The sequence below is a fragment of the Equus quagga genome, chromosome 15 (assembly GCF_021613505.1).
Source record: "Equus quagga isolate Etosha38 chromosome 15, UCLA_HA_Equagga_1.0, whole genome shotgun sequence".
NCBI classification, from domain to species: Eukaryota; Metazoa; Chordata; class Mammalia; order Perissodactyla; family Equidae; genus Equus; species Equus quagga.
In genome coordinates, this window is record NC_060281.1 from 71,682,123 (window position 1) to 71,743,070 (window position 60,948).

The following is a 60,948-nucleotide window of genomic DNA, read 5'->3' on the forward strand; positions in this document are numbered from 1 at the left end:
TTCTGCTGTTTAGCTATATCACATTTTGCTTATCCTCTCCTCAGTTTAGGCATTTGAGTTGGTTCTACCTTTTGGCTATTGTGAATAGTGCTGCTATGAACATGTGTGTACCAGTATTAATTTGAGGCCCTGTTTTCAATGCTTTGGGTTATATACCTAAGAGTGGAGTTTCTGGGTCATATCTTAATTCTATATTTAACTTTGTGAGGGGCCACCAAGCTGTTTTCCTCCTTTACTCTTCCTACTCAGGATATGTGGACAATTGTAGCCCGCTGAGCCAGCAATTCATAGTTTCTTTGAGTGGCTCCAGAAGTAACCAAGGTATGGTAACACTGTGCCCGTAACACTGTGCCATTGGTATGATCGGATCCCAGAGACCTTTACTGGGATTCCTTTGCAGTTGTCCTTGTACCTGGGCAGATCTGTGGAAGACAAACCAAAACACCTGTATTGGGAAGAACTTATCTGACCTCATTGTGCTGGCTTACTGGGGACATTCATCTGTGCCTTCATCAAATAGTTATTCGATGTTTGGTGTTTATCTAGAACCAAACAGACAAAAATCTCTGCCTCCAGGAAGTTACATTCCAGTGCCAGGAGACAAACAATAGACAATAAAAATAATAAGTAGACGGGGCGAGAGGTTAAGTTTGTGCACTCTGCTTCAGCGGCCCAATGTTCCCTAGTTCGGATCCTGGGTGCAGACCTATGCACCACTCACCAAGCCATGCTGTGGCCGCATCCCACATCGGAGAACTAGAATGACCTACAACTAGGATACACAGTTATGTGCTGGGGCTTTGGGGAGGAAAAAAAAAGAGTAAGATTGGCAATAGATGTTAGCTCAGGGCCAATCTTCCTCACCAAGAATAATAATAATAATAATAATAATAATAATAATAATAATAATAAGTAGAAACAGTCAGAGAGATCCCTGGAAATTTATTAGCAGAAGATTGTTTGTAATAGTCTTAATATTTTAAAAAATCTATGTTGTGACCATCGTTGTGTTCTACGTTTTATTTTGTAGTTTATTTGCTTTTTTTGTTTTTCTTAGATAGACCTCTGGCAAGACTTCTGTCTTATTATTAATCTTTCCATAGAACTAGCTTTTAGTTTTGTTAGTTGTCTCAGTTCTGTACTTCATAGATTTCTGCCCTAATAGTTATTTCCTTCTTTTTTCTTTCAATTGGTTCTGCTACTCTTTTCCCAATGTTTTGAGTTGAATGCTTAGCCCATGTCTTTTTTAACCTTTCTTGTTTCCTGATAAATGTATATAAAGCTATAAATTGCCCTTTAAAGTGGTCTTCTTGCTGTATCCCACTATTTTGACATGTGGTGTTTTCATTATCATCCAGTGTTAAATATTTCTAAGAGGCATTTAGCAGTATTTTATTTAGTTTCCAAATATTTTTTAAATTTATCTTTTAAAAATTAATTTCTAATTTCATTGAAATGTGGTTGGAGAACCTGGTTTGTATCATATTGATCATTGGGAATGTATTGTAGGAAATACATGCTCTAATGCATGTCTGTTTTGGTAACTATTCCATGTGTGCCCTAAAATAATATTCATTCTCAGTTGGATGTTGAATTCTCTATGTATCTATTAGCTTGAGGGAGGCCCAGTCTAAGGAAGCACATTTGAGCTGAGATCTGAATATCAGGAAGGAGCCAACTCTCTGAAAATCTTGGGGGAAAGGATTCCAGGCAGAGGGATAAGCAAGTGCAAAGGCCCTGAGATAGGAATGAGCTTGGTGTGTTCCAAGAACAGAAAGAAAGCCAATATGAATGGAGCATAGTAGGCAAGGAGGGAGTTGGGTGAGCTAAGGTCCTGAGAAGTAGTCAAGAGCCAGATCAGGTAGGGCCTCAGAGGCTATGGTGTGGACTTTTGATTTTAACTAGCACAGTACATTCGTTGACCACTTAGCAGCTGATATGCCAGGCACTTTATATAAGCATAATGCCAAGTACAAACCGACCTCATTTTATACAATGGAGGGAGCATTTTGAGATTAAAAGTACCTTAGAGATCATATTTAGCCCAGACCTTTCCTTTTGCAGATAAGAAAACTAAGATGAGGTCTGGAGGGGTCTCACAGCCGGTCAGTCAAAGCCTAGGCTCTGGACAGCCTGCTCTTTCTTTGGTAGATAAGCTCCTAAAAAGGCTCCGTTTTTATATAACTTCATTCAAATGTTGTTGAAAGGAATCTTACCTTGTTATGAACCCGTTTATAAAACAAAACTCATTCTCACCCATCCTATTTACTTATTTTGTGAATCTAGATTTTTATAGATTGGGTTTATTTAAAGTGAGTTTCCTACAGGGACTCCTTCCCCCCCGAATGTTCTGCTCACTCTAATTTTACCCGTTGCATCTTCACTTCGACATTTGGATCTGTTTCTATGAGGCAGCAGCTTCGGCCCACTCTGTATTCTCCTGGGCGTCACCTTCACTTCCAGGACGACCTGTCCCAGCCCTTTTTGATGAGGCTTCTGTGGCACGTTTGCCTCCACCTCGCAAAGACACACACAGTAATTACCCTTGGGCACGGCCTGGCTGCATGTGAGTTTTCTCACCTCACCCACCGTGGAGGCCGAGCCACTTTGCTCTCCCGGTGGCACAGGAGCTAATGCGGACAGACACTGAGCTGGAGAAAGCTGATTCCAGGCATTGGGTCAGGCAGTCTTCAAGCTGAATGGGCACGGTGCACATTCGGCGTTTGCTTGCAGAAGAGCCTGGCTCAACACAGGGGTCAGCAAGTGCCTTTGAGAGCCTCGTCCGTTGCTGCTTTATCTGAAGTTGGAGCAGACTTATTCCCATCAGAGCAGTAGAAATAGTAGTGGATGACAAAATCCATGCCTCAGGCAAGGTCTCTACCTTAAATTCTACCCTACGAAAGCCAAAGGTAAGATTTATATCCACCAACCACTGGCTTATCCCTGCTTCCTTGCAAATCCTTCCAAATAGCTGTTCTCCTGGCTTGCTGGCCGTGCTGGAGATCTCCACTGGAATATTTTCTTACAAGACATATTTATATGCATTCGGAGGGCACAAGGAAATATGAACAGCAAGCTGCCCCAAGCCTCCAAATGAGACTCCGACTGTCTAGACACTGCAAAAAAAAGTATGTATTGTTTAATAATATAAAGAAATCGCCACAAAATATAAAAATCCCACGGTTGCCTAAGTGTTAGTTTTAGTTTTGGGCAATTTAAAAAATTTTGGTTAATAAACATAAATTTATGATTTTAAGTATATGTATACAATTTAGTGGCATTAAGTACACAGTGTTGTGCAACCATCATTATTATCCATTTCCAGAACTTTCTCATCATCCCAAACAGAAGCTCTGTACCCGTTTAAACACTAACCTCCCATTTCCTTCTCCCCCCAGTCTCTGGTAACCTTTATTCTACTTTCTGGCTCTATAGATTTGCCTGTTCTGGATATTTCATATAAATGGAATCATACGGTATGTAGCCTTTTGTCAGGTCTGGCTTATTCACTTAGCATAAGTTTTTCAAGCTTCATTCATGTTGTAACATGTATCAGAACTTCTTCTCCTTCTTCTTTTTTTTGTTTTTGGATGAGGAAGATTGGCCCTGATCTAACCTCTGTTGCCAGTCTTCCTCTTTTTGCTTAAGGAAGATGGTTGCTGAGCTAACATCTGTACTAATCTTCCTCTATTTTGTATATGGGATGCCACCACAGCATGGCTTGATGAGCAGTATGTAGGTCTGTGCCCTAGATCTGAACTGATGAACCCCAGGCCACCGAAGCAGAGTACGCAAACTTAACCACTGCATCACTGGGCTGGCCCCAGGACTTCTTCTTCTTCTTTTCTTTTTCGCTAAGGAAGATTAGCCCTGAGCTAACATCTGTGCCAATCTTCCTCCATATTTTTATATGTGGGACACCACCACAGCATGGCTGGTGAGTGGAGTAGTTCTGTGCCCGGGATCTGAACCTATGAACCTGGGCCACTGAAGCAGAGCACGTGGAACATTAACCAGAGGGCCAGGCCCAGAGCTTCGTTTTTTTAGTGGCCAAATAATATTCCATTGTATAGATATACCCCATTTTATTTAGCCATTGACCTGCTGATGGACACTTGGGTTGTTTCCATCCTTTGGCTATTGTCAATAATGCTGCTATGAATATTTGCATACAGGAATCTATTTGAGTCCCTGCTTTCACTTCTTTTGGGTATATACCTAGGAATGGAATAGCTGGATCATATGGTAGTTCTGTGTTTAAATATTTGAGGAACTGCCAAGCCCAGTGTTAGATTTCCTATTCAAAATATATTTGTCACAATTAGAAAGAAGAGGTTTATTTGGTAGGGCTGCCACAACAAAGCACCCTGACAAAGATGGGATGACTTAAATAATAGGAATTTTTCTTCTCACAATTCTGGAGGCTAGAAGTCCAAGATGAAGGTGTTGGCAGGGTTGGTTTCCTCTGAGGCTTCTCGCCATCTTTTCCGTATATCTTCACGTAATCTTCCCTCTGTGCCTGTGTCCTAATCTCTTTATAAGGACACCCGGCAGATTGGATTAGGGCCTACCTGTGTGATCTCACTTTACCTTCGTTGCCTCATTAGAGGCTGCATCTCCCAATACAGTCGTATCCTGAGATAATGGAGTTGGGACTTCAACATATGCGTTGGAGGAGGGGGACAAAATTCAGCCCATCACAAGAGGCACAGAGCCAGCCGCATTCCGAACAAGTCATGGTAGGAGAAAACCCAAAAGCAAGTTTTTAAGCTTGGTTTCTGGATTTCAGGAAATGCCAGTTACCTTTTCTGATATCTCTGGATAATTACATTTGTCGTTATCCGTGATATATTCCAGTGATGTGGTTCTTCTTTGTCTCCTCAAATGTACATTCAGGGTTAAAGGTTTTTAATAAGTACTGTCTTTGCAGAAAAAAAAAGTGCTAATTAAAGGCTCACATTCTCCTTAAGCAAGAAATATCATGCAGATTGTGTTCTGCCTTGAACATCTTTCAGTGTCATTTGCCATCCTTCTATGGCGTCATTTAAAATAGCTGCATACCGTTCTAATTTATTTAACCAGTCCTCTATTGTTGGACTTAAAGGAATTTAAAAAATTCTTTCTCAGATTCTTCCTTTTCTTTTTATCACGACCATTCAATTAGTCCAGGTTGCTTATTGAGTCACTCTTATGTGATCCTTGCAGACATCTAAGTAATCTCCCTTCCCAGGGTTTCCCCCTCCACCCAACATCCTCATGGCCGTCTGAGAGGTGTTCTCTTTTGTTTTTTTTAAAGATTGGCTCCGAGCTAACAACTGTTGCCGACTTTCCTTTTCCTTCTTCTCCCCAAAGCCCCACAGTACACAGTTGTATATTCTAGTTGTAAGTCCTTCTGGTTGTGCTCTGTGGGACGCTGCCTCAGTGTGGCTTGATCAGCAGTGCCACGTCCATGGCCAGGATCTGAACCTGTGAAACCCCTGGCCGCCAACTCAGAGCAAGAACTTAACCACTCGGCCATGGGGCCAGCCCCATGTCTGAAGGATATTCTTTTTTTTTTGTTTTTTTAAGATTTTATTTTTCCTTTTTCTCCCAAATCCCCCCAGTACATAGTTGTGTATTTTTAGCTGTGGGTCCTTCTAGTTGTGGCATGTGGGATGCCGCCTCATGTGGCCTGATGAGCGGTGCCATGTCCGTGCCCAGGATTCTAACCGGCGAAACCCTGGGCCACCAAAGCAGAGCGTGTGAACTTAACCCCTCAGCCACGGGGCTGGCCCCTGAAGGATATTCTTAAGTCACTGCTTTCCTTGTGTCCCCTATCAGCCCAAGAATGGCTTCATCTTGACTTTGCAATTGGTCCAAACATCTCAGCCTTTTTTTTTTTTTTTTTAAGATTTTCCCAGATCAGTCTCTATTTAATCTTTGTCTACTTCCTTCCCAATCTGGGGAGCCAGCCAAATCTACTTATCTCAGCACATACCATATTCATTTCTTTCTGGACCTAGCTCGTGCTACTGGTCCTGTTGGGAATGTCTCTTCTCATCCCACTGAATGTTTCTAGTCTCTTCATCCGGGAGGGCCAGCTCACGTCTCATGAACTTCATAAAGCCCTATGTGGTTACTCTTGCCTGTATGGATTTTATTTTGCCTTTCTTTGAGCTTCTGTTTCACTGAGATGGGACCAAACAGTTTATGAAGCAGTAAGAAAACAACTAAGCCTGTATCCTTTCCTGGCTAGACTTAGAAGGTAGGGACCTTGTCATAAATGTCCCAGTCACACTGGCAATCTGACCATTCTTGGAACACACTCATTTCTTTTCTACTTCAGTGCTTTGTGCTTGCTGTGCCTCTGCCTGGAGTGCCCTTCCTCCAACTCGTCACAGCTGGCTCCTTGACATTTAGATCTACTTAAATGTCGCTTCCTTGGATAGGCCACTCCTGACCCCTGTCAGAGGTAACGCTATTGTTTCTATCACAGCATGCTGCTTGTTTCTTTCAGACCCTTTATCACAAGTGATTCTCACCTCATTTCTTTACACATTGCTTCCCTGCCCGAACCCCCCCCCACCCCCACCCCAACACACACCTACCCTCCTGGAGAGCCTGTCTTGTTCACTTGTTTATACTGGCACCTGCACAGCCAGGGTGCTCGATAAATGTTCGCTGAATGAATTGGTGAGATTGGATGGATTGGGGAAGGAGAAGGGAGATGTGAGACATTGAGGCTATCTTTTGGATTTCTGGCTTAGGAAATTGAACTGATGGCAGGTGGTGCTACTAAGGGAGCTTGGGAGTTCTAGAAGAACATGTGGGTGGGGTGGAGGGAGCAGAGATATGATTTCTGCTTTGTACCTCTTTGCATTGTCTCTAACCTATTTAAGTAAAATATCCTCAGGTGGTTAAATATATGGGCCTGGAGCTTAGGAGTGATGCTTGGGCACCGTGCAAATAACAGTAATACCCAGCATTGTTAGACCTATGGTTAACAGTTTAAATAATAATAATATCTGACATTTATTGAGTGCTTACTCTGTGCCAGGCAGTGTGCTAAGTGCTTACATACATTTAACACTTATATCATGTGATAATTAATACAACTCTGGGACACAAAGATACAGCTGAGGTTTCTAAGGATTGGGTAAACTGCCTGAGGCCACTGAGCTAGTGGGTGAGCTAGGATTTGAACCTGGATGGTCTGTTTCCAGTGTGCCAGCTCTTCCCCACTGCACCTCTGCTGGAACAGGCATGTAGGGACACAAACCCAAGATGAGGCTTTTGCCTTGGAGGAGCTTATTGTTTGCTTTGGGAAATATAATGTAACTCATAACTTACTATACTCAGCAGGCTTGCATAAGGCCCCTATCCAAGCCTGTCAAGTTTGGCAATTATTTGGTGAGAATGGCCAGTCAGAGTTGACCACCTCCTCCTCCGATTCCTGAAGACTCAGGCTCATGTGACTTTCATAATACAGTGATCATTAAGAGCAACTAAGGATGTCGGAAACACAAAATCATCATTCATTTTGGAAACATGTTTCGTAATCCTTCTGGGCCTGGAAAAGAGGAAACTGAAAGATCACAGTAAAAGTGAAAGAGGATAGTGTGTCTAAATCTGTCCATGAGAGAGCAGAAGGTGTTCAGTCGGAGCTCAGAGATTCCTAGAATGTGGACTGCCTGGGGATAGAATATGGGCTGAGAAACGCACAAGCAGCAGAAAGTGAAACCACTCCCAGTGCACTCTAGCGGCTAATTTGAATAAGTGGGGGAGTCGTCCCAGTTTCTTGTGGGCCCTAGGAGGCAGTGCTTTGTGCAGACAGTGACTCTGTGCAGAAGCCAAGCCTCTAGTTTTTGAGGACTGAAGGAATTAGGACCTTCATCACCTTCTCTGCACCCCGTTGGTGAGGCAGGGGTTCCCACTCCAGGGTTATGGGGTTGGCCAAACACATGACACCCAACACTAGACAAATGAAATTGACAGCAATTTATTAGTCACATATACTCACAGCTTGGGGGAGAAGGACACTACATGCCTTGCAGTGTCACAAGGGGATAGCATTTAGGAACAGAGTGAACAAGCAGCAGCAGTGGAAGGCAAGCTTGCTCTGTGGTGTCAAGAGAGTGAGCTGCCCTGTGGTTCCCACAGGAGGATGTGATTGGCTCTTTTGGATAATTCCATGGCCTGGCAGGAAACTCAAACCCACTACTTAGTGATAAGCAGGAAGTGCATCTGGTCCGTTTGATGAGGAAGATTTTATTTATTTATTTATTTTATTTATTTTTTTATTCAGATTGTGATAGTTAACAACCTTGTGAAATTTCAGTTGTACTTATTTATTTATTTTTTAAAGCGTGGCACCTGAGCTAACAACTGTTGCCAATCTTCTTTTTTTTTTTCCCCTGCTTTTTTTCTCCCCATATCCCCCCAATACACAGTTGTATATTTTAGTTGTGGGTCCTTCTAGTTGTGGCATGTGAGACACTACCTCAACATGGCCTAGTGAGCAGTGCCATGTCTGCGCCCAGGATCCGAACCCTGTGCCGCCGAAGCAGAGCATGCCAACTTGACCACTCAGCCGCAGGGCCGGCCCCGAGGACGATTTTTTTTAACTAGGCTACCTTTTCCATGGGAGCAGACTGGGGAGAGGAACTTGCAGTTAAGCCATTCTCGGCCCTCCTGATTTCACCAGGTGTCAAGGCAGCATGTAATATTAGACCTCACTTTTAGGCCTTGGATCACAGGATGGAATGCATCAGTAGGCTCTGTTGACTGACTGCCCTTTCTCTCTAGATTCGGCACATTCCTGCCCCTGACTCAAACCTCAACAAGTGGTCTCATCCCCACCAACTGGGGATGGGGAGATATTCTAAAATTCAAGGCACAGTGAGCTTTTCCTCTTTTTTTTTTTTTTCAACTTCCCAAGGAGAAGAGGAGAGAAAAGAGGATCAGTCCATTTTGCTGCGTATTTGGGGCAAATGTTTCATGGAGTAGGGAAAGACTGAAAAATTAAAACTATATCTACCACCTCTCCTAGTTCATTCTTCACACAGCGATCAGAATGATCTTCTAAAAATCAAATATAATCTCGCCAGGCTCCTACTTAAAACCCTTCAGGGGGCCGGCCCCATGGCCGAGTCGTTAAGTTCGTGCACTCCGCTTCCGTGGCCCAGAGTTTCTCTGGTTCGGATCCTGGGCGTGGACATGGCACTGCTCGTTAAGCTATACTGAGGCAGCGTCCCACATGCCACAACTAGAAGGACCCACAACTAAAATATACAACTATGTACTGGAGGAATTTGGGGAGAAAATGCAGGGGAAAAAAAAAGATTGGCAACAGTTGTTAGCTCAGGTGCCAATCTTAAAAAAAAAAAAAAAACCTTCAGTAGCTCTCTGTTGGTCTTTCTTAGGATAAAGACAAAACTCCTTGCCATTACCTATAAGGCTCTATGCAGTCCAGCCCCTGGCTCCCTGTCCAGTCTTCTCTCGTGTCTTACTTCCCCTTACTGTTTATGGAACAGTCATACAGGTCTCCTTTAAGTTCTGCAAACCTGCTATGCTTTTTCCGCCCCAGGGACTTTGTATGTGCTATTCTCTCTGCCTAGAATGCTGTTTCCTCCCCTATTCACCTAGTTATCCAGTACTTATCCTTCAGATTTCAGTTAACTGGCTGTTTCCTCAGGGAGGACTTTTCTGATCCTCCCAAATTCCCTTATTGTAGGCTCTCAGACCATCATTTACCTTCTTCATTATGATACTTATCACAAAGTGCAAGTTTACATTTGTTTGAATTATTTAATATCCGTCTCCTCACATCTCCATGACAGCAGCAACTTTATCTATCATTGGTCTCTTATGAATGCATTAAAAAAACCCTCCTGTTTTCCTATACTCTACTCACTTCTGATACACACACCACAATTCTCCAAGTCTCCAGACACCAACTGGGTGTCCTACAATTCAGTTATGACATTAACTACCTGGAGTTAGCCGCACAGATTAAAGGCTCAGTCCCACAAGATTGTCCCCTACTTCAAATGCCAGTCACAAGTCCCAGGTTGTCACCTGTACTTCTGAGCAACTGGCTATAAATTGGGGGTTCCCATAACCCCCTCCTCCGTTCAGTCATTTGCTGTAACAGTTCATAGAACTCAGGGAAACCCTTACTTGTATTTACCGGTTTATTATAAAGGATATTATAAAAGATACACATGAACAGCCAGATGAAGAGGTATATAGAGCAACGTCTAGATGGGTCCCAAACACAGAAGCTTCTGTCCCTGTGAAGTTGGGGTGCACCACCCTCACAGCATGTAGGTGTGTTCATCAATCCAGAAGCCCTCTAAATCTCATAGTTTAGAGATTTATATAGCTTCATCATGTCAGCACAATCCATGATTAACTCAGATTCCAACCCCTTCCCATTCTGGAGGATGAGGGAGTGGGGCCAAAAGTTTCAAGCTTCTTATCATCGGTTGATCTTTCTGGTGACCAGCCCCCATCCTGAAGTTATCCAGGAGCCACCAAGAATCGCCTCATTAGAACACAAGACATTCACATCACCCAGGAAATTCCAAGGGATTTAGGAGCTCTGTGTCAGGAACTGGGAGTGGAAACAAAATATATATTTTATTATATCATAGTGCCTCAATGAATATGTTGAATGAATGTATCAGTGAAGGAGCTAACTGTGATTTGAGGATCTTCTGAGGTAAGAAGTAAAAGGAGCACTTCAATAATCATGAATTACACATTATTTTTTATTATCATAGTAGTGAAGTTAAGATGTATACATTGCCAAGCTAGAATTAGAAGGGTTTAAAACATGGTTCCCTCTAAAGAGAGAAATGCAAGTCCATTACCAGTTCTACGTGAAATCAGCCAACGTTAAAAGAAAGCAGATGTCCGATACAGAGGGGAAGCGGTGAATACTGTGCAATTACCATAACAGAAGAATTGACTTAAGTACAAGAAAACACATCCTACAAAATGTGATTCTCCTTGGGATGCCTTTGGCAATGACATTATTTTATGCAGTAGACTAAAAATAAGAATACAAATATGATGCATGTTATTGTAGGAAGTGTCAGACATTTTGCACAGTTGACATAACACATCACTCTCTCACCCTCTCACCCTCAGCATCTGTGGGGAAGGTGAAGGAAAACAGTAGGTGGATCCAGTGATATTTGTCATCCCAGATTCTATCTGGGGCCTCCACGAGGTGATAGAAACACACTAGGAATAAGGCGCCAAAAAATAAAGATATAAAGGCTCAGGCCATCAGAATGGAAATCTGTAGCAATTACATAGAATTCTAGGAGTAAAAACTTTCATTTCCGAAGAAGTCACATATAATCCACTTTTCAAAAATATCTCTGGATGGTAGTAAAAATGAAAGTTGAATCTGGCCTAATTAACTTGTTTCCTGAGTTTAAAGCCAGATAAAATCCTGAGTCAAAAAAATATTTTTGTTCACACTATTTTGCATTAATACAGTAGAAAGCTGCTGGTTTTAAAAAGTATCAAAATGGTAAGTCTTAGCGTATGTATAAAAAAACTCATAGATCCTTCATCAGTCACAGTTTTGAATAGTGGTCTCTATTTATTCTTTGAAATAGCTGTTGTTTAGAAATAGATGACTAGTCAATTCTATTGCCAAAACTATCAAAAGGAAATTCTGCAGGAGGATCCTAACACCTAACACATCCATTTTCATATTCTTAGCAGTTGATGTATAGACATGGTAAAGGTTTGGGTGGGAGTTGCTTTTTAGGTAGCATCCAGACTGCATCCATTATAATTGGCTGCAAAGTACAGGATGTTAAAGGCATAAAGGTGGCTTTTTCCGGTTTTTAACAGCAGTAGTTACTTCCAGTCATAGAAACATGAGGCGGATTGGATTGTATTGAGTAACTTGGCAGTTAGATTGGATGGATTCCAGGGCTGGTCTGCTGAGTTACCTGATTCGGTCTGCAGCCCTCCTAGAACTGCCGAATAGAAACCTAAACCCTGAGGGGGTCCAGGGGTGGTCCAGGCTCCCTGAGAATCTTAGAACCAGGGAGGGTACGGGCTGAGTCTGTGTCCCCATGAGTCAGGGTTGCTCTCTGTCCCAGTTATTTGTTGCTGTGTAACAAACAACCCAAAACTTAGTGGCTTGCAACAATTTTGTTCTATGGGTTCACTGGGCAGCTCTCACTTGGGGTGTGTCATGCAGTTGCAGTTTTATGTTAGCAGGCTCTGGAATTATCTGAAGGCTTCTCTCCCATGTCTAGTGACTGGGCTTGGATGGCTTGAAAGCTGGGGGCTGGTCAGGGGTCTCACCTCTCCACGTGGCTGCTTGGGCTTCCTCGGGCAGGCACGTCTCAGGATAGTCAGACTTTTACCTGAGGGCTGACTTTCTTCACAGCAAGAGTGTCAAGGGACAGGAGGTGGAAGCTGCCAGCCTCTTAAAACCAAGACCCTGAAGCTGACAAAGTGTAACTTCCACTATTGGATAAAGCAGTTAGAGCTGCCCAGATGCAAGGGGAGGAGAGACACAACCCTCAGGTCCTGAGGGACAAGTGCCAAAGAATTTGTGGCCACTTTTAATCTTCCACATTCTCCAACTAGAACCCAAAGGTTTGTTCATAGCTGGACATTATCCTAGTATGACCTCATAATGAGCTGCTTTGCATTCATGTAGCTGTTCACGCATTAACGAGAAAGTTCATGTACACTGTCTCAATTTGTCCTCCCAATATCTCTGTGAGATAGTACGTTGGATAATAAGGTGACTGAGGTACAGAGGTTAAAGGCATAGGATCATACCACTTCCTAGGGACAGAATTAGGACATAAATTTGAATCTCTTGACTCTTAGTCCATGCTGAGGGACTCTGGTTTGTTTGTTTGTTTACCCAGGTCACTTCGCTCTCTGACACATATAGAGCTGTAGGAGAGGAAAGCACATTTCCCTTTGGCTGAAAATCTGGCCACAGATCTTTGCAGGTGAAGCTCAAGGTGCAAGCAAAGGTAATGTTAATATGCCTGGTCAGCCCCGTGCCATCAGTAAGGACTCTTGAAGCCACTGTACTGGCCTTCACTCTTGGGAAACTCTCTGCGGATCCTCCAGCGGCAGCAGCTGGGCAGGATAGCAAAATCAGCCAGGTCCTGGGAGCCAAAACGCCAGGTAGCATAGCACCTATAGGCACAGTGACGCAGCTGGCTGTTGGTGGAATCTGCATCCAGCACCAGCAAGGGCTCCTGGTAGAGCAGGAGGAACTGCAGGACACGTCTGGACAGGACGAGCTTCCTGAACAGCTCTGAGGTGGTGATGCAGGCACCCATCTTTTTCCGACAGCACAGCTCCTCCAGGCATCTGTGGCTCTCGGGAAGCTGGGACGGGAGGCAATTTCCACACTGGCACCAGTGCGGGCTGTCTTTATGTCTAGGAGTCACCTCTTCACTAAGCAGCTGGATGTCCTCTGGTTGTCCAGGAGTGACATGTGGGTCTTGGAGAGACAGGGGCAGCCTGGACAAGTCTGTGAAGTCCATCGAGGGCCTCTGAAAAAGTCAAGTTTCCAAACGAATCAGCAATGACAATCCGTAGAATTCTAGGTTCTTTAATTTTATTAATTTATAAGATTACATTTAATATATTATCACTAGTAGCTATCATTTATTAAGTGTATGTATCAGGACCGTACTAGTGTTTTACAAGCATTGCCTCATTTAAGCCTTCAAAGAACCTCATGAGATATGTGTCCTTATGTCCATTTTACACATTTAGAAAGTAAAATTCAGAGAAGTCAGCCCTCCATGCACATAACACCTCTTCAAAGAGACTTTCTTGCCCTGACCACCTGATTTAGGTAGTTCCCCTCCTCCCAGGTCATTCTCTTTGCCCATCATGAGATTCTATGTTCTTCATAGTATTTATCACCATCTGAAATGATCTTATTAATCGATATGTGTACTTGATGATTCTTCTTCTTCCACTGGAAAGCAGGTCCCTGTCTGCTTTGTTTATTCCTTATCCTCTTTACCTAGGACGGTGCCAAGCACATAGTAGGCAGTAAATATTTGTTGACTTAGCTTCACTCTCTCCTTTCCCACCAGTCTCCCTCTTCTGGCAAATCTGTTTGTTATCCTTCAAGAGAAGTTGCTGTAATTGCCATCACTTATGTCTATTCTTTGTGACAAATACCTTCATTCACCAAAGAAAGTGTGAGTCAAGTACATTAAAACTGAATAGTTCAGGGCCGGCCCCGTGGCCGAATGGTTGGGTTCACGTGCTCTGCTTCAGCAGCCTGGGTTTTCACCGGTTCAGATCCTGGGCATGGACATGGCACTGCTCATTAGGCCATGCTGAGGTGGCGTCCCACATGCCACAACTAAAAGGACCCACAACTAAAATATGCAACTATGTACTAGGGGGATTTAGGGAGAAAAAGCAGGAAAAAAAAACCCTGAATAGTTCTTGTATGTGAATGTTCACAACAGCACTATTTACAATAGCCAAAGGGTGAAAAGAACCCAAGTGTCTATCAATGGATGAATGGATAAAAAAATGTTATGTCCATACAGTAGAGTATTATTCAGCCACAAAATAGGAATGAAGTACTGACACATGCCACAACATGGATGAACCTTGAAGACATTATGCTAAGTGAAAGAAGCCAGACAAAAAAGGTCAAATATTGTATGATTCCATTTATACAAGAGGTCCAAAATAGGCAAATCCATGGAGACAGAAAGCAGATTAGTGGTTGCCAGGGGCTAGGTGGGAATGGGGAATGGGTGCTGAATAGGTACAGGGTTTCCATTTTGGGTAATGAAAAAGTTCTGGAACTAGATAGTGGTGATGGTTGCACAGCATTGTGGATGTACTAAATGTCACTGAATTGTACACTTTAAAATGGTTAAAATGATAAATTTTATGTTATATGTATTTTACCATACATGCACACATACACACACAAGAATTCACTCTCTACCTAAACTCAACAAGGACATTATAGTCATGTGTCGCTTAATGATGGGGATACATCCTGAGAAATGTGTTGTTAGGCAATTTTGTCATTGTCTGAACATCACAGAGTGTACTTACACAAACCTAGATGGTATAGCCTACTACACACCTGGGCTATATGGTACTAATCTTATGGGACCACTGTTGAATATGCAGTCCATTGTCGACAGAAATTCTGTTATGCGGCACATGACTGCAAGAATGGAAAAATTTTGGCCAGTCTCTCCAGAAGAGATGTAAAAATCTTAGATGTTAGTGAATCGAATCCAGAAATAAATACAAAGAATAATAATACATCACATTCAAATTGCTTTTATTGCAGGAATGCAAGGTTGGCTTAATATTTGAAAACCAATCTAATTCACTACATACCAGAAAAAAGAAAACTCATTATTTCAAAAGAAGCAGGAAAAAAAACCATTATTTAAGAATTCAATATCCATTCATGATAAAAATTCCTTGTAAACTAGGAACAGAAAGGAGTTTTCGTAATCCGTTAGAGCATTCTTGAAAAACCTACAGCAAACAGTATAATTAATAGTGAAATATAAAAAGCTTTCTTCCTGAGCTAGGAAGTGAGACAAAGATGCCTGCTATTACTGCTTCTACTCAGTATTGTACTGGAAGTCCTAGCAGATGTAAGTCTTAGCAGCTGTAGACACCTAGCTGTTTACACCTAGAACTGGAAGAGGCAGGGAAGAATCCTCTCCTAGAGCTTTCAGAGGGAGCACAGCCCTGCCCACACCTTGATTTCAGACTTCTAGACTCCAGAGCTGTGAGAGGATAAATTTCTGTTGTTTTAAGCTACTTAGTTTGTGGTGATTTCTTATGGCCACTGTAGAATACTAAAACAGTTTAGTGAAGATGTCCAGAAATCAGAACTGCTGGGGAGAGTGTGAATTAGACCACCCACTTTGGAGAACCGTTAGGTAGTATCTACTCAAGCTGAACATATGCCTGTCTTATGACTCAGCAGTTCCACTTTTAGGTGCCATATGTTTACCATGGCAGCATCGTTGGCATGAGCCCTGAACTAGAAACTACCCAAATGTCCGTCAACAATAGAATGGATAAATAAATTGCATGTTTATAAAATGAAAATTATTTAACAATGAGGATGAACTATTGCTATATGCAACGTTGTGAATGACTCTCTCAAAAATAATGAAAGAAGCCAGACACTCAACAGAGTATTACTAAGTATATACTTTAGGATTCTTTTTTTTTTTTTTGAAGATTGGCACCTGAGCTAACAACTGTTGCCAATCTTTTTTTTTTCCTGCTTTTTCTCCCCAAGTCCCCCGGTACATAGTTGTATATTTTAGTTGTGGGTCCTTTTAGTTGTGGCATGTGGGATGCTGCCTCAGCACAGCTTGATAAGTGGTGCCATGTCCGCACCCAGGATCCGAACCAGCAAAACCCTGGGCCGCCGAAGCGGAGCACATGAACTCAACCACTCGGCCACAGGCTGGCCCCAGGATTCAAATTTTATAAAATTCTGGAAGAGGTAAAACTAACCTTTGGATACAGGATAATGACAAATTTTAAGCAAGGGTAGTGATTGGGTGGAGGCATGAAAGGACTTCTGCTAGCTAATCTTCGCTTTTTTAATCTAGGTGCTGGTTACATGTGTTTGCTTTGTTAAAATTCATCAGTTGTGATTTGTACAAATTTCTAGAGGTATTTATATTTATATTTTATTTTTATTTTTTACTTTTATTTTTTTGGAGGAAAGTTAGCCCTGAGCTAACATTTGCCACCAATCCTCCTCTTTTTGCTGAGGAGGACTGGCCCTGAGCTAACATCCATGCCCATCTTCCTCTACTTTATATGTGGGACACCTGCCACAGCATGGCTTGACAAGTGGTGCATAGCTCTGCGCCCGGGATCCAAACTGGCGAACCCCAGGCCGCTGAAGCAGAACATGTGAACTTAACCTCTGTGCCACCAGGCCGGCCCCAGAGAGGTATTTATATTTAATAGTAAGCTTAAAAAAAAAAGACTAAATGTCTTAACTTACTGGGACTTTTTCACCCTTGACATCTTGTAGGCTTCTCCCAAGTAGCTGCTGGTCCACCATCCTAATGTGGGATTCATCCACAAAGGACACATATTTTAATGTCTAGGAAAATAAAGTTAAAGCTTACCCATTTTTGTATAGAATTATCAAGAATTGCATATCGGGACATATCTAAAGGCAGCTGTTACTCCCATTTACCAAATGACAAACTGTTAAACAAGCTAATCAAAACCTCTTGCTAATCAAGAATGAATGATTTTGAGTCTAAAGGTAAATCCGAAAGGAACCCTAAGCACTTTGTTGGTAGACTCAGAGTATCCACAGCTTACTGCCTAACAGTTTTAGGTCCCCCAGGAGCTATGTAAAATTCCTGTATTGTGTTTCCTCAATTTCAGTTATTCTAGATTGAACATCTCCAGAAAGTTATATTATTGCAACTTAAATTATTTACATTTTCATTAAATTTCATCCCATCTTGGGCCATGAAATGGTGATTATTTTTAGTTGCAAAGATGAACTTTTATTTTAAATTGTAAATACGTGTACGATGAACAATGAATTGTGCATTCAGCTGCTAGAAAAGGACAGTAATGTTCTTGTATGAGGAAAAGACAAAGAAGCCCTCTTTGTTGTTTTTAAGTACTAGAGATTTCTCTTTGATTGAGGGAAATCATGGAAACAAGTGCAGAGGACCTGCTTAGGAAAGTCCAAATTAATCGAATCAAAGCCATACAGATGAGCTAAAATTTCCTTTGACTACCCCCTCCTAGACTCCTTTCCAGAAGCAATCACTCGTATCACTTTTGTGTATATCCAATAGCTCTTCGTATACATATATTACCCCCCTTACACACATATATGTGTGTGCACGTGTGCATATAATACATGTAGAAAATGTATAGAATATAAAAATATAGAATATATGTGTATATATACACATATATAATATACATGTAGAAAATACATGGAATTAATTTATATGTGCAGTTGTTTTTTAACCTATAAATCATACCATATATATTGGTCTAGAGTTTTCTTTTTTTCCTCTTGACAAATATCTTGGATATCTGCTCCTCCAGTACCCATAACATAGTAGTTGGGAATATGGATTCTGAACCAGCCTGCCTAAATTGGAATTTCAGCTCTGCCACTTCCTAGCTGTATGATGACTTTGGGCAAATTATTTAACTTCCTTGTACCTCAATTTCCTCATCTATAGAATGAGATAATAGTAACACCTACCTATAATGCTGCTAATAATCACATAATCACATAAACCTATCAATAGGGTTGTTGTGAAAATTCAATGAGTTAATGTATACAAAGTGCTTCAAGTGCTATATAAACCTTTGCTATTATTATTATCTACCTCATTCTTTTAAACTGGCGGCTGGCATTCCTTACTCTGGGTTTATCATAGTTTATTTCACCATTCACCTAGTGGACATTTGGGTAGGTGCTCTTTCTTCACTCTTACAAACAGTGCTGTGATGGGCGTCTTGTACACATGTGCTACTTGAGTACCCATGTGGATGTTTCTCTAGGGAAGGTATGGAGAAGTGGAAATGCCAGGCTGTAAAGTATGCCCTGTTTAAATGTTATTAGATACTGCCAAATTGTTGTCTAAAGTCATTATACTATCTGGTTTTTGGCTGTATCAATTTAATAAGTCTGTCAAAATTGAACATAAAAATTTGTTTTCCCTATATCTTCCTCTCTATTCTTGTTGCTGTTCTTCCGTAAGGCCAAAGAATTCATCTGAGAGATGGTAGATTGGAGTCCAGAAACTTGTCTACCATGGGATTACACTTGTGGTTTTGGCCTTATTTTTGCACATTTCTCAGTGATCTAGCAGACTCTCTGGGTGTTTTGACGGCCTGTAGACACCTTGAGCCTTACCGGCTTTGGCTCCACAATGGACTCACACTTCTTCCTGTAGTAGTATTCATTGACTGAGCAGGGTTCGCAGTACTTGCAACAGGGATAAATACTGGATCGACAGAATTTACTCGAGTAAGTGTTGATGAGAAAGTCGATGAACAAGGTGGCCTGGGAAAAACCCAGACAAGTGCCATGTTAGTGGAACTTCTTTTTGCCAAATTGTTTTCATCAAGCGTGGGAAAGAGAATCCCTTACCAAACCAAAGTAGGAGAGAGTTGAGCCGACGAACACGATCAGCTGGATAATGTCAAATTTTCCTCCCTAAAAACAGAATGGGAAAGGTTACTCAGCTGAAAGTCAGAGCAATGCTCTTTTGCTCTAACATGTAATTGTTGGTTCAGGCAGAGGAGGGAGCCCAGTGCCATGACTTTGATAGATGCATGTAAGGTGTTCACACAGCAACAGAGACTGTGGAGACTGGAAATATGACTCCCACTCATCCTGTTTGTGCCTTGGATGTGCTTGAAAACATGAGTGTTTTAAACAAAGAAGCACTGGAACACACACATTCGGAGGAGAACCGTTGAAGGTTTGTTGTTATTCCATTCAAGGTGAGGGTTTCAGACAAGCTTTCCCTAAAGTGGTTTGAGATTACTTTGGAAGCAGAGGGCTGGAATGTCTGCACAAATTCTTCCCGTAGGTGTCCTTGTGGTTTTTATTCTCAATGGTCTTTCTATCCTTGCAGCTTATCTCATTGACTCTTGTGCTGCTTATCACCATGTTACATAAGTAATACCTGTTGGACAAGGTGTTGTGGGCGTCTATTGATTTTTGCATGCCCAGCATCCCCTCCTTCTTTCTTCTGGAGACAGCACCCAAGTTTTCCTTTGGAGCACCATCTCTATCCATATTCAGTCTATGTAGTTTGAGGGTGAGGGGCTGGTCCAGGGCTGGTCCAAGACCAGCCATTGGGAGTATGGCATGACCTTGATCACAGTGATTAGTTCAGCACTGGGCATGTGGCCCATATTGGGCCAATCAAAGCTAATGGCATCTGCCTGAGGCCTTTGCTGAAACTTCCAGCAGAGATGTTCTCTTTTCACTGAGGTTGCTAAACTGGTGAGATATAAGGAGCTACCTGACACCACCATGTAGAGATGGCCAACTGAGAATGAAACCAAAACAGAGGAGAACAGATGGAAAAGATGGAGGGAGGCAGATTCCTGGTGATGTTGTTTGAACATCTGGATCCAGTCATGCCTGAAGCCTGAAAATTGCCCCTGGGTTTTTCAGCTATATGAATTAAAAAAGAAAAGACTTTTCTTCTTAAGCCAATTTAAGTTGGATTCTGTTACTTATAAACTATTTTTCAGAGGGATTTCGTCATCCTTTTTTTCCCCAAACATCAGAGTATTTTTAAAGTTGAGTATTGGATTTTTTTCCCAGTCCCATTCTTGTACTCCTCAGATGACTTATTCATGGACAGAACCCCCAAGGACATTTCTTCTCCCTCTCTTATCCTACATACAAGATGCACAATGCCAGCTAACGACTGTGACCAAAACACTCACCCCTTGAGGCGCTACAGCAGTAATTAGGACACAGTCAGAGGAGTAGAGGTGCCAGTGGCTGGGAGAAGAGACTTACGGTGCCAAAAACCAGGATGTCAAAACGGATCCCAAAGACTTTTATCAGAGTCCGTTTTTCAACATTGTTTTCCTTATAGTACTTGGCATATCTGTAGGAGGAAAAGGATCCGTATTTATAAAGATCTATCTGAAAGTGCTGTTACTTTATGAAAAGAGAGACCAAAACAGCAGCCGATCTAGTCTTCATTGTCCGTCTTCTAATTCTGCTGTGGTTCGCAGAGGCAAGAACACAATCCAAACCCATGAATTACTCTCTCTGCCCACCTGGAACTGAAGCACCACTTTCCCACGTCATCTCCTCTACTGCCACCAACACCGAGCGATGGAAAATCTGCTTTTCATTTAAGATTGAAATGAACAATTTTTAACCAATACAGGATTAACGACAAGCAGAGACATTTTTAAAAATAGCTTCAAGCAATCCGATTATTCCTTAAGAGGGAAAAATAGATTTGGCTTCTAGGACAAATGGAGGGGAGGTGAATCTTAGATTCCAATTATTGGATTGGGGACAGATACACCTCAGCAATCTGTTCTCATTGTATTTTCTTAGATTCTGTATTTGTCTATTTGGCATCTGTTATCACAGGACCAAACTAACAGCCAAAGTTGTTTGCAGCCCCCCTGTGATCCAGCTTTTGTCAGTGTGTAAAAATCATGTTACAAACCATCCAACCGATCCTGAGTCCATATCCCCAGCCACCTCCTTTATCTAACTGTCACACACCCAGCCAATATTTCCCCTGAGCTGAATCACGCAGGGCCCAGTGCCAAACAGGCAGAGACCACCCTATAGCCCAGAGCCTGCCGACATTGCTCAAACTGACCAGTCCTAAGCTGTTTCCCCTGTCCTGCCTTGCCTGTCCCACAAAAAAACACAATAAAGGTTCTGAGCCATGCTTTTCTCTCTATCCTTCTACCTCCTGACCAAACCTAGTGCTTCTGCCTGTGGCCCTGTGTGGCGTGGCCTACCCCCTCCTCTTAGGAATGTAAGTAATAAAATATTTTCAATGGCATTGACCTCTTCATGTTGTTGCTCAGTCACCTTTATAAATTAAGACTCAGGCACAAATCATAATCAGCCCAAATATGCGACTTTCACCAGGGCTGCAGTCAGGAAGGTGGTATGTTTTGTTTTTTATGAATAATTAGGAAGGTTTAAATCACATGTCTCAAGAAACTTTTAAATCTGTCCCTCCCTCTTACCGCCTTTTGGTGGTTGTTTTTAGGTAAGGGTATATATTTTCTTTCTGAGTTATTAATTCACAGTCTATTTATAGGTGTGAGGAAAGAAGAAAACAGAAGACAGACGCTCTGCCAGAATATACTATGGAACATCTGAAACTCTTTTTTAACTCTGAAAATCTGACGTTAGGATTGGTTAGATATTCTCAGGTGCTTCGATGCCTGTTTTTGGCCAGAGGGGTTTTGATTTCTTTGCAACTGATTGTTCTCATTTCATGACAGTTCCTTCTTCTGCTGCTCTATTGAATGATTTTTTTTTTTTTTTTTTTGAGGAAGATTAGTCCTGAGCTGACTGCTGCCAATCCTCCTCTTCTTGCTGAGGAAGACTGGCCCTGAGCTAACATCCGTGCCCATCTTCCTCTACTCTTTTTTTATATGTGGGACGCCTACCACAGCATGGCTTGCCAAGCGGTGCCATGTCTGAACTGGTGAACCCTGGGGCCACCGAAGCAGATTTGTGAACTTAACTGCTGTGCCACCGGGCCGTCCCGGATTTCCTTCTTAATACCCAAAGCAAGCATGCATCCCCACTCCATGCCCTGGGGCTGACGTTCTCTATGAAGCTGGTTTGCCTGGGAAGGTTAACATAGAGTAAATACTTGAGTTCCTGCTTTCAGGGTCTTGGTACAGTGGTTCTCAAAATGAGGGCAAGAATCACTTGGGAAGCTGCTCAAAAGGCAGTTTCTGGGCCTCAGCCCCAAAGGGTAGTTTTAGAAGCTCTGAAATGTTTCTAGGAATCTGTATCTCCAGGAAAGGTACTAGGTGTTTTTCTGCAGGTGGACAGTGGGCCACACTCTGAGAAACACCAGGCCCTGGACAAGGATGTTTTTGTACACTGTGATGGGTTGAATAGTGGCCCCTAAAAGATCCATCCAAGTGCCTAACCCCAGTACCTGTGAATGTGGCCTTATTTGCAAATAGAGTCTTTGCAGATGTAATTAAGGGTCTCGAGACAAGATCATTGTGGATTTAGGGTGGGCCTAAAAAAATCCAATGACTGGGGACCTTATAGAGAAAGGAGAGGGAGAGTTGAAAGAGAAACACAGAGGAGGAGGCCATATAAAGATGGAGGCAGATATTGCAGTGTTGTAGCCACAAGTTAAGGAATGCCTAGAGCCACCAGAAGCTGGAAGAGGCAGGGAAGAATCCTCCCCTAGAGCCTTTGGAGGGAGCATGTCCCTGTTGACACCTTGGTTTGGGGCTTCTGGCCTCCAGAACTGTGAGAGAATAAATTTTTATTGTTTTAATCCACCAAATTTGTGGTAATTTGTTTTCGCAGCCTCAGGAAATGAATACACACATATACCCGTTCTGAACAAGATAAGTGCATCGGGCATTCTGTGTGGGTCTGCCCTCCTTTACACGTGCTGTAAATAAACTGAATCGTATGTTCACTGAATAAGGACCTTTTGCCATGGATCTTTCGGTAAAGGATGAAATTTTGTAATGTGATCAACTTCTTCAATTCCTATGTTTTAGAAAGTTATATTTTCTCATATAGCTATTATAACCTGTAATTTCCTTCTCTTTTGTGCAGCTATTTGAAAATAACTTGTCCAGTTACCCATCAGATTTCGACAATTTATTTTTGGCCAAAGATTTCTTAGGGTGCTCATTACAGACAACAAATGATCTAACACTTTGTTCTAAAAGAATATTAACATCATAACCACCTCAGTTCTTCAGAAAGCTCAGATCTCTCCAAGAGCCAATGTTCTTAGGCTTAGCTGAACAACTCGAAGGGCGTTTTGCTAATGTCTGGTTGGTACATTGCCCTGCATGCTTCTGCTGCTGGCTAAAAAAACAACCTGCAAGGGCAGTCAGGGGACCACTGATCTGGTCCTCTCTTCTTGCTAATGGCCATGAACTTATTCAGCAGAGCAGCAGGGGACGATCTAAAAGTTCCCTAAACTAGGAGTTGGTTTCAGGGCCCTGGATGAAACTCCAGTGATACAAGAGGCAAAAAGCCTCTTGTGTTTTGATCTCAGCCAGCTTTTTGTCAAGGATTTCAAACTCAAATGCCTACAGGGGCCAGGCAGATAGCAGAAATGAGTGATTTGAGCCAGGTATAAGACAGTAAGGAGTGGTGAGGACAGTGGCAAACCAAAAAACACATAACTTTTCTTTTTTCTTTTTGCTGAGAAAGATTCGCCCTGAGCTAACATCTGTTGCCAGTCTTCTTCTTTTTTTCTTTTATGTGAGCCACCCCCACAGCATGGCCACTAACAGATCAGTGGTGTAGGTCCACACCCAGGAACCAAACCTAGGCCACCGAAGCGGAGAATGCTCAACTTAACCACTAAGCCACTGGGGTTGGCCTGACATGTAACTTTTCTAAAGGGAACCACTGATGTTCAGCTCTAGCCGAGTGCTGCCATGTGAGATATGAACCCAGAGTTGTCACATGGCTTAATTTTTTTTCAAATAGTTTAACTTTTCAAGAAAAATAGAAGTCCAGATTTTTATGTAGAATGTCTCAACTTTCAAAACATTGTGTAGGCCCAAAACAAAAATAAAAATATAGTTGAACGCTGCTTGCCAGTTTATGATGCTGCTTTAAATAAAATATAAATAGACCCAATTGCTTGAGCAGACCCCTCCAGAAGTCAGTAAGAATGCTAGCAGCAGGGTTAGGAAGCAGTCGATATATGTGTGTGCATACGTGCACTTTTACATGCATTCATATGCACAGATTAAGTAGACACATCATTTTATTCTGAATCAGCATGATGTGGGAACTCATCAGAAATGCAAATTCTCAGGCTCTACCTGGACCTACTGAATCAGACACTCTAGGGACTAGCCCAGCTACTTGTTTCTTCACAAGCCCTCCAGGTGATTCTGATGCACACTCAAGTTTGAGAACTGCTGATCTAGAACCTCGATACTCAAAGTATCTGCATCACTCATTTCTGTTACTACCTGGTTGTAGAGACGAAATGTAGTCAGGTGAAGCATCTAAGAAGAAAGTACATTTGGGATGCTAGATGATGTAGTATAGACCACGCTTCTCAAACTTTAATGTGCACATGAATCTCCTAGGCATCTTAAAATGTGGGTTTTGATTCAGTAAATCTCCAGTGGGGCCTGAGATTCTGCATTATAACAGGCTCCCAGGTGAGGCCCATGGTGCTGGTAGTATTTTATTACATAAATATATCACAATTTATTTCTCCAATCATCTGTTGTTGGGCATTTGGATTTTTTCAGGATTTGGGCTCTGTGAACATTCATATACAAATCTTTGTGTGGACATTTTTTTCTTTCTTTACCGAAGAGTGGGATTTCTGGACTATAGGGTAGATATATGTTTAACTTTATAAGAAACTTCCCAACAGTTCTCTAATGCAGTTGTACCATTTTACACTTCCACCAGAAATCAGGAGAGTTCTAGTTGCTGCTCCTCTCTGCCAACATTTGGAATTGCCAGTATTTTTTAATTTTAGCCTTTCTGGTAGATAAATAGTTATATCTCATTGTGGCTTAAATTTGCATTTCCCAGATGACTAATGATGTTGACTTGTCGGAGTTTTTTATTTACTTATATTTTTGTCTTATATGTTATACTTGTAATATATTCATGTCCTACTAGGATATAGCTAAGTAGTAACTTTGTCTATCCTGTTTACCAATGTATAGCCAATTGGCACAACAATATTTTTTCTTCATTATATATTTGATGAATGAATGAATGAGGGATGCCAATATCAGTTTCCTACTGGCTTCATAGACAAATTGTATAACCATTATTCTAGGGATATCCCTGGCAACTCTTTCTGAAAGGGAAACAGCATATGCCTACTTTGTATCTGGAACCAGGGCGCAGAATGCCCGTAACCACAGTCACAGAAACCTGCCTGGCTCCCACAGGCAACGATAGGTCATGGAGACTGTGTGGTAAGCCTCAAACTGAAGGGCCAGGTTAATGTTGGGACAGAGTTGTAGGAAAAGGCAGAAAAAACGATCCAGACGTAGGAGGTAATGTGGAAACTAGATCAGGATGGCACAGGACCACCAGCAGGCAACAAGAGCAGAGGAGTAAACCGTGCAGAGGTCAAAACAAGAGTAGATCAACAGCACAAAACCAGCCCCAGCCAGCTTAAGAATGGAAATGAACCAAGATTCTAGTAAGTTTGTAGGGTTGAAGTCCAGAAGCCAAAAGCATACACGACGCACTACAAAGAACTTTAAAAGACAAGACTGCAGTGTGGCCCAAGGGATCAAGAGTCTGTAAGCTGTTCTTACTAAACGGACTTCCAATCAAAATGGCAGCCTAAGCCAGTACAGGAAGCCCCACCACCTCCACTACCACCCCCAACTGCATACGTCTAGAAATCTAAGATAAAAATTTTTTTTAAGTCGTATCAATATATTAGTGAGCTCAGAACAGGGAAGAGCGTATTCTAGGTGCTAGAGATGAGTGGTGAGTGGGGACTGAAGCCATGTGACCCCTAGGAGTACTCAAGCCAGATCTGTATCTGAGGAGTTGGAGTCTTACACTTCTAGGGAAGGGAGCTGAGGCTGCAGAAGCCCTTTATCGCGAGTGAGCTGGGGTGGGATAGTTTTAGCAGAATGAAATAATCCAGCACCCAGAAATTAAACCAAAAACTGGTTCATAATGGATAGATGTCATACATTCCCAGCAGGCTACAAAATTACATAATCATCCCAGAGGAATATCTCCATATCCCATGGCACACACAGAGCTTTGCACAAGATCATTCCTGATGAAGCCCACCAACAAAGCCCCACAAGGAGAAATTCCATCCAAGTTACTGCAGATAACAGGTCAGTGTGAAAGGAGTTATACTTCTACTGTATAACTTGTACATATATGGACAAAAGAAGTAGGATCCATATGGTAAGAATGGAATTCATTCAAACAACTATAGATGGCCTTGAAAAAGAACTGAATATAAATCCAAGAAATGAAAAATAGAGCCATAGAAATTTCCTTTTAAACCTGAAAGCATATGGTAAAAAGATCATAACCTTTGATCCAATAATTCTGCTTCTACAAATTTATCATAAGGAAATAATTCCAACAAAGATTTATGTACAGAGATGTACGCTGCAGAGTTATTTATAGTAGAAAAACTGGAAACACCCCAAATGTCCAAGAATGGAGGGATGGGTGAGAAAATCATGAGATGGAGGGGAAAGGGTGTGAGTGTTGGGCACAGAGGGACCTAGGTTAGGAGTATGGAGCTTCTTGGGCAAATCATGTCACCTTTCTCAGCTCTCCCCTGGAACACTAGTATCTTCCTTCCAGGGTCATTGTGAGGTGTAGAGGCGATGACTAGAATGCCTGGTTTATAGAAGTCCCTCCCTAATCTGTAACTATTGTTAGCATTACACTCACACAAGGGGATCATTAATGTGACGGTCACAAAGAATTCTGAGTGACCAGGGCATGAAAAAAACCTCACAGAATACCAAATTGTAAGTGTGATATGGTCTCATGTAAACCTCAGGAAAGAATTGGTTAGGCAAAGGAAAATTCACCACAGGGTTATCCCGATTATCTCAGGGTAGAGGAATTATGGGTGATTTTTATCCTCTTTTCTGTGTTTTTCTGTTTCCCATTTCGTTTTTGTTTTACAAAGAGTGTGCGTCTCATTAATAAGTAAAAAGAAAAAGAAATGCTTACAAAAATCCAGTCACTGCCTAGTTCTTAGAGAAAGTCTTTTACACTCATCTTGTTGCCTTGGGAACCAAAACTAGTCTTACTGGCTGCTGGAGATGCAATTCAGCCAGGTGGGAAGGTACCTGGGGAGCCAATGGTGGCCAGTCTGACCTGGGGCACTGTTACCTGAAGTTGTAGCCAGGGTACGAGGACTCACTGGCTGTCTTGTCGTCAAGGCGACGGAAACTGTATTTTGGACGGCAACGATGGAACCACCTGTCCAGATTACAGTCCCAGTAGATCTCAATGCCCATGATTCCTCCCTGGGGAAGACAATGAGAGACAATCTCTAAGTCCTGCTGGACGTGGGTTACACAGCCACCAGACATCTCCCTGCATAGTGATGATCACTGAAGGAAAGGTTTCCTTTTTAGGGGAAAAATGCCTATTAAAGGTTTCAGAACCATAAGCACAGTGCTATCTAACTCACATATATCTAATATCTAATGTGGCAGCTGCAAACGCATCTTCCTGCTCCTCCTCCCATGTGGGACACACCGCCATTAGACTTCCTAAAATATAATTTTCTACAAACCGTTACCATAATCAAACACCATAAATACTCCCCTCATTAAAGATTAAGTTGAAACTTGTTAGACTGGAATTCAGGGTGCTCCATCACATATCTTCTCTCCATCACGTATCTCCCAATATTACCCTAGAGAAAGCTCTTATTCCAAACTCTCTACACTTTTTCCTAAACACATTTGGCACTTGGCATTTCTTTTTTTTTTTTAAACAGCTTTATCGGGATATAGTTCACCTACAATTCACTCACTTGAAGTGTACGATTCAACAGTGTTTAGTATATTCACGTATACATGCAACTGTCACTACAATCAATTTTACATCATTTTCATTACCTCCAAAAGAAAATCTGTAATCTTTAGTTATCACCCCCTTATCCCCTCTCAGCCCTAAGTAACCACTAATCTGCTTTTTGTCTCTGTAGAGTTACTTTCATATGAGTGAAATCATATAATAATGTGATCTTTTGTGTCTGGCTTCTTTCGCTTAGCATAGTGTTTTTAAAGTTCATCCCCATAGCATGTATCAGTACTTCAGTCCTTTTTGTAGTGGAAGAATATTCCACTGTATGGATATACTGCATGTTGTTCATCCATTCATTATTTGATGGGCATTTGGGTTGTTTCCACCTTTGGGCTATTATGAATAATGCTGCTATGAACATTTATGTGCAAGTTTTTGTGTGAACATATGTTGTCATTTCTCTTGGGAATATACTTAGCAGTGGAATTGCTGGGTACTTTGAACTTTTAAATCTTGGCCCTTGACCTTTCTTCCAGTAAAATGTTCCTCCCATCCACCTCTCTAGCTAAATTTTCCTCATCCTTCAAGACCGAGTTTACATCCTTCCTCATCCACTCAGCCAGTCCTATCCTCCTCAATTCAAGGTGACCTTTCTCTCTTCTAAACTTCTAAGGAATCTCTTAATCTCTTACCTGTACTTGGTACTTCTTTCTTTTTACCAACATTCTTTGAGCATTGACTATCATATTTCATTGAATCTTAGACACCATTGCTTATAAGACATATATATTTTTTTATGTTCCTCTAAGAAAAAATGCTGTCAAACTGTGAGACGCTATCAATTGAAAGCATTTCCTGATTTCAAAACTATTAGAATGTGGAAAAAAATATATATCTTTGAATCAATGAAATATGGCATTTTAAGACAGTATGCTAGATGCAGGGGATACAGAGAGGAATAACAAGCAGGCTCTGACTTGGATAAAGAGGAAATAATACAGAATAATCACAACTGTTATTTATTGTCAGGCATTAAACCAAGCACTCTACATACTATAGTGAATATCTAATGTTTTTGTCACTCAGTATCCAATTCTCCTTCTTCTGGTAAAAGCACCTGGAATTTTTTGGAGGAAACACCCCTCCCCACTCTCTGTGGTTTGAATGGGACTGTCTCCTCTCTCAGGTCCAGGAGTGTGCACATGAATCAGGATAGTGAATCAATCTGGACCTGGTGATTGGTTCAGGGATAGGTCTATGGCCCAAGGTAGACCAATCAGAGCCCTCCCTGCAACTTCTGCCAACTATAGAGTGTGAAAGTCCAGAGCAGCATTGTCCAATATAATTTTCTGCAATGATGGAAATACTTTATATTCATGCTGCACAATATAAGAGCCACTGGCTACATGTGGCTCATGAACACTTGAAATGTGGCTGGTATGACCAAATAAATAAATTTTTAATTTCATTTGATTTTAATTAATTTAACTTTAAATAGCTGCCTGTGACTAGTGGCTACCATATTGGACAGCACAGTTCTAGAGCTTTGATGGCTTTGCCTCAATGTGTGGAGCATCTGCCGAGAATGACATAATCCTTGAAGAAACAACCAAGAGTCAGATTCCTGAAGACATCATTTGAATTCCTGGATGCAGCTATGCCTAAAGCTATCATACCCTTCATTCAGACAACAAATATTTGTTGAGTGTCCATTATGTGTTGAGTGTTACACAAAAATTAACCAAAAAAAGCCAAAGATCCCTGCCTCATGGAATTTACATTCTAGTCAGGGATGACAGACAACAAACAAATAAATGGATATATATTTTAAATGGATATTTAAAATATATAGTGTGTCAGATAATGCTAGGTGTCAAGGATAAAAATAAACCTGGGAATGGCCATAGGACATGATGGGATAGGGGTGGAAATTGTCATTTTAAATTTAGCGGTAAAGGAAAGCTCCACTGAGCTTGTATGGAGCAAACGTTGGAAGTAGGCAAGGGAGAGAGCTAATGCTTTGTCTGGGGCACGACTGTTCCAGGCAGAGGGAACAGCAGGAGAAAACACTCGAGCTAAAAAGATGCTTTGGGTGTATTAGAAGGTCTGTCCCCCCTGGTCGTTTTATAAAAGCTAATATGTTTCCTTTGTTGCTTAAGCCAGTTGAGTTTGGTTTCTGTTATTTGCCCTCAAAATTACTTTATTTATTTTTTGCTTACTCATTTGAGTTGCATTTCTATAACTTGCAACTAGAAGAATCCCAATTAATCCAAGTATGGTAGTCTGAATAATGGCCCCCAAAGATATTCCTAACCCCTGGAATCTCTGAATATGTTACCTTATATGGCAAAAGAGACTTTGCAGCTGCAATTAAATTAAGGATTTTGAGATGGGGAGATTATCCAGGTGGGCCCTAAACGTTCCCTGTTTATAAGAGGGACGCAGAGGAAGATTTGATGCAGAACAAGAAGTCAATGTGACCACTGAGGCAAGATGCTCTGCTGCTGGCTTCGAAGCTGGAAGAAGGGGCTGTGAGCCAAGAAATGCAATGAATGAAGCTCTAGAAGGGAGAAGAGGCAGGGAAATGGATTTTCCCCTAGAGCCTCTGGAGGGAGCATGGGCTTGCTGATACCTTTTTTTTGGGGGGTGGGGGATATTTTATTAACATGTTTTAATATTTTAGGTTGGCATTTATGGATTTTTGCTGAGATTTATTTTTTATTTTCCCCCCAGTTTTATTAAAAATTGACATACATCACTGTATAGGTTTAAGGTGGATACCTGCTGATATCTTGATTTTGGCCCAGTGAAACTGATTTTGAACTTCTCACCTCCAGAAGTGTGAAAAAAATGTGTGTTGTTTTAAGCCATTAAGTTTGTGGTAATTTGTTCCAGCAGCCACAGGAAGCTAATACACCAAGTATCTCACTCATAGGGTTGTTATAGGATTAGATGAGGTAATGCAGGGAAAGTCTTTGGCATCAGCCGTGGATTTACTACATGCTCAATAAAGGGAGCCACTTTATCAAGACCCAGGGGTCCAGCCTCTTGCCTATTTGACGTCTTTCATCTCCCAACACACACCCCCACACCTCATGGTACAAAGGCACCACCAACCTGAATTGCCACATCTGAAAAATGATCTCCTGTTTCTCGGAAGATATCTCCTAGTCGGAAAATGGGACATTGTGGATTCTGAGTCTTGTGAAAGGTGCAAGTGATGTTTAAACCTGGCAAGAAGTTTCTCCTGCACATAATGAAAAGCAAACAAACATCTCCATTGAAAACGAGGATCCATCTCTTTCATAGGTGTGAGGCAGTGTGGTAGCTGGGCTCCATGAGGTGCCCTAATGATCCGCCCCCACCTGGGATTCACACCCGTGTGTAGTCCCCTACCACATTGTACCAGGGTTGGTCTTTGTAACCAATAGCTTATGGCAGAAGTGGTGGTGTGTCACTTCCAAGATTAGGTTGTAAAAGACTGTGGCTTCTATCATGATTCTTGTCTTGCTTGCTTGTTCTCTGTCCCTCTTGGGTCATTTGCTCTGGGGGAAGCCAGGCACCATGTCCTAAGGACACTCAAGCACTCCTAGGGAGAGGTCCCCGTGGTAAGGAACAGAGCCCACCTGCAGACAACTGCATGAGCGAGCTCAGAATAGGATTCTCCAGGCCCAGTCAAGCCCAGAGATGACTGTAGCTCCGGCTGACAGCTTACATGCAACCTGAGAAACCCTGAGCCAGAACCACCCAGCGAAGTCATTCCCAGATTCCTGATCCTCAGAAACTGTGAGATGATAATTGTTTGTAGTTTTAAGCTTCTAAATTTGGGGGTTATTTGTCCAACAGCAGTAGACAACTAATACAGCCAGACATTCTAGGCACTTACGTGGTATAATTGTGGCCAGGGAAGTCGATGTTATTCTTGATGAGCACAGTGAAGTTTTCAGCACTGTTCAAGAGCGCAGGCCTGAGAGAGAGAACAGTGGGCCAGTGGGACCAGAGGCTTCTGGTTTCTTGTCTGGGTCATTGTGATGAGTGAAGAGAAATGCAATCTAGTTGGCCAAACCATCTAAAATTCTCCAGCTTCTCCAGGAATAATTTCTCCCTTCTTGAGACCTCACGGTATTTATTATAACACTTCTCTGATGTAATTATATGTTTATATGATTAGATATGTGCAGCGGTGTGCTGGTAAATATGTAATAACCAGCTCTCCAGGAATAAAAAACAAGCCCTGAGATGTAGCATTTACTGATTATTGTGATATAAATACTCCCATCACGCCGATTTCAAGCTACTAATGGGACATCACTGAACTTGGAGTTGTGAAGGGATGAGCATAATTGGCTCAGAGCTGGTACGAGCCAGCTCCAGCACAGCCCTGTTTGTATTTTTCCTAACAGGCTTGGTATTCCTTCAGGGCCGGGACAGTAATTTTCTTATTTTGGCGTCCCCAGCCTTTAGCACAGGGCCACACACACGTAGCTGACTCTATCAGTCATTCTCTAGAGGCTCCGAGTAGCGTAAAATTCTCGATGAGTTAGAGGAGCACAAATTCTAGACTGCAGGAAGGTTCACTCACCATCCATCCATCCCTTCATTCAGTAAATATTTATTGTACTGAGGATGGGGCGGGGCACTGGGGATGTAAAGTGGTGATGGGTGTGTTGAATGAACGATTAAACCCCTTCATGTAAGACATGAGAAAACTGCAGTTCAGGGCGTTGCTTGCCCAAGGTTGTGACCAGCACAATGGAGATGCACAGTATTTATTGAATAAGTTTGTGGCAGAACCTGGACTGAAAACCACAGGCAATCAAGAGGCCCCTGGCCTTGAAACAGACTACTTGAGTGTAGGTCGAGGTCCCAACCAGGCCTTGGGCAATTCCTTCTGCGACAAAGAAACTTCCCTGACCTAGAAATGAACCTGGGTGGTGCCCTTAATGACGGAGGGCCAGACAGGCTGACACTGCCTAGTGCTTCCCACCCTGACGTGGGGAACCTTTGCCTGAACCTTCTAAAAAGTCAGCTTTTTGGGTGGTCTTCTCTTTGCCCCATAGATGCTGATGATGTGGTCCTGAGTCACATTCATCTAGAGCTGTACTCTCCAATTTGCATCCCCTAGGCATGTATGGCTGTTTAAATTGAAATTTAAGTGAATTAAAAATTCAGTTGCTGTGTTGCAGTAGCCACATTTCAAGTGCTCAACAGCCACATGTGGCAAGTGGCTACTGTATTGGACAGGACAGGTACAGGTGGACAGTGCTGGTCTAGAACCACCACACTTCTGCGGGCAGATCATTTGTGTGCACGTCTGTGCGTGTGTGTGTATCTGTCAGTGTGTCTCTGCGTGTATGTGTGTGTTACTGAGCACTTTACTATAAGCCAAGCACACGGCTCACTTTACAATCACTGTACAAGTATCATTTTATTAAATTCTCACAAGAGCTCCGTGTGGTCGGTGCAGTTATTATCCTCATTTCACAGATGAGGAAACTGAAACTCACAGAGGTTATGCCACTTGCCCAAGGTCACACAGCAAGGATGTGTTAGAGCCAGGATTTGAATCTAGGTCTTTTTGTCCTCTTCAGAAATGCAGCAGTCCCTATGGTTTCTGTGATTTAACAGTAATTTCTGCCTTCTGAGCCCAACCTTGTGTGGTAAAGAAAATAATCAATACAGGGGACCACCAAATCTGTATGTCACTGTGGCCATTTAATTTAAGCAGACTTCCCTTCCTGCCCTCCTTCCTTTCTCTTCCTTTTCCTTCTCTTTCCTTCCCATCCCCTTCCTTCCTTTTCCCTTTCCTCCCTCCCACCTTCCTATTCTTAATCACTCAGTATGGACACTGACCAGTCAGAATGGACGCCACTGTAGCACCAGAGGTGCCCTGGAAGGTGCTAGGACAGCCAGGGGGGCAGGAGCACCCAATAGTGCTTTGGGTGATAGCTATTTCCCAGCTGGTACAGAAATATTTCAATATTTTTACAACTGGCATGGCCCTCCCAGAGACCATCACAGGTGTGGCTGGCAGTGAGTCACCAAGCTATTAGGACCCAGGACTTTGCAGGAGTTTGCTGAGAAAGGAATCCAGAGCAACACCTGGCAAGGCCTCATCTGTGCACTGCTGAGGGCCACCGTGTCTGTCCCCAGCCTGCAACTCACCGGGGGGCCTCTTCCACTGCCTCGATGGGACACCAGGCAGAGACTTCACAGGTCTTCTGGTTCCCTTTATACACTATACACCTTCCGGTCTGGATTCCTGTGAGGGTCAAGGGGTGGTAGAAGCACTTGATGTGTGAAAGAACTGTGGGGAGGAAACTCTCCAGGAGGCATGTCATTAACCCAACCCAAGCACAAGACTATTTATGCTTTTCAACCTAAGTAATGTCCGTTTCCAGGAAACCCCATCTGAACCACAAACTTACATAAGGCAAACCAAGCAAGCAACACATCAAATGGTAAGCTTTTTAAAATAAGCATCAGAGAGAACACGGAAAGACCATGGATGCAAGAAAAGATGCCTGAGAGGGGAGATGAACAGGGTGCATTCTCTCACTTGGTATAAATGGACTAGAACTTGGTTTCTAAATGGTTATCCGAGTCCCTCTAGGGGTCTACAGTATGTACCAAGGAGGTGCAAAGCCACGGAATAAACGTGGCACCTTGTCCTGGAGCATCAATGTCATTAACAGATTTCCGGGTGGGACTGTAATGTTAAATAGTAAGTAATGTTAAAATGATCTCTATACCAACTCAGACACACGTGTTATGGAACAGAATGTCACATTCATGTGCCTTTTTGTGTGTGTGTATGTTATAAGCACTGATGGTTTTTTCTTTTTTGTGGTAATTTTTTAATTGTCATGTGCCTCTTCAAGTTAAAACAAGAGATATGGAAATTCTGCAGGTTAATACGAGTATTGCACCCACGTGACCTCAGGGTACAATTCATGTTCCTCAACCTTTGGGGAAATTCAAGAGGGAAAGTTTAGAATACTGAGATGAGTATTTTTTATCAATTAGATTTTCGATTACCATGTGGTTTTTCTATCGGTTAGAACCCTGTAGGTGCTAATTCTTGGAGGTTTTCAGGAGCTGCCCTCAATGAGGAATTAGAGTCGCATTCATTGCAGCTGGTCCTCTGGGGGCAGAGCCGAGTCATGCAGGGGACACACGCTCTCCCGTGGCCTGATGATGGTGGAAGAAGGCAGCTGAGAGCCAGAGCTAAAGATCTGAACTTTAGGGCATTGCGAATGTCACCAAGATGCCAGACAGTCCACCCCTGGGATCACAGAAAAGAAACAGAACATACCTTTGCTCTGCGGGTCCATCCATCCCTTTTTACAACCCCGGTCAGAGGAACAGAGCGTCCTGCGGGTGGGATACTGCAGGGAGAAGGACAGGATAGTGGGGAGTAAGCAACGTGTGTCCCTAAGATATGGACAAGTGGGCGTCTATGTCCACACAAAAACCTGTACTCAGGTGTTCATAGCAGCACTATTCACAGTAGCCACAAAGTGGCAACAGCCCAAATATCCATCAACTGATGAATGGACAAATAAAAAGTAGTACGTTTATACAATGGAATATTATTCAGCCATAAAAAGGAATAAAGAACTGACCCATGCTACAGTATGAATGAACCTTGAAAACATGATGCTAAGTGAAGAAAGTTAGACACAAAAGGCTACATACTGTATGATTCCATTTATATGAAATGTCCAGAATAGGGAAATCCATAGAGACAGAAAGTAGATCAGTGGTCGCCAGGGGCTGTGGCAAGAGGGGATGGGGAGTGACTGCTAATGGGTACGGGATTTCTTTTTGGGGTGATGCTAATGTTCTGGAATTAGACAGTGATGCACACAACATTGTGAATATACACTAAAAACTACTGAATTGTACACTTTAAATGGTGGATTTTATGGTATGTGAATTATATCCCGATAAAAAAGAAGAAGAAATAAAAATCTAAAAAGCAGATGTCAGGGCAGCCAGGGACCACTTTCAGGGAGGGCCCTTGGGGTGGTGAGCAGGGGGCCTGCTCCGAGCAACCCTGTGGCTGCAGAACTGAGTGAAGCAGACAAGCACAGAGGCTCCGCAGGAAACATGGAAATAAGGGATGCCAGTTACTCTGTCCTGGCCTGAGAAAACGAGGTCAGTCAGGTCTCAGTGCTGAGGACAGAATAAGGAGAAGAGAAACGAGATGACTTGGTTTATGCATATTCAACTGCCCATTTTCATGGGAGCGGGTTAATGGCAAGTCTTAGGAAACCAGAACATGACATAGGTGTGAAAATAGCCTCTACTCATGATCTTCCTCTGACCCGTGCCTCCTCCAGGAACTCTTGTCACCTGTCCAACCACTCTGGGTCCCCTCCTTACCTCGGGACACAACCCCTGCTCTTGGCCTTCTGTCTTGAGAAAGTTTGTCATCACAAAGAAGGAGTTACCCTGCAGAGAAAAGGAGAGAAGGCAAATGCAAGGCTTTGAGAACAGAACTACTTAATCATAATAATCCACTTTGCTGAGTGCCTGGGGGCGAACCTTCCCACTCTTCTGAGCTTCAGTGTAGAAATCAGGGTCCAGGAGCAACTCGGACTACGCCAAGGACTTAATATGAAAGCTGGACTAGCCGCCCTGCTGAGCCGAGGGAGAGAAAGGAACATTCAAACTGATTGACTATTCATTTTCCATTCCAGCCTCAAAAGCAGCCTTTTCATTTTTTTGGACACAGTAAAATCCTGTTAAATTGCAACTCAAGAGACCTGGGGAGGCGGAGGTGGGGTGTGGGCTTCCATCAGAACGCTGTTCAGATTATCCAGGACTTTAATTAAAGGGCAATAGGGCATCTCGCCACCTGGGAAATAGCTGGAGATTTTAATGACCCACTGTTAGAAACAAACAGATAGCAGCTTGGGTTTTATGGTTTTGCAAAGCATTCCAGCTCCCAGGGGCTGCACATGTGCCCTCTTTTCCCTCCCGCCCCACATCTGTTCTCGGGTGTTCTCAGTCCCACTTCCATTTCTCCTCTTTGACAATTCGACTTTCATTTTCTCCCTTTGCAAATTTAGACAGTCACATGCCCTTTCTCTGTGATCCATACCCTTCCTTTCTTTGTCGTCTATATCCTTCCTTTGTGCAAAATCTTATCCAAAGTGTTTTCCTAGAGACATTTTTTGTTGATAAAATGCCGCGCAAATGATATAGAATGGCTGGTTCTGTCTAGGCAGAAAGTTCTTTGCCCTTCTGAATCTAGGCAGACTTGATGGCCCTGCTTCTAAAAAGCTGTGCATAAATCAAGCGTGAGTGAATCAAATCGTGTTTTAAATGCACTAGGGCACACTGCTATTTTGAGAAACCCTGTAGGACTTGATAAAGCAAGGAATCATCTCCTTTGAGCTGCTGGATCTGACCCAATTTTGCAATTTTTAGGTTTTCTCAGTTGGGATTTTCACAGAGCTTTTTAAATAGGGCCAATGTTTTTCTGGAGTGAGGCTCTAGGTCCCAGGGGAAGGGGGCGAGTCCTGGGAGGATGCTGACAGGTGCTCACCTGCAGGGGGAAGGTGTAGTCTGCGGTGTCGAAGACGCTCTGCACCACCTTCTTCACTCCGCTCTCTATAATCTCCTCTCTCACCTCTGCTATTCCTTTCACCTTGGTGTGCACAGAGCTGATTAGAGGCTCTTTCCGCTGGTACCGCTTGTCACTCACCAAGGCAAAGCTAAATGGCAGACACAAAAAAGCATCAATGGTTTTCTCCAGGGAGGCACAATGCAGTGGTTTTGGATGCAGGTGCTGAAGACTTCCTCTAGTCAAATCCTAGCTTGGCATGCTGTATTTTATTGAAGTATAATTGACGTACAATATCCTATTAGTTTCAGGTGTACATCATAATGATTAGATATCTATATACATTACGAAATGATTACGATAAGTCGTTACCATCTGTCACCATGCAAAGTTATTACAAGATTATTGGCCATATTCCCTATGCTGTATGTTGCGTCTCCATGGGTCATTCCCTTTATAACTGGTGGTTTGTACCTGTTAATGTCCTTCCCCTATTTCACCTCCGCACCGCTTCCCCACTCTGGTAACCCCGGGTTGTTTTCCGATTCTATGAGTGAGTCTGTTTCTGTTTTGTTTGTTCATTTGTTTTGTTTTTCAGATTCCACATATAAGTGAAATCATATGGTAATTGTCTTTCTCTGTCTGCCTTATTTCACTTTGCGTGAGTGGACTCTAGGTCCATCCATGTTGTCACAAATGGCAAGATCTCCGTTTGTTTTTGATTTCAACAGACTCCAACTGAACTCTCCCCCTTTACATTCCCTGCCCATAAGTGCAGCCTACCCCAAACCCTCAACGGACTCGCCTGTAGCTTCCTACAGTTTGCATGTCCCAAATTGCAGTTCCTCTGTTATTTACAAATAAACTCAGCTCTTTGACAATTTCAAGCTTGCCTCAGTTTACCTCTTTATTTAGGTCGACAGCATGCAAACTCCTTAGCACTGAATGCTCACTACCTGGAAACTACTGCCCCCAATACCAACTTCTAATATTGCCTAATACAGATCCTAATTTACAGGACAGCTTCTGAAATACCGAAGTCCAGCCCCAGGTTGGTCCACCAGTGTTGTCCTGGGGTCTCAGTAGAACATCAGCACCTATCTAAGAGTGTGTCCAGCAGGTCAGCCACCTGTTTTCCAAGAACACCCACCAGTATATAAATAATTGATAATAGCAGTTACCCTTTATTGAACACTTAGTCTGTGCCAAGTGCTCTACATGCATCATCTCCTTTAATCCTCACAACAACAAGAGGAGATAGTTCCTGTAATCATGGCTCTTTTGTAGATGAGGGAATGGGCTCAGAGAGGTAAAGGAACTTGCCCAAGGTTACACAGATAGTCAATGGCAGAACTGAGACGCTCCACTGGTTTACCTTATAGCCCAGAGCCAGACCTTGTAACCATGTGCTATACTTATTCATGCATAATATAGGGCTCTGCCTCTGGTTTCCTGCCTTTCGGTCAGTTCATTAGTTGTTAATACCTTCTTTAGAATATGATTCTAAATTATTATGGTAGAGGGAAGAAAGAGAGAAAGTGAAATTAATAATTAAAAATGGTAGATTGCACCCCAATTTATCTGTTTTCCCTGTCTCCCATTTCCCTGAATAATTAAGAGTTTCTTTGGCAAGATGAAGTACATTCGAAGAAGAGCAGTCCGTATGACCCAGCAGTTCCACTCTTAGATGTACGCCCTAGAGAAATCCCATACCTGTGCCCAAGGAGTTAGATACAAGAATGTTTATGGCAGCATTTTTTGTAAGAGGGAAAACTGAGTAACCTAAATGTCCTCAAACACTGAGTGGCTAAATAAATTGTTGGATTCATACAATGGGACACTCTATAGCAGTGAAAATGAAAGAAGAGCTATTTATATCAACATGGAAATAACATAATGTTGAGCAGACAAAGCATGCTGCAGTATGATATACAGTTTAAAGAAATCCAAAACAATATTATATACTCAGACAAATACCTGTCCATGCATGTTCATAGCAGCACTCTTCACAATAGCCGAAAGGTGGAAACAACCCAAATGTCCATTGGTAGATGGACGGATAAACGAAATGTGATCTATCCATACAATGGAGTATTATTCAGTCATAAAAAGGAATGAAGTACTGAGATGTGCTGTGCTGTGGATGAACCTCAAAACATGATGTTAAGTGAAAGAAGAGAGACATTCAATATCACATAGTCTATGATTCCATTCATATGAAATGTCCAGAATGGGTAAATCCATAGAGACAGAGAGTAGACTGATGGTTGACAGGGGCTGAAGGAAGGGGAAAATGGGAAGTAGCTGCATTATGGGTGTGGGGTTTCCTTTTGGGGTGACGAAATTGTTCTGGAATTAGACAGAGGTGGTGGTTGCACAACATTCTGAAGGCACTAAATGCCGGTGACTTGTTCACTTTAAAATGGCTAATTTTATGTTATATGAATTTCATCTCAATAAAAAAAGGAAAAATATTTTTTATAGATACAGACATATTATAGAAAACAAACATAGAATGACAAACACCAAATTCAGGATGGTGTTTATGGGGGTGAAGAAAGGGAATAGGATAAACGCTGGGTTTGCTGGGAGCTAAAACTGGATTAGCAGTGTTTTGTTTCTTAAGTCGGATGGTGGTACTTGAGTGTTTACTATAGTATTCTCAACATATTTTAGTACTTCTGTAACATTCACTAACCAATAAAGCTCATGAAGAAAGACATTAAGGCTGGAGATCCAGATCTGAGATCCAATCAGCATATATGAGACAGAGTTATTAAATATGATTCCATAGACAAACATGCAACAATATCTTTCAGCCTAGCCTCACAACATGTTCATGGTATGCGCAATGTTTCTTCATGTTAGATATTGCAACATTCTCCCAGAATAACACTGGGTCAGTTTGGCCCACCATTTGGGAAGCTCAATTCTGATCTCTCTTATTCATTCCAGAATGCACAACATGTTATAGGTCAGTCTTAATGGAATCCAACCCTCTTATAAATCAGAAAACTTGTCTTTGTGTAGTAATGAATATATCATTTTAAGAATGAAAATGCTTCAGAGCTGCATCAAAGGAAAGAAGAGGAAAAGAAACAGAGTTTGCAGTATCCTGCCCCATGGAAAGAACATTCTAATGACCATCCCAGCAGCTCTCTCCCAACTCGCTTGGTGACTCAAACAAGCCATGCCATCCCTCTGGGCTGTGGGTTTAGTCCCTGAACGAGAGGATAACTGCCTGGCTCCCTAATCTCTACGACCTTTCGGCTCCAAGAAGCTACAATTCTGTGTGTTCAGAAGATGCAAAACCACTGGTGCCTGGAGCAAACGAGCATGAAGGAGGTGGGGTTTGGCTGGGCCCTGTAGCATGAGTAGGTTAAGCTGGCGGAGAGGAACGCTGCAGAGAGTCTGGGAAGGTGGAAGAGGGCTAACATGAGAGAAGCCTGGGCACTCACAGGGAGTCTGGCTGTGGGGGGCCAGGGGAGGAGGGAAGGAGGGAGAGCGAGATCAGCCCTGGAGCCCTCAGGCTGGCACACTGCACTCAACTCACCAGATGTAGACGAAGGAGCCCACCATAAAGAGGTTCTTCAGAGTCCCGAGCCACGTGTTCTGACTATGAATGGCTTTCACAGTCTTGTAATGGCACCTCAGGGGGGGTTGGCTGCATGCCAGCATGGCGGGAGGGTCCTCAAAGCACCGTGGGGAGGAAGTCCCCTCAGCAAAGCCCGGCTCTCCCTCACAGCGCCTGGGCTCACGGAGCAAAGGTAACACTGAAGCGGAAGGACGGGACCTGAGAATGAACTGCCCTCGAATCTGGTTAACTCACGCCCAACCCAGGGCCAATAGACATTTTCGTGAGCCCCTAGAAGAACTGTGGGCCCTGGGCACTGTGCCCGCTGTGCTTCTTGGAGAAGTGGGGCCTGCAGCCTCTGCTTCTTGTATTTAAAATCCCAGGAGGTGAATCTGATTATGTCCCTCCCTGGTCCACTCAGCTGTGGTGGGAGGCCAGCAAAGGGCCAAGGGCAACAAGACGCATGCTGAGAAGAAAGCACAGCACCCCCGTGGAAAGTTAAATACCAATTGTATTAGTTTCCTATTGCTGTCGTAGCAAATTACCGTGACTTCAGTGGCTTAAAACACCATGAATTTATTCTCTTACAGTTCTGGGCATCAGATGCCTAAAATCAGTCTTACAGGGCTAAAACCAAGCTCACGACAAGGCTGCTTCCTTCTAGAGGCTCCATAACAGAATCTGTTCCTTGCCTATTCCAGCTTCTAGAGGCTGCCTTGGCACTCCTCAGCTCGTAGCCACGTCACTCCAACCTCAGCTCCTGTTGTCACATCTCCTTTTTCTAACTTTGACCCTCTTGCCTCCCTCTTATAAAGACTCTTGTCCTTATTATTACACTGGGGCCACTCAGATCATCAATCTCCTCATCTCAAGACCTTGAACTTAATCTTATCTGCAAAGTGGCTTCTGCCATGTAAGATAACCTATTCACCGGCAATTAGGTGCCAGGAATTAGGACACAGAGATTTTGGGGGAGCCATTCTTCAGCCAACCACAATATAGTAAGCCTGCTGTAGCTGTATAAGAGCCCCCATTCCACCCTACCCCAGCTTTCCTTGAGCTCACCTGAGGGGGTTTCAGTTTCTTGTCACCCACAGCTTGACTAAGACATCATCTTCACTTCTAATTCCCTTTAGCTCTCGTCCTTCTCCGTCATCTAGCACATACTTCCCAAACTCTCTTTCCATACTTCCCAAACTCTGTCTCTGTCTCGTTCGAAAAACTCCCACTCCGGAACACAATACTTTCTACACATTCTACTATATGGAGAGTAGGGAGTGAGTCCTAATCTATTGGTTAATGTTTACCAATTAGAGGAAATATAATGGATACATGTAAAGTCCTGGCCTTGAGCTCAAAAGCTCAATTATGCACATACAAACTATGGACCACGCAAATTGGCAGAGGTTTATGTTAAAGAGGCTGGAAAATTTTAGAAAACCTTAAGCTTGTATGAAGTGACGGTTGTGTTATATCATCCAGATTAAAAAAAAACACAACAAACTAGTGTTGTCTTAAGCTTCAGTGAGAGTAGAATATTCCGCTCTGGGTAGTGCTAGGCCCAGTGACCTATGCCCTGATCAGGCAGCAATAGGAGCCCCGTGTTCAGGTTTTATGAGCCACATTTTTAAAGAAAATCCCTTTTGTTGTTGTAAAGGTGTAAATTTCACAGAAAAGCACAAAGAACATGAAAAGCTTCCAACATTTTCCCTCTGAGAGGTTAAACTTGAAACTTTGAGAGTAACTTCTAGAGAGCTGGACACACAAACATGGCCACACTCTACATGCTTTTTTATAACTTGCTATTTCTACTGAATCATATGTTATTAATTCTTCTACAACTGTAATGATAAATTCATGATAGAGATAGATTTATGATAGGTAATCATTTTTAATGGTTACAGAGTATTCTAGTGTTTAGATTGGAATGTAAGAAATTACCCACTTTGTGGCGCTAAACAGTAGGATATTGGCAGGTCCATATGGTTCAAGCTAAGAGGTAAGTTGTGATAATTCACCAGCCAGGCTCTTACTGATGGATACTTAACTGGAACTTTTGTTTGGTTTTTCCCTATCGTAAACATTTTTTCAGTAATTCTGATATCGCTTTTACTATGTGTCAAGCACTCCTCTAAGCGTAGTTTAGTAACATATTAACTCTTCCAATCCTCACCTCCCCAAAACAAACCTGTAAGGAAGGCACTGGTATTACACCCACCTTTTAGCTGAGCAAACTGTGGCTTAGAGGAATGAGCCTAAGTTCACAGAATGCTATAGCCTGGATGTTTGTGACCCCCAGCATTCATATGCTGAAACCCAGCCCTCAATGTGATGGTGTTTGGAGGTGAGGCCTTTGGGAGGTGATTAGGTCATGAGGGTGGAGCCCTCATGAATGGATTAATGCCCTTATATAAGAGGCCCCAGAAACCCCTCACCCCTTCCACCATGTGAGGACACAGCAAAAAGACAGCCGTCTGTGAACCAGGAAGCAAGTTCTCGCCAGACAGTGAATCTGCCAGTGCCTTCATCTTGGACTTCCAGCCTCCAGAAGTGGGAGAAATAAATTTCTGTTGTTTATAAGCCGCTCAGTCTGTGATATTTTGTTATAGCAGCCCGAACAGACTAAGACACACAGTAAGTAGCAACACTGGCTCCACAGCCTATGCTCTTTTGGATGCTATTGTAAATGGAATTGTTTTCTTAATTCCTTTTTTGGATTGCTCATTGCTGGTGTATGGAAACACAACTGATTTTTGTGTGTTGATCTTGTACCTTGAAACTTTACTGAATTGGTTTATTAACTTTAACAAGTTTTAAAAAAAAAATTTTATTTTTTAATATTTTTTTGAGGAAGATTAACCCTGCACTAATGTCCGCTGCCAATCCTCCTCTCGGCAAACCCTGGGCGACCAAAGCTGAGCGCACAAACTTAACCGCTACGCCACCACGGGGCTGGCCCCATCTTTAACAATTTTTTTGTGAATTCTTTGGGATTCTCCATAAATAGGATCATATCACCTGAGTATAAAGATAGTTTTACTTCTTCTTTTCCAATTTGGATGCCTTTTATTTCTTTTTCAAGCCTAACTGCCCTCCCTGGCTAGAATTTTCAGTACAATGTTGAATAGCAGTGGTGAAAAGAGGCATCCTTGTCTTCTTCCTGATCTGTGGGGGAAGCATTCAGTCTTTCCTCACTGAGGCTCAGTTTATTCTCTTAAGCACTATACTTCGTTGCCTCTCGACCCTCCTCTTCTATGTTGTCAGGCATGTACTTGCACAAGAATCTTTTTACATCTAAGGTGTTAAATCCTTAAGATGAATTTCTAGGTCAAAGGATGTGCACATTCTATATCTCAATTCATTTTGCCAAACCACAAAAGGTCAAAGCATTTCATACTTCCACCAGCAAAGCAAGAGTGCATACACTGCCTTTTAAGAGGGCCTTGACAAACAAGAGTGGTTGTGTGGGCTTGGCTGAGAAAGCAAAGGGTCTGGACACAGTGTTGGAGGCACATGGCTGGAGGGATCAGAGCTATTATTTTGAAGAGGAGAAATGCAGTAGGAGGGTGTAGTTATTTGAAGAGTGTCAAGTAGAAGAGGGACCACAGAACAGAACTCTAACCAAAGGGGAAAATTACAGGGAGACAGATTTTCACTTAGTATAAGGAGGAAATGTCTAACAATTAGAGCAATCCCAGAACAGAACAGGCTTTCCTTGTGGTTGTTAGTGACAGTGATGACGATGACTATGATGATAATTTCTATTTATCTCATCATCTCTTGCTCTCTGGTCTTCTCTCCATCTGCTTTTTAACATCACTTCCCATCTTAAAAATAAACCCTCCCTGAACCCCGACATTCTTCTCCTACCACCACTGGATGCCTCTCTTCTCCTTTGTAGCCAAGTCCTTTGAAAGAGTGAGTCACCACATCCGTTTCCGCATCTGCATTCACTCCTCTGCCCACTCCAGTCTAGTTACCGCCCCCATCACTTCTCCAAAGCCTCTCTTGCCAAGTAAACAACAACGTCATCATCACTAAATCCAATAGACATGCCACAGACCTGATCTTCCTGGAACTCTCAGCAGCATTTGACGCCAATGACCATGCACCACCTCCCTCCCTTTCTTCCCGTAGCTTCCTGGAATCCACTTCTCCTGACTTTCTTTGGATCTCTATGACCATCCCTTCTCATAATCCTTCGGGGACTTCTGTGCTTCCCATCACTTAAAGGTTAGCATTCCTCAGGGTCTATTCAAAGCCCTCTTGCCTTCTCACCTACATCGTCTCTTTTTTTTTTTTTTAAAGATTTTATTTTTTTCCTTTTTCTCCCCAAAGCCGCCCGGTACATGTTGTATACTCTTGTATACTCTTCGTTGTGGGTCCTTCTAGTTGTGGCATATGGGATGCTGCCTCAGCGTGGTTTGATGAGCAGTGCCATGTCCGCGCCCAGGATTCGAACCAACGAAACACTGAGCCGCTTGCAGCGGAGCGCGCGAACTTAACCACTCGGCCACGGGGCCAGCCCTAGATCTACATTGTCTCTTGCTGATCAGTTGCAGCTACTTCCATAGTTCTAGTTGCCATGTATATGCTGGTGATATATAAATCTATATCTCCAGCTCCAGATCCATATATCCAACTACCCACTAAGCATCTACATTTGTGTGTCCCATAAATATGTCAAACTCAATGCCTTCAGTTCTGACTTCATCTTCCTCTCCAAATGGGCTTTTTCTCCCACATTTCCTATGCCAATAAGTTCTTCCACCACCCACCAATTGCCCAAGCCAGAGACATGGCATACTCCTTAACTCATCCTTTCCCTCATTCCCCCTCATCCATTCAATTTGTCAAATCCTATTGTTTTATCTTCCTAGTGTTATTCAGATCCATCTACTTCTCTACCACTGTCACCTGCTCAGTCCAGGTCACCATCAACTCTCACCTGGACTACCCCATAGCCTCCTAAATGGTCTATCTCCCTCCACTTGTACTCCTATCGCCTCCATTCTCTACATTACTTCAGTAAGAGCTTGGACTCTGGAGTGACATGCTTGGGTTGTGTGTTACTACTACCACTCTACCACTCTCCCTCTTACTCGCGACACGACCTTTTGTCAGTCACTTAACCTTTCTGTGTCATCATGTCTTCTTCTATCATAAGGGGATATTAATATTCTATTGGGCAGGATTTCTGGTTCTAAACAACAGAAATCATTCTGCCAAGTTTAAGAAGAAAGATTGTCTAGAAAAGGGAGATCTGTAGAGGTAGAGAGTAGATTAGTGGTTGACTGGGTCTGGGGAGTGGGATGGGGAGTGACTGAAAATGGGAATAAGGGATCTTCCTGGGGTGATATAATATTCAAAAACTGGATTGTGGTGATGGTTGCATAACTTGGCAAATTTATTAAAAATCATTGAAGTGTATGCTTAAAGTGGGTGATTTTACAATATACAAATTATACCTCAAAAAAGTTGTTAAAAAATAAAGGAAGAAGGAGATTTTGAAAGGATGTTAGGCAGTTCATACAATCTCATGGAGGACCAAAAACCAGGCTCACTTAGACACCACACAGTCAGGAATAACACCCAGGGAACAGGAACTATTCCAGAGAAAAGACTGCCAGCCACTGCTAAGCCCTAAAGTGGGAACTCAAACATGGGACAGCTCATGCCAATAATGTTTGGGAATGAGAGCCAGGACCTCAGTCACTGCCATTCTCCAATGAGCTGGATGCTACTGGGGCCTCCCCTTTGATAATAGGCTGAATGATGGCCCCAGAGCTATCAGGCCCTAAAACCTGTAAATGGTACCCTATTTGGGAAAAGGGTCTTTGCAGATGTGATTGAGGATTTGAGATGATGAGATTATCCTGGATTATCCAAGTGGGTGATCACATGTGTCCTTAGAGAGACAGAGGGGGCTTTCACACACACACATACACACAGGAGAGAGCTTTGTGAAGATGGAGTAGAGACAAAGATACTGGCCTCCAAGATCAGGGTGAGGCAACCACAAGCCATGGAACACCAGCAACCACCAGAAGCTGGAAGAGGCAAGGAAGGCTTCTTTCCTAGAGCCTCTGGAGGGAAGGTGGCCCTGCTGACACCTTGATTTTGGCCCAGTGGTACTGATTTTAGATGTCTGGCTTCCAGAACTGTGAGAGAATAAATTGGGTTTTTTTGTTTGTTTGTTTGGTGAGGAAGGTTGGCCCTGAGCTAACATCTGTTGCCAATCTTCCTCTTTTTTGCTTGAGGAAGATTGGCCCTGAGCTAACATCTATTAGCCGGTCTTCCTCTATTTTGTATGTGGGTTGCCACTACAGCATGGCTGCCAACGAGTGGTATAGGTCCGCACATGGGGACTGAACCCAGGCCACTGAAGAGGAGCACATGAAACCTAACCACTAGGCAACAGGGCCAGCCTGTTGTTTGAAGTCACCAAGTTTGTGGTTATTTGTCATAGCAGCCACAGGAAACTAACACCTGGGCAAGAGAACAAGTGGAGGCCCATATACCACGTTAAACATTTAAAATCATAACTGACTTAAAATAAAATGTGCCCTCTTGTCTACTTTGACATACCTTCATTACAACCTGATTCAAATTTAGAATTCTTAGACTCCTCAGGATTCTGAGCTGGAATGTGGAAGCACTGGCTGAAGGGACCCCGGCCCATAGCCCACGCCCCTTCTCATCTCACTTCTGGTTCCTTCCAGCTCTGTGAGGGGCCTCATGTACGTGTGTGTGGATGCCCTGCACTGCATGGCCAAACTCCCTCCATACCCTCCACCTGCATACAGCATCCCCTTGGACACCCCTTGGTCTTAGAAGCATGCCCACGGGTGCTATGGTCATCTCTCAAGAGGATAAATCCACAAAGAGGTTCAGGGCCATTTGGAAAGTGAATTCTGGGGTCCTGCATACCCAGAGCTTGGTGGGATGTGGGGAGTGCAGCTCTGGATGAGCACATTCTGCCCTTATGGCAGGCAGACTTCTAAGATGACCCCAACATTTCCTGTATCATGGCATTCACATCCTACCTAATCCCCCAAACTTTGAGTATGATGGATATACTTCCAACATTAGGTTATATTATACAATTGACCTTAAGATAGGAAGATCATCTGGGTAGGCCTGACCCAATCACATGAGCCCTTCAAGAGCAGAGAGTTTTCTTTGGCTGATCCCAGAAGAAAAGTCAGAGATTTGAAGCATGAAAACAATTCATTGTGTCATTGCTGGCTTGAAGATGGAAAGGGCCACAGGGCAAAGAATGCAAGTGGCCTCTAGGATCTGAGAGCAGCCCCTGGCTCACAGCCAGCAAGGAAACAGAACTCTCAGTCCTATAATTGCAAGGAATTGAATTCTGCTAACAAGAATGAGCTTCGAAGTGAATTTTTCCCCAGAGCCCCAAGGTTAGAACTCAGTCCAGCTGACACTTTGATTTCAATCATGCCCACTACTGACCTATAGAACTGTGAGCTGATACACGGGTGTTGTTTTATGCAGCTAGATGTATGGTAATTTCTTACACAGCAATAGAAACAAACACAGCCCCTCTTCCTCCAGGGGAAGCTTGCAGCCAGCAGAGGGCCCAAGAGGGGTCTCTGAAGCATGGGGTCCAGGGAACTGGTCCCTATTGTGTAAGTCAAGGCTGGTCCTGCCTCCATACATTCCTAAAGATGAATTCTGCTCACACTCACCACCTCATGTTATTCCCTGTGTACCAAAGTGTTGCATGGTGCATATGTTTGAAAAGCTTGGGTCTCATGCCTATGTCCTAGCTGCAAGGGAGGCTGGGAAATTAAGCTGTGACATATAGTTGAGAGGTGGAGCCCATAACACAGGAAGTTCCCTATAGTTACGCTGTTCAAATCATGATTTCCCACTATAAGAACCAGTCTTGTAGGATTATTTATGATGATGAAACAGGCTAATACATGTCACAAGCTAAGAACAGAACCTGGCCCATGCTAAGCGCTCAAAAGTACTCAGTAGGTGTTACCGTATTGAAAGCAGAAAGCTCTCTCTCAAACAAAAATATGAGCAAAAAACCCTTAATGTTTTCTGGCTGGTTGAAATTTTTCATAATAAAATGTTGATGGTGGGCTGGGGAAGACTCTTCATGCTTTCTCAGTGTCCTCAAGATGAAGTTCAAGGTTGTTCACAATCTGATCCCTGCTGGCTTCTCCAGTCCCACCTTTGCCTCCCTTTCTCTGGCATTTGGCACACCAGCCAGGTGACACACATGCAGTCCTGTGAATAATCCATATAATCTGGTCCTTGCTCTTCCCAGCACTGTGCTAAGAACCCAGGAGATTCCTGCCCCAGGTGAGAGGCTGAGCTGGAGCCCTGGCACCCAGAAGCCTATGGGTGCATGAGAGCTGGTGCTTAGAGAAGCCTCCACCATCCCACAGGGAAATGAGAAAACCAGGACAACAAGGCAAGCTCTTCATAAAGCAAAATTCAGTTGTCTGAAAGGATCGTGCTTGTATTTTTAGAGTATGTGCATCCATCTTTTTTAACATTTTGGTTTAGACATTGATGAAGGGATGCTGATAGATGGTATAGTTGGGGTATTTTAATAGCTTGCTTGACATAATTAACAATGCTATGTTAGCCAGCAAGCTTGCCTCTCCTTGGTCTTCCTCCTCTCAGTAAAAGGCGTCATCATCCACCGAGAAAGCTAGAGTCATCTTCCACCTCCTATCAAATCCATCAGTTCTGCCTCCAAAACATATCCCAGCTTTGCCCGCTTCTCTCCAGCTGCACCGCCCCATTCTGGTCCTATTCTCCATCTTCTCTCATCTGAGTGACTCCAGCAGCCTTCTCACTGGTCCCCTCACTGTCACTCCCACCCCCTACAGTTTATGTTCTTCACGGTGGCCTGAGAGCGCTTTTAGAAACATGAATCAAATGGCTTCACTTCCCAGTGTAACACTTTTCGGTGACTTCCCATGGCATTGAGAAACAAATTCTAACTCTTCCTGTGGTCTGGCCCCCGCCTACTTGTCTGCCCTGGGCTCCTGTTCCTCCCTTCTCCCTCACCAGATTCTGGAACATGCTGTCTTTCTGGCTCTTCCCTTCTTTTGCTTCCAGACCTTTGCATTTGCTATTCCCTGGGTCTCCGTCCCATGTGTCAGGTGGCTGGATTCTTCCCCTTCTAGAGGGGATCGCCTCCTGAAGTGGGTCTTCTCTGGACCCTGCCGTCTTTATCACATCACCCGGGGGCCCAGAGTGGGATGAGAATGTGGCACCGAAGTGCAGGGGCCACAGGGAACATGCCTGGGATGGATTTGCCCCTCCCCGGCCTCTGGTGCCTCCCTCCACCTCCGTGAACTCACTTCCACTCAGCTGGAGGAGGCCCAGCCTCACAGGTGTGTGGCTGTCCTCCCAGGAAACAGGCAACCAGCCATTTTAAGGACTACAAACTAGCCCAGCAGCACCGTGTCCATGGTGACAGACAGCCTGCGGCTGTGCAGGACAATATTGAGCTTGCTGCTGGGCCAGGTGGAGGTTGACTGCATGGCAGAGAAGCAGTTGTGAGTGGAGTTCATTCTTCTGTTTCTCTCTCAACCTTCCCTACTCTTCTGTATTCATTAGAAAAAGCTTCTGAGAGGACTAGCCTCCAGGAAGAGGGAAATCTTCACAAGAGAATGCAAATATCTTTTACTTCTCTGCACAAAATCCTCCTATGGCTTCTCAACTCATTCCGAATAAAATCTGAAGAACTTAGAGTGGCCTTCAAGGGCCTGAATGATCTGCCCTCCCTCCCCGACCCATGTTACCTCTCCAACCCGCCTACTACTACTTCTCATTCTCTACCTTGTCCACTCTGCTCCAGCCACATACCTCCTTGCTTTTCCTTGAACAGCCTATCAAATCCCCACCTCAGGGCCTTTGCACTTGCTGTTCCTTCCACCAGAAACACTCTTCTAGATACTTCACGGTTTGTTCCCTTTCTTCGTACAGATCTCAACCCAAATGTCTCTATCACACATATGCTTACATCTGCCCTTCATCATTCTCTATCCTCTACCCTGCTTTATTATTCTTCATACCACTTATCACCATCAGACATTTTATTATGTCTCTTTGCATTTTTGTATCATGTCTCTCTCCTCCGTTTGAATATAACCCCATGAGTTTCAGGAACTTTGTTTTGCTCACTGTTATAGTCTCTAGCTTCATTGAATGGTGCTTGACTCATAGCAGATACTCTAAAATTTATTTGAGGAATGAATGAATAATGGAGGACAAGCTCATGGGATGCTCATCCCAGCCTCCCTCCTTGTTCACTTGCCCTGGCCAACCCAGAAGGACAAGATCATAGTGAAGAAGGAAGAATGATGGGCCAAGGAGTGGCGAGGCCCAGTGGCTGGCCTTTTACAGTCTGACAGGTAACCACTTCAGCAGAGTGATTTGTGGGTTAAGAACATTGGCTTTGATTCAAGTCCCTTTCAAAACCCGCTTTCTAACTGGATGATCTTTTAGAATTTAGCTCCATCTTTCATAGCTTCTGTTTCCTTATCTGGGAAATAATGAAAAGAATACCTAAGTCCCAGCATATCAAATGAGATGATAGAAATAAAGCCAACAATAAAAGGAAGTTATCTTTATTGTCATTTAGGTTTTCGAATCTCAGTTTTCCTGGGAGTATAATCATCATTATCCCATTCTTCCCATCTCATTGAGGCCAGAGAATAAAACAGAATCATGGGATGGAAAACTCTATGGAATTCCAGGAACTGATTCTCAGAGGAAATTTCTGTTGAGAATACAAGGGCCTGGCCTTGGCAATAACCTGGGGCAGAGTCTTCACAGCCCAGGTACAGGGCTGAGACAAGCCAGGGGCAGAGGAGTAACCTTCACAAGTCCCTGGAATTTCTGGCTTTTGTAAAGACTTTGTAACAGATGCTTGTTTTTTGTCTGTCTCTCCCACCCCACCCCTCACTTTCTTTTCCCATTTCTTCTGGCAATCGAATTCTTCTTTCTTAAAGAAAAGCCACTGGATGTGGTTCAGATCAGGCTCATTCAGCTCTGCCACCCTCTCCCTACTTCCTGCCATAAGAGTGAGCACATGACCAGGGTTGGCCAATCAGGTGACACCATGCCTGTAGCCCCAGCGATTTGCTCAGAGATGGATATGTAACTCAAGCCCATCCAATCAGAGTCTTTCCTGCCAGAGCTATCAGGAGAGACTCGTTTTTTCCTCTGGGATTGCTAAAGTGGAGGATGTGAGGATACGAGTTTGCTGCCTTGCTACATAGCCTATTCAAGAAGAAAGCCAAATAGAGCCAAGATGTGGGGAGAGAGACTCAGCCCTGATGACACAGTTTGAACCTTTCTAACCATCCATGTCTGATCTCTTCCACTGCCAAATTATGTGGTGGCAAATTCCCCTGTGTGGTTTCGTGGCTATCTTGAGTTAGGTTTCTGTCACTTACTATCCAAACAATTCTAACTAACACAGACCTAGTCAGCATCCTGTCCATACGCTCCTGCAACCCTGGAAGCTGGAGCCACTTGATCCCACCTGTAGCTGCAGCGTCTGCCTTTGACTCCAGATCTGAAGTTGGCTGTGAGGGACTATGAGAAGCTAATCAGCCCCTCGTTTTATTTCCTCTGTTGCCAGCCCCTGTCTTGTACTCCAGTCTCAATAACTGAGGCCCTGTCTTACTTCATTATCCTGGATCTTTGCTTTTTCACCTCTAGAATGGACAGCATCTGAACCCAGAACCCCATGGCCAGAACCTCTCACCTGCTGCAGTGTATCCTGAATATTACCTGAGCCTGTCTGGACTTCTACCTATGGTCCGTACCAGTCCTATTTGATGCAAACTATGGGTCTACCCATTTCACGGGTGGCCAAGTTGCAGTTACATCAGCATGAGGCCTCACAGTACAACTTAAGGCAGCATTTCCCAAGCTGTGTTCTGTGGGACTCCATTCAGTGAGATGCAAATAGACGTTCCATTAACATAGAGGAAAAAAGCAGAGTTGGCAATATTGTTTCTTCAGTTTTGTATTTTAAGATATAAACAATGGAGAAGCATTTTACATGGCAGTTATCTTCTAAAGTCAGCGCTTAGGGTGAAAATTGTGTCTGGTCAAAACTGCCTTTGGTAAACCCTGAAATTTTCCACAAGCCATAGCAAACAGACCTTCCACCTCTCAGTGATTTCATCAGAACCGATTTTTCCTCCAGCTCTGTAACAAGTTGCTGTTTTTCCAGTTTTGCACCAGGTGAAAGTCAAGGAGTTGGATTATTTTAGGGGATATGTTAGGTGGAAAACATGTATCTAGATTCTCAGGTAGGGCTGCAAGATTCTCATTCTGTGAGAAGCAAGTGAGAACAGAGACTGACTGAGGGAACTGCAATTCAAGCATCCATCTCACGCTTACACCCAATCACTGAATCACTGCATTGTTTAAATTGTGCTCTCGCTCGATGCCCTTTTGGAACCCGTGTAACTGAATTTGAGGGAATTAAATGCATGTAAGATAAGAAAAGATAAGATCCCACCATATGAAAGAAAAACATTTATCATTTTATAGATAAGGAAACCAAGGCTCAAAGAGGTGAAGAATTTTTGAATCCACGTTTCCAGATCTCAAATCCCAAGATTGGGTGGAGTTACTTTGACAGTCAAAGGAGAGGGTATATATGAAAGTACCCATGATATTCAAAAAGATTATTTTTATAAATAGCTACCATTTGTGGAGCTCTTACTCTATGCCAGGCATCGATAGGGCTTGTCATGCCTTTTCTTGTTTGATTATCACAACAACTCTATGAACAGATGCAGAAGCTGAGGCTCAGAGAGGTTAAGTGACTTGGCCAAGGAAATTTAGGCAGGATTATAAAATAGGTTGCTCTAATCCTTAGCTGGTAGACTACACCATCTTCCTATATAGATGCAAGTTATCATCATCATCATCATCATCACAAAGAGTAAGGGGGCATTAGCTATTAGGGAAATGTGAATCAAAACCACAATGGAATAGCACTCAAAACTCACTAGGATGCCCATAATCCAAAAGGCAGACAACAACAAGTGTTAGTGAGGATGTGGAGAAATGGGAACATATGTTGCTGGTGGGAATATGAAATGGTGCAGCTGCAGTGAAAAACAGTTGGATGGTTCTTCAAAAGGTTGGAAATAGAGTTATCAAATGATCCACCAATTCCACTCGTAGGTGCATACCCAAGAAAACTGAAAACATGTTTATGCAAAAATGTGTACACAGATGTTCATAGCAGAATTATTTGTAATAGCGGAAAATTGGAAACAACTCAGATGTCTGCCAAAAAGTAGTATATTCATACAATGGAATATTACTCAGCCATAAAAAGGAATGAAGTAGAGATACATGTTCCAACATGGATAAACTTTGAAAACATGATGCTAAGTGGAAGGAGCCAGTCACAAAGGACCACATATTGCATGATTTCATTTATATGAAATACCCAGAATAGACAAATCCATAGAGACAGGAAGTAGATCAGTGGGTGCCTGGAGCTGTGGGGGAATAGGAGGGTTGGGAGTGATGGCATGATGGCTAAGGATGTGGGGTTTCTTTTTGAGGTGATGAAAATATTCTAAAATTGATTATGGTGATGATTGCACAACTCGGTGAATGTACTAAAAACCACTAAATTGTACACTTTAAATGGGTGAATTGTACACTATGCAAATTATCTCTCTTTTTTTTTTTTTTTGAGGAAGACTAGCCCTGAGCTAACATCTGCTGCCAATCCTCCTCTTTTTGCTGAGGAAGACTGGCCCTGGGCTAATATCTGTGCCCATCTTTCTCTACTTTATATGTGAGATGCCTACCACAGCATGGCTTGCCAAGCAGTGCCACATCCGCACCTAGGATCCGAACCGGTGAATCCTCGGGCCACCGAAGCGGAATGTGCACACTTAACCGCTGCACCGCCAGGCGGGCCCTGCAAATTAAATCTCAATAAACAATTAAAAAAAAAAAAAAAAAAGAGCAAGGGGAGGCTTCCTGACACTGGAGAGCACCTAAAGTTACAGTTACAAGTCCAGTCCTACTCCTCCCCCTAAGTGGTGATGACTCAGACAGATGCCAGCATTACCACCAGGCGTGCCCTGAATCCTTGCCTCCTCCCTGGGAATCCAGGGTGTTGCCCTGCATTTCCCACCTTTCCCAGCCTGCCCTGCCTGGCTTGCCTCAGCAGGCCAGGGTAGAACCCAAAGTGTCACACTCACCTCCCGTGGCTTCTTTCTGCAGCAGACTGGTACTGCTTCCTCCTGCCTGCTCCTTCCTCCCCCCGCAACCCACCCTGACCTTGCTATGAGATGCACAGCTCAGATTTTAAAACCACATGGAATTCAGGATGTGCACGAGAAGCTGCGCCTTGGGATTTTCTGTGCCATCAACCACTGCAGAGATTTGGGGTCATCCCCACACCCCACTTACATAACGTAGGAAAAGACGATCAGGTGGCAAATCCACTTAATGGTGCCATAATTCATGCTCTGGATCCGAGTGACTTTGTTTGTCTCATACTGGAAAACATCGTTCCAGCTGCAGCAGGCTGGCATGGTGAGATGCTTGCTCTGCTCACTCGGGGCTGGACCAGGGCTCAACCCTCACAGATGGGCCACAGAGTTCCCCCAGTAAGAAGAAAATGAAACCACTTGATTCTTAGCAGGAGCCTTTTAAGTTTGAGCTCCTCCAATGACAGCAGAGTGGGGGCGGGCCCTGGCAACTTCCCCAGATGTGGCTGGAGATAAACAAGAAAAGCCAAGTCTTACAGTCCTGGCTGGCAGATTACCCCGCCCCAGCCGGCCTCCCCCGGTTGCCTGCACAAAGATGGTGTTCAAAGGGGGGCATTTTTAGAATTCTGTCTCTCCCCTTTTTCCTTTCACTTTTTTTTTTTTTTTAACTCATTTCAGTGGGAGGAAGGGGCAGCCCTTCACATGTCAGGAGACCCAGTGCTTCCATCGTGCCTCAGTAAAGGGCCTAGATTTTTTCCATTGCCTCAAGCCCCACTCAAGAGACTGATTGATTCATTTCTACAACCCTTTATTTAGACCCAGCTGTGTATGAACACTGGGTGAATGAAGGTTTCTCCCTCTCCGACTTCCTAACAACACTCCAGTCTATAGATGGTGGGGGATTCAGGTTTATCGGGGGAGTGGGAGGGGAGGAGGACTTTATTTCTATGCTGGATATTTCCTGCGTGACCCTCTAGATCCGCTCTCCATCCTGCTCTGGCCCCAGGAGGTCCACCCATGACCTGGGCCAATCAGCCTAAGACTGCCAGAAACAAACCTGCTGTCCAACAAAATGAGGTTTACTGACCCATTCAGTGAGAGAGAGTATGTGCCAGAGGGGCCATGGGGCCTCATCAAACAAAGGGTCCTCAGGGATGTGGAGTTTAGGTTAAATTGAAATGAAAGTGGGTTTTAATAGGTTCAAAGCAAAGCAGGTTTGTGTAAAACAGTCAACTTCAGATCTGGATTGCAGAAAGGACCCAGGGCCTTGTTTCCCTGGAAGCAATGAAACTGTAAGAGATGTTGAATGCTATGTCCAGAAATCCTTTATCTGAAGTTCCACACACAAGGTGCAGATCGAAGCTGCTTCTCTGTGTCAGGGACTTAGATCCTCCAGGCAAAAATGGAGTATTTTATTCCTACTGATGCAATTTCAAACAGCAAAGTTTCTGATAGCCTCTGATTTTAGAGGATGACATTTCTCAGAAAGTAAGAAAGCAGCAGTCCCTCACTCAAAGATGGGGGTGCGTTATCATTTTACAGCTACAGAGAAATATTGTTTCCTGTTCTCTTTGTGGCGACCTTTATCCACTTCTGCTCTTCCAGCCTAAGTGGCCAGGCCTATTTTTGCTTTTCCAGTCTAAGCTAAATTTTACTTTCCCATCCATGTGAGCTGTGTCAGGGGCTCCCATACCTCCTGGCTGCCAGGTCAGGAGACTGGAGGGCAGGAGGGCAGTGAGGTTGGATGTGAATTTTCCTGGCTCTTTCCTGCCAGGTCCATGTGGTAGGGTTTCTGGGCACCACTCCCTCCTTCAGGCTTATGGGTGGTAAGGGCTCCCTGCTGTTGGTCAGCCCCAGGTGGCTCATCATCCCTTACTGCTTTTTCTTAACACTGCCCATACCTTTGTAAATGGCTCCATCATTAGTTACCCCACTGGAGTACACTATCACTTTCCTACCAGGCCTCTGAGTGATACAGTAATCTTTATGTGGATCACAGAAGAGATCCACAGGGCAGTAAAGTCTGATGGTTAGAACATCGGTGCTGAGGAACTAGTTGCCTGGCTTCCAATTCTGGTGTCACATCTTACCACCTCTGTGACCTTGGACAGCATTGTTCATGATGTTCATTCCCAAAAGCACCAGCCACTAGCAGATGTAGGAGTGAATAGGCAGACAACCCAAATGTTCATCAACAGGTGAATGGATAAACAGAATGTGGTATATCCACACAGTGGAATATTATTCAGCCATCAAAAGGAATGAACTACTGACGCATGCTGCAACATAGATGAACCTTGAAAAGATTATGCTAAGTGAGAGAAGCCAGACACAAAGGGCCACATATTGTATGATTCCATTTATAGGAAATGTCCAGAATAGGCAAATAGCTTCAGTACTGCCCTTGCCACCACCTGAAGACACATATTTCCTCCTAGTCTTTCTGCTGAGCTCTTACACTGATCCCTCATGCTCTTTCCTCTCTGCTTCCTCAGCCCTCTGTCTACTCTTTCCCCACCACCACCACTGCATGGATACTGTTATCAATAAGCTTGCCAATGAATTCTCAATTGCCAGATTTAGTGGATATGTTTTATTCATTATTTTACCTGACCTTTTGGATGCATCCAACACCATCGACTAGTCTCTACTTCTTGGAGCAGTTTCTTCCCTTGATTTCTATGATTTCTATGACCCCTCTGAGTCTCATCATCTCCTAGTTTTTCATTTCTACCTCTCTGACTCTTTATCTTATCATTCTCTGGTTCTCTTCTCCCCTTAAATTTCAGTTCCCATGAATTCTGTCTCAGCATTTTTTATATTTCTATCAGTCAGGTTATGCTGAAATAACTCCCCAAATATCATAGCTTAAAACAATGACGATTTATTTCTCATCCACACTAAATATCCATCATGGGTCACCCAGAAGGCTCTGCTTATTCTAGTCTCTCACAACCAAGACTAATGGAACAGCCACTATCTTGAACTCTTGAATGAGAAATCTGGAAGTTCCCACAGCAGCAATTAAATGCTCTGACCTAGAAATGATGCACTCACTTCTGCTCCTAAGTCAGTCAAAACTAGTCACTTGGCCTCATCTAACCACAAGGGAACCATGAAATGCAATCCCACCATATGTCCCCCATGTCCCCAGAAACAGAAGAAGCAGAAATTTTTGGTGAATAGCACTAATGACTTTTACATCTTCTCCCTGGGAAATTTCATCCACAGACATTATTTGAAGAATTACCAAATGCTAAAAGAAACAGGAGGAGGGGCACATGTGTATATTATGTGTTTAACTCTGCATGGAATATAGCTGGAAACAGGACCTACTACATAATTTGTGGGGCCCAGGGCAAAATTAACATGTAGGGTCCCTTATTCAAAAATAAAGAATTTGAAGATGGCGACAGCAGAGCATTAAACCAAGCTCAGTCCCTTCTAAGCGTAGCTCCCTGTGTGACTGTGCAGGTCCCACGTCCAGGAGGCTGGCTGTGTCTGGAAAGGTGATCTCTGGGGCAGGAACTGAGGGTTAGTCATTGTTTGTCGAGACACTTATTTATCACCTTTCTATAAAGTTTTTTCTTCCATATGCACGCATTATTATTTTTTTTAAATCACTGATAGAGTTTAAAAATCTGTATCTCCAGACCAAACCTGCCTTCAGGTCTCCATACCTGTAGTCTATGAACCTCCAGACTTAAATATCCCACAGACACTTTAAATCACTTCTTCAAAATGAAACACCTTCCTACAGAATAATAGTGCAAGTAAGGAGCAACTAATGAGAGGGAGAGAGTGGAGACAGCAGATGTGGACCACTTTTCCTGCAGGCTTGGCTGTGAGGTGAGAGAGATAAGGCTGGTTTTTAATGGAGACATAGAGTCAAGGGAAGATGGGGGTGCTGGTAGTTAACCTGGAAACATTTGAGCCATTCAAAGATGTTCAAAGTGGAATGTCAAGATTGGTGCTCTCTGTTTGTGAAGTAGGAAGCCAGGTCAGGATGCAATGGGACTGGGGGGCTTGGGTGAATTTCTCTTAGTCAAGGTTTTCTGCGTGTGTGTGTGTGTGTTTCTGGTTAGAGGTCAGAAAATCAAGTGACTTTCTTGGGCAGGAATGGGAGTTTTTTAAGGAAACGCTGGATCTCACAGAACTTAAGCATAGGAAATGTCGGCAGCCTGGCAAGAACTTAATAGAATTGGAAACTAAAATGTCCTGCGCTGAGGTTGCTCTTTCAGTTTGCCTGAAGCTGTGCGGTGCCGCCTCTGCTTGTCTCTCTGCGCACCCACTGTGTCTCTCTAAACACTGGGCTTCTCCGCTGCCCTGAGGGCGTGAGCCAAACTAGGTTCAAGCGAAAGCCCAAATCAACTACCCCAGTTCCAAGATCCCAGAGGAATGAATCTGATTGGTCTAGCTATTTATCTCTGGTCCACTATGGCTGTGGTTGGGGCCACAGGACACACATGGCGTCAGGGCCCTCCCCACCCCCACCCCCCCACGCCTGCCCTCAGTTTCCCGAAGGAGAGGGAGGAGGAAGGAGGGAGGGCTGGGAAGAAGGAAGGAAGGGATGGAAGGAAAGACAGAGGTGGTGTGGCTCTCAGAGAATAGAGGCTCCTAAGCTGGGGGACTCTGGTTAGAGCTCCTCTCTCTCAGGCGGCACAACTCTGAGGCATGGTTAGGTAGTCTCCCAGGGGTCCCTAGTGGAATTGAAGCCCGGATGCCCACAGCAGTGACCTGCTCTTGAATGCTTCCTGTATTGGCTGCCTTCCCTCCCTGTCCCACTTTCCCTTCCTGGCCTCACCTCCCAAACAAACTACTTGCTCCCAAATCCTTGTTTCAGGATCTGCTTCCGCGAAACCCAATCTATTTCAGCTTTCTGTGCTGTTGTTAAGGAGTCTGGAATTTATCCTCAGAGCAATAGGTGGATTCACAAACAGAGTCGGGGCATGATCTCTTTTGCACTTTAGTAAAATCACTCTGGCTGCTCTGTGGAAAATGGATAGAAAGGGCAAGGCTGGAAGCAGGGGTTCTGCCTGGGGAGGGGGTATAGTGACATGGAGGAGGGCTGAGGATGGATGCCTGAAGGATCTGACACGAAGGAGACTAAGCTAGGCACCAGGGAAGGAGAGGAAAACCAGGAGGGAGTGTCTACCCAGAAGCTATCGGTTCACAAAGAAGCCAATGGCCATAGCAGATATTAAGAGCAATTACAAAGCTGTGTGATTAAAGGGTGCTAGTGAGGGAACTGACAGATACACTAATGGAACAGGATAGAGTCCAGTAT

General features: G+C 43.4%; 1 protein-coding gene across 1 annotated transcript; it reads right to left on the reverse strand.

Annotated features, from left to right (window-relative positions):
• Positions 1-10,733: 10,733 nt before the first annotated feature.
• P2RX7 (purinergic receptor P2X 7) lies at positions 10,734-56,062 on the reverse strand. Its single transcript, XM_046640349.1, has 13 exons — positions 55,861-56,062; positions 37,812-37,980; positions 36,644-36,712; positions 35,571-35,643; positions 34,421-34,517; positions 32,142-32,222; positions 31,373-31,502; positions 27,611-27,747; positions 20,552-20,642; positions 19,160-19,225; positions 18,923-19,072; positions 17,024-17,125; positions 10,734-13,535 (listed from the first exon to the last, which is right to left on the reverse strand). Exons 1-13 carry the CDS (start codon positions 55,983-55,985, stop codon positions 13,038-13,040), a joined length of 1,788 nt encoding a protein of 595 aa, XP_046496305.1. The 5' UTR covers positions 55,986-56,062; the 3' UTR covers positions 10,734-13,037.
• Positions 56,063-60,948: the final 4,886 nt, after the last annotated feature.

Coding starts and splice junctions, on each gene's coding strand:
- P2RX7 (XM_046640349.1), bottom strand. CDS start 55,985: ATGCCAGCCTGCTGCAGCTGGAACGATGTTTTCCAGTATGAGACAAAC. Junction 19,073..19,159: donor CTCTCTCCTACTTTGGTTTG/GTAAGGGATTCT, acceptor GGTTTTTCCCAG/GCCACCTTGTTCATCGACTT. Junction 13,536..17,023: donor TCAAGGGTGAAAAAGTCCCA/GTAAGTTAAGAC, acceptor TGACTTTTTCAG/AGGCCCTCGATGGACTTCAC.